Source organism: Arachis stenosperma, chromosome 9 (genome assembly GCF_014773155.1).
Source record: "Arachis stenosperma cultivar V10309 chromosome 9, arast.V10309.gnm1.PFL2, whole genome shotgun sequence".
Taxonomy (NCBI): domain Eukaryota; kingdom Viridiplantae; phylum Streptophyta; class Magnoliopsida; order Fabales; family Fabaceae; genus Arachis; species Arachis stenosperma.
In genome coordinates this window covers 140,104,633-140,176,721 of record NC_080385.1, presented here as the reverse complement: position 1 = coordinate 140,176,721, position 72,089 = coordinate 140,104,633, and the positions used below count along the sequence as shown (strand labels likewise).

Sequence of the window (72,089 nt, the reverse complement as noted above, 5' to 3'; positions counted from 1 at the left end):
CCACAATTTATTTAACTGAAAACTGTAGAATCGGTAATATACCTGGACAAGATCCTCCAGGTTCATCCCAGCTCCTTGATAATTCTTAGCAATTGATATCACAAGCCGTATATTACTTTTAATCATTTTGTCTTTGCAAAATTTCCCATGATTTAGACGTTTCCTCAGGGTCTTCTGATCTACTCCAGCTACTGCAGCCCATTGAGCAAATGTGGGTTGCCCACCACATCTTTCTGCAACTTCCTCCCGGAGCTTTTCAAGCTTTAGTAGGTCCTGAATCATATTGGCAGTAGGGCCCAGATAATTTAGGCGACAAAAAGAGTATTATAAACTTCACTGCATTATCAGAAAGAAACTTTGAAGACAGTTATTCTTTGTTTTTTTCTTGTTTTGGGGGGGTACTCGACGGCAATTTTATAACTTAAAGGATTAAAATCTCCTAAAATATAAATTCTTTGATAATAATCTGCATAAGTAGATTCTTTCTAATTTCATTGTAATATTGCATTCCTTTTCTGACTGATGATTCTTAAAACAAAAAAAAATGGTCAGCTAAACAGGAAGTAAGATTAAGTGAGTAGCCGCAAACCTAACGGATGAGACTTGCATAACTTGATATATCTTAAAATTGGCATAAAATTTATTGATGAATCATAAAATCAGCATGCATTTTATGGAGACTATATAACATATTTGGAGCATATTAAAAATAAAATGCATGAAACCATGGTTGCCACGCGAGTGTAGTATAAAAATAGTGCATAACCACTAACATGAGATTCTCACCTGAATTCCTTCAGACAGTTGAACTTCTTCAGTTGATGTAAGAAGCCTAGTAGTGCTGGTTGTTGTTCTCAGGTAACGAAGTGGATCGGAATAGTCTACTTCTTGAATGGGAACACGCTTTCTCCTGCTGGGGGAACCAGACTTAAAAGAAACAATATTTGTGGGAGTCTTCTCTGCCACCCTCTCTCTTCTAGCTTTTCTTTCTATTTGGCGCCTAGATCTTACGGCTATACTATCTGAAAGCTGTTCCTGCAGACGCTCAAGTTCCTCATAGGTAGGCTCCACATTATCTGACTCCTCATCACTATCCACTATGTTTACATCTTCCACTGTTTGTGCTCCAGAGTCAATGGGCCGTCTAGCTATGTCATCTCCTGTTTCCATACGTTGAACCCACGTCAGAAGTAAATTATCAGATTTGGAAGATACATGCGATCTAAATGCTGGTTCTGCCAAGGGTTTCTTTTTAACTAGCAGGGCTGCATCCTTTGCAACCTTCACAGCAGCTTTAGCAAGAGCAACAGCTTCATAAGCAGCAGCAGCTATTACAGCCTCTTCACTAGTAAGAAGTGATTCTGTAGATAAGGTTGATTTAAACTTTGCCTGATTATAGGCATAAATAAATTAGTCTCTGGGTGAGTTCGATATAACTAAACCTATTTTCGAATTATGATGGTCTGTTTGGCTTCTATTTTAAGTTCCTATAATATGAATTTTGTGAAAAAGAAATAATAAAAAAAAATGGGTAAACAATGAAATTTGTTTTTCCTTCCCCCTCCTATCTTAACTATTTCCTTTACAACAACTTGTAACAAGAAGCACACAAAATGGAATGAAAATTGTCTACACCCAGTTCAATGTTACAAACTATGTCAAGCCTCATCAACAGTTGGATTATAATAACATAAAAAATGGTGATAAATGTTGATGAACTTTGTCAAAATGGCAGGCTTAATGCAGACCTGAACAGGAATAAGTAAGCTCCCTGTCCATGAATGAGTAAATAATAATAATAATAACAATAATAAAGCACCGCCAAGGGCAATAAGATCACACTGACATCACTCAATCCAAATATACAAATGTAACAATACAAACAAGTGGAATGCGGAGCCAAGAATGGTGAAATCGAATTGATATTAGATTGGGGGAAAAATGATTGTGGAAGTATAGCAGTATGTTATGAGTAAAAAAGAGGCCTAAGACCCAATTAGGATAGTTTTACTAGTAATTGATTTACTATAAATAGGTATAGTAAGAATGTAACTAGCAATGAATGATTTCAGTGATTGATTCCTTTCTTCTTTGGCCCTAATTGGGATTCTCTCTACTCTCTCTTCTCTCTATTGGCCCTTAATTGGGAAATTTTCTATTCTCTACCTATCTCTTAGATTCTTATCCCTAACATTTGGTGCTTTCATTGGCCACCATTCTCCATTTTCATGGTGGTATGGTGATCTCACCTCCAATGGAACAAATTGGAAGTGTAGTTGAGCATTCTACTGCCTTTTCATCTTATATTTAACGACACGGAAATATTGAAGAATTTTCTCAATGGATTAAACACATATCCATATAGAAATTATATTTGACGATCCTAAATCTCTTTGGATGCATTTTATTTAGCAAAATTTTATGAAGAAAGATGGAAAAATCCTTTTCCAGAAATTTCAAAGCCAAAATTACCATATCAACACCATATCCAGATCCAAAAAAATTCATCCATAGAATCAACAGCTCAAGCAGAATTTCAAATCACAGATCCAGAAATTCAATCAAAATTTCAAGGTCCAGTTCCAGCATCATCAATCACAATTCAGGATATGACAACACAAGCAATTCAACAAGTAGAAGATTCAGAAGAATATATGGAATTATCTACCGCGATTGCGATTGACAGTGACGATGTTGATGGACGAGCAGTGAATGGCACCACTCTGGGCAACGGAGACGGTAAACTCACTGCCAGAAGCGGCACCGAAGACGGCGCCGTCGCGATGGAGAAGGTGGAGGACGCAAACCAAGAACCGGCAGAGGTGAAGGCGACGCGACCACCACTAAAGCCACCGCATCTGAACTCGCACGCGGTGGTCTTTCCCGGCGCCGACGACGCTGCAGAGCTAAACAGAGGAGGCGGCGCCAAGGACGGCGCCTCCGCGAAGGGAGAGCAAATGCTCGCGAAGTTCCGGGTTGACGGAGCAGCGACAATGGAAGACAGAGCAGCGACGGTAAAAGGAAGGGGTCTGTGCGGTCGAGTTCCCTCAATCATGGCGAAGCCAGCACCACTAATGGCCGCCGTATTTCCTTGGGACCGTGACAGTGTACTCGGATCTGTGACGGGTATGCCCGAAAAGCGGCCGCGGCACGCAGGGTTAGGGGCGTGCTGGTCTTGGACGGCAATATCAATCCTAGGGCAGCAAGGCTTGGACATGCGTGGAGGGCAGCAGCTGTAGGACAGTGGAGGAGAAGGAGTCGCTGGGAGTGGATCCTCTCCAGTAGGAAAAAAATTGGATGGTGTTCAGTATGTAATCTCACTATTTATTGTTTTCTCTCCTATTTAATTTTGATTTCACTTATAAAATTAAAGGTGAGAGATCATATTTTATTCTCTCAAGTATTCTCTAAGTGTTCAAAAAAATGGAGAAGATCTATTTCCGGAGTCGCTGGAGATTCCTTCCCAGGGAAGGAGAGAGGAGCTGGGTCAATTGAGTTTGGTGTTGCATTGGCCCGAAACCTAATTTCTGAAGCCCAAAATAAGAAGAGGATAGGTGATCCATTTAATTCAAGCCCAATTTTGAGAATACAGCTCTTTTGGACCAATTTTAGATTAACACACTAAGGCCTAATTTTAGATTTATGCATCAATTATATTTTATTTGTTTTAGATTGATGGACTCTATGGGTAATTTTGTTTTTTTAGCAGTAGAATAGAAATAAGATAAAAAAATATTATTTTTAAATTTAAATATTTTTTTAATTATAATTAGGATTTATAATTTTTTTTACAATCTTAAAGGCAGGGTTATCGTTAACGGGAAGTTAATGTTAAGAGTAGAAAAGAAGTTTAAAATCCAACTAGGATAATTTTACTAGTAATTGATTTATAATCCAATATAAATATCTAACTATGTTTATAAATTGGAATTTAAATACAATAACAAATATTACTTATCTTTTGTTAGAGAGAATCTCATTGATAGTAATCTACTCAGAAACAAACTAAAGTAGTTACTGAAAGAATGGGCAAATATCTTAATCTCTCTGCAGAGGATTATAATCTATAAATACCAAACTCTAACTATGTAAAAAGTACGCTATTCACTCTGAATTGCATTATACTCATCTTCTACTCTTACTAACTTGAGTATCGGAGTGTCTTTGCAAGTGTTCGCCACCACCATTTCCCTTGAAGCTAATGTATACCTCATCCGTCTCAGGCAAAAGCAAGCTCAATTCTTAAACAAGACAAGTTATACCTCAAGTCTGACTTACTACGGAGGAACAGGTGGCACCATTGTGTGACTGAGTCTACTTAACTCCACTATTATTTTTTTTTCCAATTATTTACCCCGTTTTGTAGGTTATAACTAATGGCGAAAAAGCAAAACAATTTACATTCTCCTCCTATTATAACCGAACTATTAGTGATAAAAGAATCACTAAAAGTAGAAATTTAAATGTTAACCGAATTTGTGAACCAAAACGAACAAGGTGATGAGAAAGACTAGAGAAGTTCTAGTAACGGTGATGACCACACATCGGGAATAATGACCATGGTAATAGTCACTCCAAACCTATCAACAAAGAAAATAAATTATGCCAAATTCTCTGGTAATATTATCTAATGATACACAATTTTAGCTACATATAAGGCATTTTTAGTTCCCATATTTTTATTAGAAATTCTAAATTAGCACAATTATGCAAGCATTTGATCAAATAAATTGATTTTATTATTTCTGACATATAACCAAGACTCGAATCATATATGAACCAATTTATAATGAACTTCTCTCGTCATTTACATTATTATTGCTATAATTACTATTTTCCTTTTCAATCGCCTTTTGACTGCTCAGTGTTAGCCCATGCTGTTTTATTCACAGGTCTTGGTCCTCATTCTCATCAATTATTTTGTTCTCGGAATAATAAAATTCAACTTTAGTTTTAACCAACGAATTCAAAACGTGTGTTTGTAATCCTCTGTATAAAAAGAAAAATTCGAAATTACCTCGGAAAACAATCGAAAGGCGAATGATCGCAACACATCAAATTGATAAGTGATTATACCACGGTAACACAATGCGTACGCATAACCTAATCTACCTATATAATTCTTTTACTTTAATTTTCAATACGACATGACCTATTATAAGGTATACACTACTCTATATATTTGAACCGCTTCACTTTTATGTATCTTACCATTTTATATATCAACCTTGGGCACGCTATATTTCTTCGTAAATTGCCAGTCTATGTTTCATTTTCGATAGACTTTCTTTAAGTATATATGGTACCATTGTTTGTACTGTACATTTCTACACCAAGTTTTGTATACTGGATAATACAGTCATGCCGACCAGAAGAAAGTCAGGCAGTGCTATAAACAAACTCACCAAAAATAACTCCAACAATAGTACAACCATGCGGACTATAACTCGAACAATTTGAACCTTGTAACAGAGCTCAACTCCAAAATCAATGTATAAGATTGGCTTAAAGGTACATTTTAGCTAAGCTCACAAGTCGAAACACGGTGATGTTTTCTTCTTTCATTAACAAAATATCTTTACTCTTTTATTTTCAATTTTTCTATTAATCTCATTTATCACTATTCCTAATTGATCTATAAGTATGATCAAATCAAAACCGAACTATACTCTGATTTTCAAACGCACAAGATACCAAGTTATTTATCATATTCTATTATCCTTAATAACCAAACTATAAAGATCGGATACTCAAGTTCAAGTACAACTCACACAAGTGATACTTTGATACAATCATTCAACTTCAAAATTTATCAACTCAGCTTTCTATCAATTCGAGAACAAACTCAGTTATCAATTAATTCGAGAACAATTACATATGCTCTACCAATCATTATCTTTTTAGATTTTATAATCTCCATGAGACCACGACTAATAATCTTCTATTCTATTATTGTTATATCAATTATTGAAAGCTAATAGAACTCTTATCTAACAGGAACTACAACAAACCAATATTAATGTTGGCATACAAAAATAAACCGACAGTTAGAAATCGGTATCAATCCAACAAACCGGCAGTTATAAGTCGGATTCATTTCAAACAATTCAGCAACTATAAGTTCGAATCACTCCAAATAGATCAACATCTATAAGTCAGAATTATTTTGAAACAAATTAGCAATTATAAGTCTGAATCACTCCAAACAAATTGACACCTATAAGTCAAAATCATTTCAAACAAATCGACAATTATAAGCCAGAACCACTCCATACAAAATGACATTATAAGTCGAAACGAGTCAAAGCGAACTGACACATCTAAGTCGGAGTCAATCCAACAAACAATCAACTATGAGTTTATCCAAAAGTACACTAATGCAAGCAACACCAAATCTCATTCTCAAGATTATCAAGTTAATATTGGGGGGGAGGGGAGGGCTAATCCTTATCTCATTATTTAAACTATTATTCCTAATCATTCTCAATTTTTTTTACTTTACTATTCACCTCAAGCTATTCCCAAGCATGACTATCATTTTTCAACATACAAGTTGAGCTTGGAGGATACTACTATTACTATCACCATTCCGATTTATAGGTTCACAAAAAATTCAGAAGCTCAACCCGTCGTATTGAAAAATACCACAGGTCAAGGTTGGGAATGTGATCAGTGCTTATAACCCCAGTCCAACTATGCCTATAAATCGGAATTCAAATACAATAACAAACATGGCTTATCTTTAGATAGAGAGAATCTCGCTAATAACAACCCACTCAGAAATAAACTAAGGGTGGTTACCGAAAGATCAAGAAATATCTCAACCTCTCTACAGAGGATTACACTCTATAAATACCGAATCCTAACTATGTAAAATATATGCTATTCACTCTGAATTGCATTATAATCATCCTCTACTCTTACTAACTTGGACGTCAGAGAGCCTTTGCAGGTGCCTGCCGTCGTCATTTCTCTTAAAGTCAACGTATACTTCATCCGTGTCAAGCGAAGGCAAGCTCAATCTTTAAACAGGATGAGTTATACCTCAAGCCCAGCTTACTACGCAGGAACAACAATGAATAATTTTAGTAATTGATTCCTTTTTTCTTTAGCCCTAGTTGGGATTCACTCATCTCTCTATTGGCTCTTAATTTAAAATTTTTCTATTCTCACCCTATTTCTTAAATTCTTACCCCTAACACTAGAGGGGGGTGGAGAAAGTACAGCGGTATAGGCTCCCCAAAGAATGTTTGAAATGAGTGAATCAGAATGCGCATCTAAAGCGGATAACCCCCAAGTGTTGCAAATTAAGGATCAGTGGCAGTGTTGGTGTCATTAAAATGAAGGTGGCAGATAGAATACAGTATGACTGTAAACACAAATTTTTCTTTATTTTTGCTGCATATTTGGTTTGATGTGGAGGCACGACGAAGAAAAGATGAGCAAGAACCCAATCCAATAGAAATAGAAAACAACATAATAGTCAGCAACTATAATTGAGATAAAAAAGGAAAAAGAAGGTTACTTAGATAGGTAGGAAAAACATAGGGATGAGTTCAAATGGTGTTGGGGAAGCACTTGAAGTGTGACAATAGACACAACATTCTAGTGTTTTCTGTCGGGAGTCGTAATCTGTTATCTTGTTATGTTATGTAATGGCATGCCAGGGCTCAAAAGAGAAGAGAACATTGGGAGAGGTGTCATATCATATTACAATCTACAATTTACAAGAGGAGCTCAATATTAGAAATTTTTGCACAACCATTTTTAGGAACATTTAGAAAATATCAGTATCATAAAAGCTACGTGCATGCTTGATCTCCTCAACAATTTTGGTGGTTTTAACATGAACCCTATAGGCCTTGCTAGAAGTGAAATAACCAACAAAAATTCCTTTATATGATTTTGAGTCATATTTTTTTATATTATCTTTGAAGTTTAAAACAAAATATTTTTTTACCAAATACATGAATATAATACAAAGTAGGAGGAGTTCCTTCCTATATCTTATAAGATGTCTTTTTCAAGAATTTTCTTATAATGGTTCAGTTCAAAATATAGCAAGATCTGTTAACAACTTTAACCCACAAAAGTTAGGAATTTGTTCTCACATAACATGACTCTAGTGGTCTCTTAGAGACTCCTATTTCTCCTTTCCACAATACTATTTTGTTGAGGTATTCTTAGACAAGAGAAATTATGTGAAATTCTATTTTGATTACAAAAGATTTCAAAAAGATAGTTTTCAAATTTTTTTTTATGCTCACTTCTAATAGAAATAATTTTGTAATATTTTTCATTTTGAACTCTTTTAATGAATTTTTCAAAAATATTGAAAGCATCATTCTTATGAGTAAGAAAGAAAATTCAACCATATCTTATGCAGTCATCCACAATAACTAAGTCATAGGATTTTTCATTCATATTTTGAGTTCTAGTTGAACCAAAAATATTAAGATGTAAAAGTTCCAAAACTCTTTTAGTTGAGACTTCTTCCTTAGCTTTAAAAGATGATTTTGTTTGTTTATCCATTTGACAAGCATCACAAATAATGTATTTATTAAACTTGACGTTAGGAAGATTTTTAACTAAATTTCTTTTGATTTATTTTGAAATTTGAAATATGCTTGTATTTCCCAACATTTTATGCCAAATCTATTTTTTAGAATCAAATAAAGAAGAAAAATATTTTACATTTTGATTTTTCAAATTATCTATGGTGAGACTATATACATTATCACACCTCTTAGCTATAAATAAAATAAATTCAATTTCTTCATTAAGAACTTTGCATTTAAAATGATTAAAAGAAACTAAATGGCCAATATTACATATGTTGAGTTTGGAAAAATATTTTATTATTTATTGTAATGACAAACATTTGGTTGATTGATTGAACATTGATTCTAATTTTTGAACTGATTGAAAGTGCCATAAAATTTCAGGACCATTGATGATATTAATGCTTATTTGATTATATTTAGAAAAAATCAACCATCAAAAATAAGATATAAAGAAGATTTGTTGTTGCATAGAAAAAGAGCAATCATGGACAGCAACAACTAGTGTGATTATATTTAAAAATAACCAACTATTAAGAGTAAGATATGAAGAGAATATAGAAAGATTTGTTGCTGCCTATAGAAAAAGAAAGTATCATGTCAATAAAAAGAAAGAGTGGATGCAACGGCTAAGAAAGCTAGACTTTTGCTATAAGAGGAAGAATCAGTTTTCAAGGCACCTCAAAGAGTAGAAAACCAAAACACTACACGTTGCGTGTCTTTCTTCTTCATTTTAGTCTTAATTTTGATATATTCAGTTTTTATTTGAGTATTCCTAGTAAAGAAAAAAAAAGGCTAATGATTAAGTGAGAGATTATTTGAAAATCCTATAAGTGAATAGTCATAAACTGGGAAGAAAACCCAATATAGTTTCAAATTAATTTGGTCTTGGATTTTTGTTTGGTCTTGGCATTGGTTTTTGAAGCACAAAATTGCTGCTTTGTTTGTCTTGGCGTAGAACTGGTTTGGTTCAATTTGTCTTTATAAGGTCTTGGGCTTGGCATTGGTGATTGTAATCTTGAATTGGATATAGTAAAATTCCACAATTATTATGGTAGAGAATGGATGTAGATCTCATTGCACTTCGAGGTTGAACCAAAATATATGCTGGTGTCATTCTCTCTACTCGTTCTTCTTTTTATTTTCTGTTGTTGCAAGAGATTAAACCAAAAAAAATCTCCTACTTATTCTATTACACGTTTCAAGTTTTAAAAGAGCGCATTGATTCAAACTCTCCCTTTCTCAAGGCCTAAAAAACCTTCAACATAGTTGACTAATACTAATTAAATTATATTTTAAACTATCAACTAAAAGAACATTGTCTATAAAAGTAGTGAAATCTTTACTCACTACAAGAAAAACGCTGAATACCATCGGATTTACCGTCGGATTTGTCAAATAAATCCGATGGTAATCAATTCACTGTCGGATTTTCTATCGAAAACAATCGGACGGTATAACCCTCGCTGGTAAATATTTATCGTCAAATATTTTACGTCAACGGTAATTACTGTCGGATTTTGCGATGGATAACCAGCTCAGAAAATCAATTGGCAAGACATTGCTGAGACTACTAAATCGCGGCCTCTAGTCTCTATGTGTAGGACTCTTGTGCAATTAATAAATATTGTGATTAGCAAGACAGATATAAGGTTAATTTCTAATAATTTTATAGCAGAAGATAATCAGATGTATGTTTACTCACATAATGATCCTGAGACTGCTAATCAGCAAATCTTGCTTTGTTCTTCTTCAGTGTGTGGGTGTACTTGAACGTCTTTGTCAATGTGGTCTCGCAGTCCAACGATTTTGACTACATAAGTTGTATCGAAATACAAAATTATTAGAATGCCTAGTAATGATATGCAAAAAGAATATAAGTAAGTTATTAACAAAATTAAAGGAACTTCATAATAGCTTGGATTTGGTCTTCATGAAGGTCGCCAAGCCGCTGGTATACTTGGACGATCTAGCCGATGCCCTGTTAGCTCTGTTGGTGAGACGTTGATGCCTGAACCCCGCATCGGTCTCCCGATGAACTAACAAGGCCTTCTTACCTCCGGCCAGAGCCATCCCATCTGCCGGTCCCGCTCATGACGAACATCATCCAGCATCTACTGGAGCCGCTAACCCATTCGATAGTCGAATATCTTCTAGATGGCCAGGTCGTGCTCAGCATCCGAAATTAAGTGCAGCTGCAATAAAGAAACGTTAATATTAGTTAAGTAAGATAGAGGATATAAACTAGCTAAAATGGTTTGAAAGAGAAAAAATGAAAGTAATTACCGTCCATTTCCTAAACCAGTGCTTCCTGGTCTCAGAGGAAATCTTCGTGTAGTTGGGTTAGGGTTGGTCGTACTTCAGTTTGATGATATTAGTCATCTCCTGAGTACACGTGGTAGGGTTCAGAAAAAACCTAACAACAACCCACAAAAAAGAATCAACCTAAATCCACTAAATAAGAATAAATTTTCAGAAACTTTCAGTAAAAACTGGAATCGTAATCAGTAAAACTAGAAATTATTTACTAGCTTTCCAAACCAACCTCAATTCACTAAACAGGAATCAATTTTTAGGAATTTCAACAATAACAGAAATTATAATCAGTAAAACTAGAAATCATCAGCCAACATTCAAAATCAACCTAAATCCACCAAACAAAAATCAGCTTTCAAGAACATTCAGCAATAACAAGAACCATAATCATTAAAGCTGGAAACAATAACTAGCATTCTAACCTAAATTAGCTAAACTAGAAATAATTAAGGCACTTTCAGCGATAACCATAAACAGGAAAACGTGAGCATTGAATGTGATACTTACCCCATTTTGCCAACAGGCCAAATGCGCAACCGTACGATGAAAGGTAGTGGAGGGGCGTCAGTTGCTGCCTCACTTCCGTGGCTAGACTCCGAGGCTGTGGCGGCATCCGTTGCTGGAGGCTAAGTTGTCGTGGATGCGGGCTGCTGAGCGGTAGGAGGTGGCGTCCTCGTTGTGAAAGGAGGCATGTAGTTGGGGTTAAGGACCATGATGAATGGCTGGTCTGCTAAACCTGCAATCGGTGGTGTGATTGAGGTGGTCAGAGTAGAAGGAGAGGATCTCGAAGTCCTGGGAGTACCGAACGAAACCCTCCCTCTACCTCGATCCGCAACATCTCTTCCTGTCGTCATGTCTGCATATATCAAATTATCAAATAATCTTAGCAATAATTTCTCAGCAAAACAGTCATCAACGTAGTAATAATACAATTAGACAATTCCAAACTCTTCAAGCGTTCAAAATCTAATGTGGCGAGTCAAACATAACTTAATCAATCCAAATACATTAAGATTAGAAACATAAACTGATCTAACTTTAAAACTGATTTAAAAGTAAAATTCCAATTCTACTTAATCCTAAACTATATTAAACTAAAATTAAAAAATTATGTAACAATTTCAGCAACAATTTCTCTAAAAAACAGTTATCAATGCAGCAATTAACACAATTAGACAATTCCAAACACTTCAAACATTCAAAATATAATGTATTAAATAAAACATAACTGAATCAACCTAAATACACTAATAGTAGAAAACTAAACTGATTTAACTTTGAAATTGATTTAAAATTAAAATTCTAATTCTACTCAAATCTAAACCAAATTAAACTAAAATTAAAAAATTATCTAACAATTTCAGCAATAATTTCTCAGCAAAACAGTCACCAATGCAGTAATTAATACAATTAAACAATTCCAAACACTTCAACTATTCCAAACCTAATATATTAAATCTAACCTAACTTAATCAACCTAAATCCATTAAAAGTAGAAAACTAAGCTGAACTAACTTCGAAACTGATTCATAATTAATATTGAAATTCTACTCAAACCCAAACTACATTAAACTACAATTAAAAGAATTATAAAAGAGTTGTTCAAGAACCTGTAATAAAAATAGAGCAAGAAATAAGGGAACACATGGATGTTGCAGGGGTGGTTGCCGAAATTGCTGTGGCGGTGGATGGTGGTGACAACAGATGGTGGTGACGGAAAAGGAGAGAGAGAGAGAGGCTGGGGAAGAAGGAGAAGAAAGAGCGGTATCCGTAAAGGGATGACGACGTCGGAGAGGGGTGGCGACAGTGGTACTCTCAACGGTGATGGAAGGGGGCAGAAAACTGAGGTGGTGGCGGTGATGAGAGAGAGACGGTGGAGATGAAGAGAGAGAGTGTGAAATTTGAAATGGGCGACATGACATTCGCATTTTCATTTAGGGAATTATTACCGTCGGAGTTACCATCGGATTTATTTGACAGTAACATTTTCCGTGTGCCTAAAACTCAGCATTTCACTAAACATTGTTACTGTCAGATCATCCTGCTGGTAAATTCGACGGTAGTGGCGTTCCAAAAATTTCTTTTTTTCTCTCCAAATATTATCGTGGACATTATTGTCGAAAATGTTGTTCCGACGGTAATACTTTAGGGTGATAAATTTATTGCCAAATCCGACGATTAATCCGATAGAAAACTCACCGCTAACATTCGATGCTAAATCTAACGGTAAATCCGACGGTACTCATCATTTTTCTCGTAGTGAATAATTTTTTCAATGCCAATTATCATACCCTTGCCATCATCACCAAAAGTAACGAAACCACTATCATATTCATTAAACTTGATGAAGAATGTAGAGTTTTCTGTCATGTGTTGTGAGCATTCACTGTCCATGTACCACATGTCTTTTTTCTTTTGGATGCTAGGCAAACCTACATAAACGTTAAGAAACTTTAAATATCCAAATTAATTTAGATCCTTTAATGTAAATTTTTCTTAGATGTCCAAAGTCATTATTATAATCCACCAAAATAGTTATACTTTATCACCATATTTCTTTAATGAAATGAAGCATTGCTTATGAGTGTATCCAAGTCCATTATATCTATAACAAACATTTTTCCTTGTTGAATTTGTAAAATTGAAAGATAATTTTTTGCTTTGATAATATGAAATAGAAGCTTCATGAGAATAATTTTTAAAAATTATAGTAAACCAGTTCTTTGTAAAATACATCTTTGATTAGCTAATATTTTATCCAAGTTATTAGATTCTTGGACAAAATAAATTATTGTTCAAAAACTTAATGGTTCCATTCAATTTTTCATTTTTATCAATACCATCAACAAGATTAGATGTTGATACTTTTTCTTCCAGACTCTCAATTTTAGTCTTCAAAGCATCATTTTTCTTTTTCAAAACAACATTTTTATTTTTCAAATTGACAACAAAGGTATTATCATATGCATTCTAATTTTGCTTGTAAAGAAGACATTTCATATTTCAATCCTTCAGTTTCTTTTTTATACTTAATGTATTTAGATAAGAGCTTACTAGTGTTATGAGATAAATCATCAATTATATCATATAACTCTTGAGTAGTATAGTTAGAATAATTTACCTCTTCAATAGGTTCTCTGTCCTTAGTGATGAGCGGATGATTTGTATACTTTTTGGCATTATTTTTAGTATGTTTTTGATATGATTTAGTTAGTTTTTATTATATTTTTATTAGTTTTTAATTAAATTTCACTTTTCTGGACTTTACTATGAGTTTGTGTGTTTTTCTATGATTTCAGGTATTTTCTGGATGAAATTGAGGGACCTGAGCAAAAATCTGATCCAGAGACTCAAAAGGACTGCAGATGCTGTTGGATTCTGACCTCCCTGCACTCGAAGTGGATTTTCTGGAGCTAAAGAAGCCCAATTGGCGCGCTCTCAACGGCGTTGGAAAGTAGACATCCTGGGCTTTCCAGCAATATATAATAGTCCATACTTTGCCCAAGATTTGATGGCCCAAACTGGCGTTCAAAGTCACCTCAAGAAATTCCAGCGTTAAACGCCGGAACTGGCACCTAATTGGGAGTTAAACGCCCAAACTGGCACTAAAGCTGGCGTTTAACTCCAAGGAGAGTCTCTACACGAAAAAAGCTTCATTGCTCAGCCCAAGCACACACCAAGTGGGCCCGGAAGTGGATTTTATGTCATTTACTCATCTATGTACTAGTTTTCTATAAGTAGGACCTTTTACTATTGTATTAGGGACATCTTGGTAGCTATCTTTGAGTTTTATGCTATCTTAGATCATTGGGAGGCTGGCCATTCGGCCATGCCTAGACCTTATGCTTATGTATTTTCAACGGTGGAGTTTCTACACACCATAGATTAAGGTGTGGAGCTCTGCTGTACCTCGAGTATTAATGCAATTACTATTGTTCTTCCATTCAATTCCGCTTGTTCTTTATCCAAGATATCACTTGTTCTTCAACATGATGAAGGTGATGATTGACGCCCATCACCATTCTCACCCATGAACAAGGTGACTGACAACCATTCTTGTTCTACAAGCATCTGAGGCTTAGTGAATATCTCTTGGATTCCTGATTGCACGATGCATGGTTGATCGCCTGACAACCAAGTGCTCGCCTGACAAACGAGCCAACCATTCCGTGAGATCAGAGTCTTCGTGGTATAGGCAAGAACTGATGGCAGCATTCAAGAGAATCCGGAAGGTCTAACCTTGTCTGTGGTATTCTGAGTAGGATTCAATGATTGAATGACTGTGACGTGCTTCAAACCTGTAACCTACTGGGCGTTAGTGACAGACGCAAAAGAGTTATTCTATTCCGGTAGGGGAGGGAACCAAACCGGTGATTGGCAGCACTGTGACAGAGTGTGTGCATTAGCTTTCACTACGCGGATGGGAGGTAGCTGCTGACAACAGTGAAACCTTACACGAGCTTGCCATGGAAAGGAGTAAGAAAGGATTGGATGAAGGCATTAGGAAAGCAGAGAGACGGAAGGGAAGGCATCTTCATACACTTGTCTGAAGCTCTTACACCAATGATATACATAAGTATCTCTATCCTTATCTTTTATGTTATTTTCGTTCATCACCATATACATCTGAGTTTGCCTGACTAAGATTTACAAGATGACCATAGCTTGCTTCAATACTAACAATCTCCGTGGGATCGACCCTTACTCACGTAAGGTTTATTACTTGGACGACCCAGTGCACTTGCTGGTTAGTTGTGCGAAGTTGTGTAATGCCATGGTATTGAGCCACCAAGTTCTTGGAGCCATTACCGGGGATTATTTGAGTTGTGAAAAAGTATTGTTCACAATTTCGCGCACCAAGTTTTTAGCGCCGTTGCCGGGGATTGTTCAAGTTTTGAGCAAGCTTTTGGTAACATCAGTGCCAAGATCCGGCAACAACATCAAGATTTTGGTGTTATTGCCCGGGATTGTTTAGGCTGGACAACTGACGGTTCATCTTGTTGCTTAGATTAGGTATTATTTTTTTTTCGAAATTCTTGAAGATGAATTCTAGAGTTTCATGATGATTTGTTGAAATCTGGCTGGCTGAGAAGCCATGTCTAATCTCATTGGACCGAGGTTTCAACTTATCACCACAAGAACTTGTTGATTTCTTATCAATCTTGCTTTTGGAGCAGTGATTTGCTAAGGCTTGGCTGGCCTCTGGCCATGTCTAGTGTTTTGGACCGAAGCTTTCTTTGAAAGCTTGGCTGGCTGTGAAGCCATGTCTAATTCCTGGACCGGAGTCTTAGACTAGCATTGCACTGATTCCTGGAATTCTCATTAAGAATTTTGATACCTTTTCCCATTTAATTTTCGAAAAACACAAAAAAATTACAAAATCATAAAAAGACCAAAAATATTTGATGTTTCTTGCTTAAGTTTAGTGTCTCATCCTAAGTTTGGTGTCAAATGTATGTTTTTGTTATAATTTTCGAATCCATGCATATATTTCTTTGTTTTGATCTTTGAATTCTATTGACTTGAAGTATTTTGTGTGTCTCATATAGTGTCAGTGGCACACAAACTGCTAAGTTTGGTGTCTTGCATGCATTGTTAATTGATTCTTGTTGCATTTTGATTATAAAAAAAAATCCAAAAATATTTTTAATTTGTGTCTTTTCAAGTCAATGATACAAAGAATTGAAGATTCAGAACATACTGCAGAGGAATTACACAGAAAAAGCTGAGCATTCAAAAATGCCCAGTGAAGAAGGCAGACTGGCGTTTAAACGCCAGCCAGGGCACCTGGTTGGGCGTTTAACGCCCAAAGAGGTAGCATTTTGGGCGTTAAACGCCAGAATGTATACCATTCTGGGCGTTTAACGCCAGGATGGTGCTAGGGGGAAGATTTTGTTTTCAAATCAATTTTTTTTTAGTTTTTCAAAATCAAATCTTTTTCAAATCAAATCTTTTCAATCAAATGTTTTCAAAATCAATTTCTTTCCTTTTTAAAAGATACTTACTAACAATTAATGATTTGATTGAACATCTCAAAATTGTTGCCTTTTCTGTTGAGAAAGGTTTTATGTTTGAATCATATCTTTTCTTGTTAGGCAAGTTATTAATTTTTAAAAATCAAATCTTTTTCAAATTGTTTTCAAATTATATCTTTTAAAATTGTTTTCAAATCATATCTTCTCAATCACATCTCTTTGACCATAACTTTTCAATCATATCTTCTTAACCACATCTTTTTCAAAATAGTTTTCAATCAAATCTTTTTGATGTCTAATTTCAAAATCTTTTTTTTCGAAAATCACTTGATTTCTTTCCCACTTTCGTTTTCGAAAATCAATTAGTGTTCTTCAAAATGTTTTCAAAATTTTATAATTAATTTCAAAAATTATCCCCCCTTCTTCTTCACATCCTTCTATTTATGGAGTATCACTCCTTCTTAATGCACAATTCGAACTATATCTGATCAAGTTCGAATTCTCCTTCTTCTTTCTTCTATTTTTCTTTTCCTCTGACACCTAAAGGAATCTCTATACTGTGACATAGAGGATTCCACATTTTCTTGTTCCCTTCTCTTTCTTATGAGCAGGAGCAAAGACAAAGGCATTCTTGTTGAGGCTGATCCTGAACCTGAAAGGACCTTGAAGAGAAAGCTAAGAGAAGCCAAAGCACAACTCTCTTTAGAGCACCTGACCGAATTCTTCAAGGAAGAAGAATAAATGGCAGCCGAAAACAACAACAATGCCAACAATGCAAGGAAGGTGCTTGGTGACTTTACTGCACCTACTCCTGATTTCTATGGGAGAAGCATCTCTATCCCTGCCATTGGAGCAAACAACTTTGAGCTTAAGCCTCAATTAGTTTCTCTAATGCAACAGAATTGCAAGTTTCATGGACTTCCAATGGAAGATCCTCATCAGTTTTTAGCTGAGTTCTTGCAAATCTGTGACACAGTCAAGACTAATGGGGTTAACCCTGAGGTCTATAGACTGATGCTATTCCCTTTTGCTGTGAGAGACAGAGCTAGAATATGGTTGGACTCCCAACCTAAAGAAAGCCTGGACTCTTGGGAAAAGCTAGTCAATGCCTTCTTGGCAAAGTTCTTTCCACCACAAAGATGGAGTAAGCTTAGAGTGGAAGTCCAAACCTTCAGACAGAAGGATGGAGAATCCCTCTATGAAGCTTGGGAAAGATACAAACAGTTAATCAGAAAATGTCCCTCTGACATGCTTTCTGAATGGAGCATCATAGGTATTTTCTATGATGGTCTCTCTGAACTATCCAAGATGTCTTTGGATAGCTCTGCTGGAGGATCTCTTCATCTGAAGAAGACGCCTACTGAAGCTCAAGAACTGATTGAAATGGTTGCAAATAACCAATTCATGTACACTTCTGAAAGGAATCCTGTGAACAATGGGACTAGTCAGAAGAAAGGAGTTCTTGAAATTGACACTCTGAATGCCATTTTGGCTCAGAATAAAATATTGACTCAACAAGTCAATCTGATTTCTCAAAGTCTGTCTGGAATGCAAAATGCACCAAACAGTACTAAGGATGCTTCATCTGAGGAAGAAGCTTATGATCCTGAGAACCCTTCAATGGAAGAAATAAATTACCTGGGAGAACCCTATGGTAACACCTATAATTCTTCATGGAGAAATCACCCAAATCTCTCATGGAAGAATCAAGAGAGACCTCAACAAGGTTTCAATAATAATGGTGGAAGAAACAGGTTTAACAATGGTAAACCTTTTCCATCATCTTCTCAGCAACAGACAGAGAGCTCTAAGCAGAATACCTCTGACTTAGCAACCATGGTCTCTGATCTAATCAAAACCACTCAAAGTTTCATGACTGAAACTAGATCCTCCATTAGGAATTTGGAAGGACAAGTGGGTCAGCTGAGCAAGAAAATTACTGAACTTCCCCCAAGCACTCTCCCAAGTAACACTGAAGAAAATCCAAAAGGAGAGTGCAAAGCCATAAATATGGCCGAATTCTGGGAGGAAGAAGAGGCAGTGAACGCCACTGAGGAAGGCCTCACTGGACGTCCACTGGCCTCCAATGAGTTCCCCAATGAGAAACCTTGGGAATCTGAGGCTCAAACTGAGACCATAGAGATTCCCTTGGACTTACTACTGCCTTTCATGAGCTCTGATGAGTATTCTTCCTCTGAAGAGGATGAGTATGTCACTGAAGAGCAAGTTGCTAAATACCTTGGAGCAATCATGAAGCTAAATGACAGGTTATTTGGAAATGAGACTTGGGAGGATGAACCCCCTTTGCTCACCAAAGAACTGGATAACTTGTCTAGGCAGCAATTGCCTCAAAAGAGGCAAGATCCTGGGAAGTTTTCTATACCTTGTACCATAGGCACCATGACCTTCAAGAAGGCCTTGTGTGACTTGGGGTCAAGTGTAAATCTCATGCCTCTCTCTGTAATAGAGAAATTAGGGATCTTTGAGGTGCAAGCTGCAAAAATCTCACTAGAGATGGCAGACAACTCAAGAAAACAAGCCTATGGACTTGTAGAGGATGTTCTGGTTAAGGTTGAAGACCATTACATTCCTACTGATTTCATAGTCCTAGAGACTGGGAAGTGCATGGATGAATCAATCATCCTTGGCAGACCCTTCCTAGCCACAGCAAAGGCTGTGATTGATGTTGATAGAGGAGAGTTGATCATTCAAGTGAATGAAGAATCCTTGGTGTTTAAGGCCCAAGGATATCCCTCTGTCATCATGGAGAAGAAGCATGAAGAGCTTCTCTCAAAACAGAGCCAAACAGAGCCCCCACAGTCAGACTCTAAGTTTGGTGTTGGGAGGCCACAATCAAACTCTAAGTTTGGTGTTGGGAAGTTCCAACACGGTTCTGAGCATCTCTGAGGCTCCATGAGAGTCCTCTGTCAAGCTAATGACAGTAAAGAAGCGCTTGTTGGGAGGCAACCCAATGTTTTATAATTAATTATTTTCTTTTGTTATTTTATCTTTTTTGTAGGTTGATGATCATAAGAAGTCACAAAAACAATGAAAAAAGCAAAAAAAAAAATGAAAAACAGGAAGAAAAACAGCACACCCTGGAGGAAGATGCTGCTGGCGTTCAAACGCCAGTCAGCCTAGCAGTTGGGCGTTTAACGCCCAGTCTGGCACCCTTCTGGGCGTTTAACGCCAGAAAGGGGCACCAGACTGGCGTTAAACGCCAGTAAAGGGCAAAAACCTGGCGTTAAACGCCAGGAATGGGCACCAGCTCGGCGTTTAACGCCAGAAAAGGCTCAAAACGTAGATTTTGATGCCATTTGGTGCAAGGATGCCTTTTCCTTGACACTACAGGATCTGTGGACCCCACAGGACCCTACCATCACTCTCTCTCTTCTTCCCCCATTCACCAATCACCTCAACACCTCTTCCCCAAAAACCCCTCACCTATCAAATCCCATCTTTCTCTTCACCACTCACATCCATCCTTCATAAAACCCCACCAACCTCACCCTTCAAATTCAAACCACTTTCCCTCCCAAACCCACCCTCAAATGGCCGAACCCTCATCCCCCTCTTTCCTATATAAACCCCTCTTTACCCCTTCATTTTCCCACTACCTAAACACCACCATCTCCCTCTTCCTCATTTCTTCTACTTCTACTCTCTTCTTTCTTCTTTTGCTCGAGGATGAGCAACATTTAAGTTTGGTGTGGTGAAAGCGTTGCTTTTTCGTTTTTCCATAACCATTTATGGCATCCAAGGCCGGAGAAACCTCTAGAAAGAGGAAAGGGAAGGCAAAGGCTTCCACCTCCGAGTCATGGGAGATGGATAGATTCCTCTCAAGGGTGCATCAAGTCCACTTCTATGAAGTTGTGGCCTTGAAGAAGGTGATCCCCGAAGTCCCTTTTCACTCAAAAAGGGTGAATATTCGGAGATCCGCCATGAGATCCGAAGAAGAGGTTGGGAAGTACTTACCAACCCCATTCAACAAGTCGGAATCTTGATGGTTCAAGAGTTCTATGCCAATGCATGGATCACCAAGAACCATGACCAAAGTGTGAACCCGGATCCAAAGAATTATCTTACTATGGTTCGGGGGAAATACTTGGATTTTAGTCCGGAAAGTGTGAGGGTGGCGTTCAACTTGCCTATGATGCAAGGAGATGAGCATCCTTACACTAGAAGGGTCAACTTTGATCAAAGGTTGGACCAAGTCCTCACAGTCATATGTGAAGAGGGCGCACAATGGAAGCAAGATTCAAGAGGAAAGCCGGTCCAATTGAGAAGGCATGACCTCAAACCCGTGGCTAGAGGATGGTTAGAGTTCATACAACGCTCAATCATTCCCACTAGCAACCGGTCCGAAGTTACCATAGACCGTGCTATCATGATCCATAGCATCATGATTGGAGAAGAAATAGAGGTTCATGAGGTTATAGCCCAAGAACTCTATAGGGTGGCGGACAAGACCTCTACCTTGGCAAGGTTAGCCTTTCCTCACCTCATTTGTCACCTCTGTTATTCAGTGGGAGTTGACATAGAGGGAGACATCACCATTGATGAGGACAAGCCCATCACTAAGAAAAGGATGGAGTACACAAGAGATCCCACTCATCATGAGATCCCTGAGATTCCTCAAGGGATGAATTTTCCTCCACAAGACTATTGGGGGCAACTAAACACCTCCCTAGGAGAGTTGAGTTCCAATATGGGACAACTAAGGGTGGAGCACCAAGAACACTCCATTCTCCTCCATGAAATTAGAGAAGAACAAAGAATCATGAGAGAGGAGCAACAAAGGCAAGGAAGAGACATTGAGGAGCTCAAGCACTCCATAGGACCTTCAAAAGCAAGGAAGAGCCGCCATCACTGAGGTGGACCCATTCCTTGATTTCCTTGTTCTTTATTCCTTTGTTTTTCGAATTTTAGTGCTTTATGTTATCCATGCTTGTGTCTTATGATCATTAGTGTCTTAGTGTCTATGCCTTAAAGCTATGAATGTCCTATGAATCCATCACCTTTCTTGAATAAAAATGTGCCTAATTGAAAAAGGAAGAATTGCATGAATTTTGAATTTTATAATAGTTTAATTATTTTGATGTGGTGGCAATATTTTTGTTCTCTGAATGTATGCTTAAACAGTGCATATGTATCTTGAATTTGTGGTTCATGAATGTTGGCTCTTGAAAGAATGATGAAAAAGGAGACATGTTATTGAGGATCTGAAAAATCAATAAAATGATTCTTGAAGCAAGAAAAAGCATTGCTATTCAAAAAAAAAAAAAAAAGAAAACGAAAAAAAATAATAATAAGAGTTGTGATCCAAGGTAAATAAGAGTGTGCTTAAGAACCCTGGACACCTCTAATTGGGGACTTTAGCAAAGCTAAGTCACAATCTGAAAAGGTTCACCCAATTATGTGTCTGTGGCATGTATGTATCCGGTGGTAATACTGGAAAGACAGAGTGCTTTGGGCCACAGCCAAGACTCAATAAATAGCTATGTTCAAGAATTATCATACTTTACTAGGAGAATCATTAACACTATCTGGATTCTAAGTTCCTAAAGAAGCCAACCATTCTGAATTTCAAAGGATAGATTGAGATGCCAAAACTGTTCAGAGGCAAAAAGTTAAAAGCCCCGCTCATCTAATTAATACTGATCTTCACAGATGTTTTTGGAATTCATTGCATATTCTCTTCCTTTTATCTTATTTGATTTTCAGTTGCTTGGGGACAAGCAACAATTTAAGTTTGGTGTTGTGATGAGCGGATGATTTGTATACTTTTTGGCATTGTTTTTAGTATGTTTTTGATATGATTTAGTTAGTTTTTATTATATTTTTATTAGTTTTAATTAAATTTCACTTTTCTGGACTTTACTATGAGTTTGTGTGTTTTTCTGTGATTTCAGGTATTTTCTGGCTGAAATTGAGGGACCTGAGCAAAAATCTGATCCAGAGACTCAAAAGGACTGCAGATGCTGTTGGATTCTGACCTCCCTGCACTCGAAGTGGATTTTCTGGAGCTAAAGAAGCCCAATTGGCGCGCTCTCAACGGCGTTGGAAAGTAGACATCCTGGGCTTTCCAGCAATATATAATAGTCCATACTTTGCCCAAGATTTGATGGCCCAAACCGGCGTTCAAAGTCACCTCAAGAAATTCCAGCGTTAAACGCCGGAACTGGCACCTAATTGGGAGTTAAACGCCCAAACTGGCACTAAAGCTGGCGTTTAACTCCAAGGAGAGTCTCTACACGAAAAAAGCTTCATTGCTCAGCCCAAGCACACACCAAGTGGGCCCGGAAGTGGATTTTTATGTCATTTACTCATCTATGTACTAGTTTTCTATAAGTAGGACCTTTTACTATTGTATTAGGGACATCTTGGTAGCTATCTTTGAGTTTTATGCTATCTTAGATCATTGGGAGGCTGGCCATTCGGCCATGCCTAGACCTTATGCTTATGTATTTTCAACGGTGGAGTTTCTACACACCATAGATTAAGGTGTGGAGCTCTGCTGTACCTCGAGTATTAATGCAATTACTATTGTTCTTCCATTCAATTCCGCTTGTTCTTTATCCAAGATATCACTTGTTCTTCAACATGATGAAGGTGATGATTGACGCCCATCACCATTCTCACCCATGAACAAGGTGACTGACAACCATTCTTGTTCTACAAGCATCTGAGGCTTAGTGAATATCTCTTGGATTCCTGATTGCACGATGCATGGTTGATCGCCTGACAACCGAGTGCTCGCCTGACAAACGAGCCAACCATTCCGTGAGATCAGAGTCTTCGTGGTATAGGCAAGAACTGATGGCAGCATTCAAGAGAATCCGGAAGGTCTAACCTTGTCTGTGGTATTCTGAGTAGGATTCAATGATTGAATGACTGTGACGTGCTTCAAACCTGTAACCTACTGGGCGTTAGTGACAGACGCAAAAGAGTTATTCTATTCCGGTAGGGGAGGGAACCAAACCGGTGATTGGCAGCACTGTGACAGAGTGTGTGCATTAGCTTTCACTGCGCGGATGGGAGGTAGCTGCTGACAACAGTGAAACCTTACACGAGCTTGCCATGGAAAGGAGTAAGAAAGGATTGGATGAAGGCATTAGGAAAGCAGAGAGACGGAAGGGAAGGCATCTTCATACACTTGTCTGAAGCTCTTACACCAATGATATACATAAGTATCTCTATCCTTATCTTTTATGTTATTTTCGTTCATCACCATATACATCTGAGTTTGCCTGACTAAGATTTACAAGATGACCATAGCTTGCTTCAATACTAACAATCTCCGTGGGATCGACCCTTACTCACGTAAGGTTTATTACTTGGACGACCCAGTGCACTTGCTGGTTAGTTGTGCGAAGTTGTGTAATGCCATGGTATTGAGCCACCAAGTTCTTGGAGCCATTACCGGGGATTATTTGAGTTGTGAAAAAGTATTGTTCACAATTTCGCGCACCACTTAGCCATAAGATAGATGTGTACCCCTTGTTCTTCCTCGTCATCTTTAGATTAGTCATTTTCTAAATCTTCTCAAGAGACCATCAAAACTTTCTTCTTTTTCCTTTGTTGGTTTCTTCTTTTCTTTTCAACAATGGACATTCGAATTTGAAATATCGTGGTTGTTTGCAATAGTGACAGTTCAGCTTATTGTCTTTCTTCTTGTCCTCTTTGAATGATGAAGAACCTATTTTCTGACTTTATGTCTCAGGATCCTTTCTCAGCCTCTTTGTAAAGAATACGAACTAGTCGTCACTGAAAAATTCATCATCAAATTTGGCTTTAATCTTTGATTTCAAAGCAATGTTTTCTTTTTATTTTCTGTCCTCTAATGAGTAATCTTATATGCTAGTAGCTTCCCTCTTAACTCAGAATAAGTGATTTTGTTAAGATTATTTTCTTCTTATATAGTAGTAGCTTTTGTCTTTCATTACTTGGTGAGACTTCTCAAAATTTTTTTGACCAGTTTCTTTTCCGTGAATTGTTTTCCTAATGCATTGAGACTATCGATAATGATTGAGAATCTCTCAAACATATCACCTATAGACTCTTCTTCCTTCATGAAAATAATTCATAATCTTTTATTAGCATATCAGTTCTGGTTTCTCTCATCTGGTTTATTCTTTCATGAGTTACTTGAAACTTTCCCATATTTTCTTAGCTATTTTACATTGGGAGACTATTTTTCATTCTTTAAAACTTATGGAACAATGCATTATATTCATTACTTTGGCATTTGATTCCATATTTTTTTTCTCATCTTCTGTCCATTCTCTATCTTTCTTCGAAACGATCTGTCTTTCGAATGTTAGCTTTGTTGGAACAAGTCTATTCATAATGATCTTTCAAAGATTATAATTTATTGCTGGAATAAAGATCTTCATTTTCTCTTACTAGTAGGAATAGTTAGTTCTATTGAAATATATTGGACGGTAGTAAGATTGTCTTTTGGTTAGGTTAAAAGAGGCTTAATTTGCCATCATGGATCTTTTTTTCAAGTGGTTAAGTTTGACTCCTAGAGCCCAAACTCTGATGCCAATTGTAGGTTTTATAGGCCTTGAGAAATTGGGAGTTTGAAACAAGGCACTTTTTTTCAAATTAAAGCGCGTTACTAGGCAAGTAGGAGATTTTTCTATTTTGTCTCTTGCAACAGCAGAAGATTCAAGATGAAAAAGTAGAGAAAATGACACTATCATGTATCTTGGTTCAACCCAAGTTTTTAAAAATCAAATTGATTATCAAACCGCTTTAGCTACTGATTTACTGGTTCGATCGATTCGACCGTAGTTCAACCGAAATAACCGTTTTATAATAAAATAATAAATAAAATATAAATAAACACATTAAAAATATCATTATAATTTACTATTAACAAAATGTTAGTGATAACTAAATTCATTGTTTGCATTCTCTTACAAATTATATAACTTGGTTTATTGAACATACAAGAAAAACTCAATTCGAAACGTATGCACAAAATAACTAAAGGGTAGGACAATGTTAATACAAACTGGAATTCTTGCATTAAAAATTCTCTTCAAACCCACACATTAAACACATTATTAAAAAAAATTTTCACTCTCCTCTCTTGAGAGATGCTAAAATGACACTCTCCTCCTTTATAGCTTTTAAAAGACCTCCTTTTTAATCTGTTTTAAATTTTGTGTGTTAACTAATGTTAACTTTATCCATTTTTCAAGAAAAAATAAATTATTTTTTATAAAAATACCCTTTAGCAAAAGTTTTACTTTTTTGTCATTAAATTTTGTTTATTAAAATACTCTTTAATAAATTATTTTTTATTGATTAAATTGTATTTTTACCAAAATATTTTTAAACAATTTAATAATTAAATTATCTTTTAGATACCTTTCAATAATTTTTTAATTATTAAATTATGATTTTACAAAATTTTTGTTAACAAATATTTTATATTTTACTATTAATTTTTTTATATCAATATATATTATTTTAACATTAAATAAAAAAATCTTACTACTGTTAATAGGGTTAAGTATGATTTTGGTCTCTAACGTAGGGGCCAAAAATCGATTTCGTCCCTCGACTTTTTTTCGCTTCAAAAAGGTCCCTGATGTTCCGGTTTGTTTTAAAATCGTCCCTCGGACGATTTTGCCCCTGTGGTCGTTAGGTTTAGATATGACCGTTTTAACGGAAATGGGAAACGTTAATTAATATAAATAAATAATAATAGAAGGATTAAATCAAGAAAGTGAACGAATCTGAAGTGCAGGGGAGGGAGGAGTAACGACGGGAGATGCTGCTGAAGGTGGACGGCTAGGGTTCACGAGACAGTGGCGTCCATGGCTTCCCAGAGCTCAAGAGCCTCACGTTTTCGTTCAGATGCAAAGGAGTTTCTTTGTGGCCATGGTGAGAGGCCGATTCTGTGAACTTCATCGACGAAGGATAACCCTGGACGAAGATTCTGGGGTTGTGTATACTATAAGGTAAAGTGTTCTTCCTATTTTGGTATTGTGGGTCTGAGAATTTGGGATTTCTTCATATGTTTCTATGGCTCCTATTAGGTTCAGGATGGGTGTGATTTCTTCAGATGGGCAGATCCGGAACCTGGTGGTGTTCACGAAGAGGTTGAATTTGCAAGAAATAGGAGGAAGATAACGAAGTTGAAGGCAAGATTGAAGGAGCTGGAGACGAAGCTTTGGGTTGTGGCTGCTCTATGTATTGCTGGGTGGGTGGGATTTTTGTTCTTATTCCTGCAGAATTATTACAACTTAAAGCACCCAAATGGAATGCACTTAGGTTATAGATGATTTGGTAGGGAATGTTATGAGGTTTCCTGTGTTGTGTGGGTAGAGTTTGAGAGTATTCTGTGATGTTACAATGGTTTAGGGTTGTAGTATCCTTGAAACTGTTTGAATTAATGAAACTGTTTGAATTAATGAAGGAAAGTGTTGTTTACTGTTGCCCAAATTGTCACCTTCTTTAATGGTGGAGTTGTGTTATTTTGTATTGTAAAAATAGTTTATGAGCAAAGAAGAAAAGCATTCAATACAAGATCTGAAATTTGGATAATTAGTAATGGAATATTTCATTTGATGAGTAGTTAAAACATACAAAAATATTTTGTGGTTGCCTTCACATGCCTAGTACCAAAAAACAGAGAAGCAACACTTCAAGTTCTCTCAGGAACTTAATGCCAAAATACAGTTCTCAAACCAAAAAACAGAGAAGCAATACTTCAAGTTTCCTCAGGAACTTAATAACAGAATTACAGTTCTCAAACCAAAAAACAGAGAAGCAACAGTTCAAGTTTCCTCAAGAACTTAATACCAAAACACAGATCTCAAACCAAAAAACAGAGAAGCAACATTTCAAGTGTCCTAAGGCACTTAATACCAAAATAAAGTAGCAAGACTAAAAACACTGCTTGCAAGTCATCAATACAAAAGTCACAAAATATTCCACACTCAAGTCCTAAAGATTTCCCCACTGAGATGGGGGTAACTTGGCCATCAACCTCAACTTCTGCAGGGGTAGATGAGGTGCACTGCATTGAATGACAGAAAATGGCCTCTTCCTCACAGATGGCTGGCTAGGAGGCTGTTTGTTGCTGGTGGAGGTTGCAGCAGATGCAGGGTTGTTGTTGGGCTGGGCCACGGTGTTGGGCTGAGTGGAAGCTTTCTTGGGCTGGGTGGAAGCTTTCTTGGGCTTAGGTGCTTCTGTGGTGGGCCGGGCTTCACGTTTCTTGGGCCTTGTGGGGGTTTTCCTGGTATGAGATGCTGGAAAATTGGGTGGTGATAGTGTAGTATTCCTGTTTCTCCCTCCCAAAACTGTCTGACCAGGTGCCAACTTAGGTGCACTCTTGTTGGCTGTTTTGGTTGAAGTTTGGGCCTACAATGAAAATGTAAAGCATAGAGAAAGTTACACACATATCATATAGTAGTTAAATTATATAGATGGCTTAAATAATGGTGGTTGAACCCTAGAATAGCATGTCACAACCCCTCTTACCCTCTTCTTAGGCTGCCTGCAGCCGCTCTTCTTGTGACCAACTCCACCACAATTTGAGCATCTTTGGACTTCTCCCCTCCGTGACACATGAGTCTGGCTTCTATTGTCTTCATCTGCAGCCCCTCTTTTCCTCTTCTTCACCGGTCTGTGGCTTGGCCTCCTGTATGGAGGTGGGATGACATCATCATATTGAGTCCTCTCCCATAGCTCCGGGCCGTTTACAGGATGTATCACCTCCTGGTAGCACCTGATGTAGGCCTCTTTCTTGTAGCAGTCATCCACGTATGACTCCAAATTAAGGCCTTTGAAGGTGATGCAGCTGATGGCATGAGGACAAGGAATCCCACTCATTTGCCATTTCCTGCAAGAACATTCACCAGCAGCAAGATCCACAACATACTTATCTAGACCACACATTACCTCGTAGTTGCTAGCAGATGACCAATAAGGCCTCCAGTCCCTAGCTAAGCTTGCCCGTTTTTCTAATTTCTTCCTAATAATTGGCATAATGTTTCCTGGATAATTAAGAACCCTTTCCCTATTTGCAGCCCATCTAGTCATCATATAAACCCTAATATCCTCTAACATGCTCACAATTGGTTTCTCTCTTGCTTCTACTAACACAGCATTGAAACTCTCACTCATATTATTAACAAGACTATCACATTTAGATAGGAAGGTAAACCTGGATCTTGACCAGAACCTTGGTGGAATGCTATTCAGATGTCTAAATGCTCCCTCATTCAGAACTCGCAAATTTTTCATCTCCTTCTCCCAGCTCAGCCAATGACTTGCTTTAGCACACCTCCACATCTTGTTCTTTAGCTCTAAACCAGGAAACTTCTTCCTAAAGTTGCTATAGAGATGCCTAACACAAAACCTGTTATCCACCCCTGGAATGACCTCTTTAAACGCCGGCAATAAGCCCTGTTTTCAAGAAGGTAAGATTTCAAATTGTTAGTTCATTTATAAATGTATTCAAGGGCAACATGCATAGGCTTATATATGGTGAGTTACCTTTTGCTGATCAGACATAAATGTGCACTTTGCAAGATTGTGTGGGCCTAAGTCATCGGACAGGTGACGCAGAAACCATACCCAGGAGTCCTTAGTCTCCGCCTCAACAACCGCATATGCAATTGGAAGAATCTGGTCATTTGGGTCTCTTCCGACTCCAGTCAACAGTTGACCACCTTGAGGGGTTTTCAAGAAGCAGCCGTCCAGCCCAATGAACCTTCTGCAGTGTTGAAAACTTTTCTTGCAAGCATCAAAGCATACATACATTCTTTGGAAAACACAATAGTTCATCAGTTCTGCGTTCTGTCGCTCTTGAGCAAAATCTGGTGATCGAATTACCTTGAGAATCACTGTCGAACCTGGGTTTGTTCTTAGGAGTTCATGGCAGTAGTCGTTTATTCGCTTGTACTGCTCCCTAAAGGCGCCCTGTATCTGACTCAAAGCCTCCTGTTTTGAATTAGCTGCCATTGTCTTTGTAACGGTCAGGTTCCATTTTTTGTGAGCCTTTGCAACCAGCTCCTTCACCTTGATCTTAGGGTTGGATTCAACTTTCTTCTTAAACTGGCGACCCAACCATTTGCTATGCATAATCCCAACCCGGTGTGTCTGCATGCAAGAATGTTGAAGATTCATGCTTCTTAGTTGCCAAGTAGACTCCTCACCGACCCTGTGTGCATATAACCAAAAGGGGCAACCTTTCTGACAAACAGCTCGGACCCTCACCAAGTCGCACTTCTTGAATTTAATGTTCCTAGCTGTGTTGACTGCATAGGCCGCCACTGTATCCTTGAACTCTTGCCGAGATTCATACAATGTACCCACCTTCCATTGGTACTTTCCCATGTCTTTTTGTGTCTTGTGCACTGGAAACCTCTGCCCCCTCCTCAGCATCATACTCCCCATCATCAGCACCCATCACTGCTCCTCCAATTACATGGTCCTGCTCCAATTCATCACTGTCAACTGCATCCTCATCATCCAAGTCACTTGTGACAACCTTTTTGCCCTTCTCCACATTACAGTCCTTTGGCACAGCATTATCTTCACTGAATCCACTTTCATAGTGGTACACTTCATCACTGTCAGTGAAGTGGATGTCTTCCACACTATTTTCCTCTTCATTAGATGGCAGGTATGTTGGGTCATCACTGTCTTCACCACTACTAACATCATCACTAACCGCCTCACGTCCCTCTTGGCCTAATTCCACTCCACCATCCTTATTCTCGCATTCTTGTTCACCAGCAACCCTAGCTCCATCACTGTTATCTACATTGCCTTCGAACACCACTAAATCCATACCACCACCCAAGGGTTTCTCACTCTGGCCACCTACCTTCTCTCCCCCCACGTCCAGAAAACCCACCTCCGGAAATCCCTCCGCATCCTCAACCTCATGCACCACAAACAGATCAACAAAGCCTCTCCTCCCTGCTATGGTAGACATTTCAATTGCCTCTGTGTCACCTACCAACAGCTTCGAGTGATGCTCATAATCATCCTCAGTCGAGTCTTTGTACCATAACGCAGAAATGTTGGATTTCATATATCCAAGCTGTCTCAGTTCCTCGTATGCCTCAAACACACTCCACCGATCGCCGTCAATGTCCTCCACAACTGTACATTGACCCTTCAGGTACTTGAGCACACCATTTTCATATCCAAATAACCCTCCATGGTGCACCCGCATGTTGAAGAGCGCCATCTCCTTCCCGAAAAACCCTATGAATCAACACATGGACTTAGTCACCCAAATATGAACAACAACAACTACAATCAATTCAAACCCTATTAAGAATCGAGACATTATATTCACATAATGCTTACCTCGCCAAGGGATTTTTGTGGGACGAAGCCAACTTAACGACCCAGGAAGTTTTCCGGCAACCTCTCTCAAGCTACCAACGCCGGACGTCGCAGGAAGGCCTTCCAAGGGTTTCGCACAATCCTTTCACACAAACGTTACACTCTGGGGTCCTACTCTCAGGCAAAGCGTGGCTTGGGAAAGGAAAATTTTCTTTCGCGGGAAGTAATACCAACCATCAAGGGCATTTTCGTATTAAAAATTTATTTTTGGTGGCAAAGGACGATTTTAAAACAAACCAGAACCTCAGGGACCTTTTTGAAGCGAAAAAAAAGCCGAGGGACGAAATCGATTTTTGGCCCCTACGTTAGGGACCAAAATCATACTTAACCCACTGTTAATATGTATAACAATTAATATATATTGATATCAAAAAAATAATCTTATTAAGATTTTTAAAATAATATATATTGATATCGAAAAATTAATATAGTAAAATATAAAAATAATTGTTAACAAAAATTTTGGTAAAATTATCATTTAATAATTAAAAAATTATTGATGGATATCTTTAAAAAATAATTTAATTATTAAATTTTTTAAAAAATATTTTAGTAAAAATACAATTTAATCAATAAAAAATATTTTATTAAAAAGTATTTTAGTAAGCAAAATTTAATGAAAAAAAATAAAATTTTTGCTAAAGGGTATTTTTGTAAAAAATAATTTTTTTCTTTAAAAATAGATAAAGTTAATATTAGTTAACAAAAAATTTAAAATGGATTAAAAATGAGCTTTTCTAAAAGTTATAAAAGAGAAATGTATATTTTATAAATAAAGGGGAGGAAGTGTCTTTTAACATTTCTCAATAGAAGAGAGTGAAATTTTCTAAAAGAGAAAAAAACGCACATAACTTACATTAAATCAAGCAAACATTTCAATTTGTCTTGGTATAAGTTCACTTAGTCCTAAGAATACATAAGTCAAGCACTTCAATAAAAAATAAGCATGCAATAGAGTTAAAGCTCATTTGATTTTCATTTATAAGCTGTAACATATATTATGATAAAATCTTCACAAAAAAATTTTTCAAAAACATAAAAATTTTAACAAAAGAAACATAAACCAAATAAGTCCTTTTACAAAACTAACATAAACTCACAAGCCCTTATTTAATAGGATGATCGTATTGATGAAATCTGCTACATTTCAAATTCACTATAGACAACAAAAACACTAATATTAAGGAAAAACAAAAATATTGCATTGAAGCAAAATTAAAAAAAAAATTGACAAAGTCAAATTACATAATACTAAAATAGAATCAAAATAAAATTAAAGACAATAGAATCATAGAATATCAGAATCAAAATTCAAAAATATCATTGACAATCAGAGATTAAGATCAGAATATTAGTAAACCACAAATTAAGAATCCTAAAAAAAATACCTTCAGATCAGAATTCTAAAAATTATCAGCAATCACTACAAGAAAACACGTTTTTTGCCACGCTTTAAAAGTGTGGCGAAAAACCCAAAAAAGCGTGGCGATAGCTTTTCGCCACGCTTTTTGAGCTACCGCCACGCTTTTGAAAGGGTGACCTATCAAAGGGTGGCGGTTGCTCTATCGCCACGCTTTTTGCAGCCTATTGCCACGCTTTTTGTTTGCCACGCTTTTTTACAAACTGCCACTTGTAAAAGCGTGGCAATAGGGTAGATCTGGCCACGCTTTTCAAGCGTGACAGTAGACCAGATATGGCCACGCTTTTAAAGCGTGGCAATAGGGTAGATCTGGCCACGCTTTTTAAGCGTGACAGTAGACTAGATATATGGCCACGCTTTTAAAGCGTGGCAAACGCGTGATAGTAGAGTAGATTTCGCCACGCTTGAAAAACGTGGCAAAAAAGGCTTAGATAGAGCCACGCTTTCTAAGCGTGGCAATAGGCTGAGATATGGCCATATGGCCACATTTTCAAAGCGTGGCAAAAAAGATGGTCAGTAACCTATTTCCTTTTTAATCTTCATAAATAAAACCTTAAAATGAATTCATAGATAATTTTATAATTTACTCAATAACCAATCATCAAGTAATCCCACTTTCATAAAATTGTCACCAAAATAAGTGTGTCATCACATAACAACATACACTAACAAAATACCAAAAGCGAAAATCATAACTACTCATGAATTCCTAATACATGAATTAGAATTCCTAATCAAAGTCGTCTTCAAAATACCAAAAGTGTGAAATTCCTAATACATGAATTAAAATTCCTAATCAAAGTCGTCTTCAAAATACCAAAAGTGTGAAATTCCTAATACATGAATTAGAATTTCTAATCAAAGTCTTCTTGTACTTCATGTATCGTTGCAAGGTAAATTGTTTTGACCTGTGCCCTACAAAATAAAAAACACAAATGAACAACTACAAATTGATTTGGCTTTCCTGGCCAGAGCACCCCAAAATCCATTCTTGGACTCATTCAGGTTCTTCATAGATAATCAGAATAATCAGAATGGTGCACTCAAAAGAATGCGAGTTTAAGAGAAGCAAAGAGAATGTAAGCATATGCTAAAACAAGCATCTTCAATCTTCAATGCATTGATATAACATATTCAAAAAAAAAAACAGAAAATGCATAATATTTTCAGTAGATCTACCGTTATTTTCATCTGCTTTTTGAGCATGACAAGCTTGGAACTATAATTATGTGGACATCATCAAAGCAAGTAAACAGCAGGCAGAAGCTTTAACATGTAGACTAATATCTAAATGGAAGAAGTCATCAAATGTATTACAGACATAAACAATCATAGTAGAAAAATACAAACATACACAAAAATATTACACTCTAAAAGACCATACATTGCTGGCAATAAAGTCTTTTAAGGAGTCAAAATAACACAGTTCATATCCACAGCCCACTGCACTTTAACTTCATTTACTAGCAGGATATTTTTCTTTCTTTACTTACAATCCTAAATCAGCTCTATCCTTAGTCAACTAGAGATCAACTAACCTGGTCAAGCTAAGTAGGACTTCTATAGAATTCAGCAATCATATATTCCAAGTATTATATTCAAAATCAGCAAGTATTATATTCAAAATCATATCCTGAACCTTCCAAGTTCGAATTCAGCAACAACAAACAAAATTCAAGTACTTGGTTATATTCCAACATTTTTATTAATAAAAATATTATAATTTTACCTACATCATCTTTGTGTGGAATGTGAGTTGCTTCGGAGGAGCGAGGAGTATTTCTTGCTTTGCTACTTGAGGTATCCAAAGGAGAATCTTGGGCAGCTTGAACTAAGGCTGTTACCTCTTCATTGCTCATTCCAGGGTTGAGTTGGTGCACCAACATCTTTAATAAACCACAAACACCATCCATCTTCTTCTCTAATGATGAGACCTTAGTGTTATACTCAACTTTTATGTGGCGAATCTCCTCATCTTTTTTAAGAGAGCTTCTTGTAATGGAAGCCCCATAACAACGAACTCGACCTGGTTGGTCCTTTCCTAACACTCCTACAAATGCATCCTCTTCATTTTCTCCTGCTTCTAAGCGGTTCTGAAGTTCAGTCTATCAAAAAGCAACAACCAATAAGGTTCAAAGTCGCATTAACTCAATTTAGATAGAAATCACATCAGAATTCATAATGTATATATCCAAAATACAAATACAAACAACTCACAATTGTGGCTTTTGTACAATGTGAAATTAATTTAATTATTTACTTAATGGTGAAAAGAAAATGAAAAAGATCCATGAATAATTGTTGCAAAAGAATCCAAGTGCAATTTCATGATCACACAACAATTTCCCAATACCAAGCAAATTTAGGCAACCCCCCCCCCCTCAAAAAGAATCCAAGAATGAACATCATATATGCATGCATAGAAAGTGAGCAGAAGAGAAAATGCAAATTGAGAAATCAGCAGCAGCCAATGATTAAGGATGTAATGAGCATGAATGCATAATAACCACAAAGAATCTCAACAAGGAAACGAGTTGCTAACACATGGCACGAAGCAGCAACACTTAATAAACAGCAGCAGTAAATAGCATGTTTCCCAGGTTCAAGCAAGCACCAAACAGAATTCATATGACTTAACCAGTTCCACAAACTGAAATCATTGCAGTTCATATAATATGGACCAAGCAACAAGCAAAGCAGAACTCAGCAACAACAAACCAAGAAAAATTAATGAAACAGTAACACTTCCACAGCATCTATTTTGGACAATGAAAAAAAATACAACAAACAGCAATCACAGGTCCAGAATTCAACACCAAAACAGCACAATAAACAAGTTCATCCAGGGCAACTTTCAGAGGAAAGACAAATTCATTCTGAACAGCAGCAGTAAACAAAACAAAACCTACATCCACTAACCAGTCCAGATTCTCTAACCACCTAATTCAACTAAACTAAATTAGTTGAACTAAACAAGCTAAACAAAATGAGCTAAACCAGATTAATCAAACAGAAATAAAATCAAATGAGATGAAAGGGGAACCTGGAAAGCAGAGAATTGGAGCAGGGGAAGGGAAGGGAAAACAGTAAAATAGGGTCTCGTAGTGGCTCTTAACAGAATCTTGGACAAGTGCCCCGAGAGTGCCATGCTGAAAAAGAATAAAGGTAACTAATTAGTTCAAATAAACGACATCATATCAAGTATTGATAAGTAAGACGATTGTATGATTATCTTAAAATTCATTCACAAAGTCACAATCCACCAATAGAAATGACATCATATAAAGTCAGTAACTTAAAACCTCTTTAGGAGAAAGCTAATAATAAATAAGGCCATTAGAGGTGAAAATACTGTTTAGGCAAAAGGCAACAAACAGTGAGAATTAATGGAATACCAAAACCAGCAAGAAAACACACTTAAAACATCAATTAATTATATTTGTGAATAGAACACACTTAAAACACACTTAATTAAAAGTTTAATAAAATTATAAAAATAATAGAATAATTAAATCTTATTTTAACTGATATGATATTATATAATTAAATAAAAATATAAAATTATTTTAATATTCGTCAACCAAGAACCAACAATTAATTTTGAGAATAAAAGAGTCACCAAAAAAAAATTTTGAGAATAAAAGACTAGTCATAAACTCCATTATATACACATAATTCAAAAATAAACTTTCTCAATTTTTTTCAATTTTTTTGTCAAATATAATCTTTTACCATTTAACATCTTCTCCCACATTTTTTTTTCCACACTTAAAAAAAATATAATGAAAAATTACACTTAAAAAAACAATTAAAAAAAATAATTCCCCACATAATATTTAAACAATCCAAAGTACTAGAGGTAGAACAGCTATAACCAGCGCATTTGCAGCTGCCGAAGGAGACAGCATGATACGATTTTTTAATTTATTATTCTTTTTTCTTTGATTATATAATAATTAATAATAAGAATAAGAATGCATAGTTTTTGAATTTGGTGGTCAAACTTCCATTGTTACGCTTAACCTGCGTTTCTATGTTGGCTCTTGAGGGTGTCTTTTCCAGAGCACAACCCTTAAAAGCAATAACACTTACACATATTTGGTTGCACTGCACCATGTAGTGTCATGAGAGACACAAAAACAAGATTAGAAGGTGCCATTCAGAATAATAATGTATATGCATATGTATCCTTACAGATTCTATATATTTATTAGGGTTTATGTTCTGGTGCAGTATCATGTTCATCATCTCTTCACAAATATGATAATAGGATTTCTCATTATTAACAGTCAACATATATTAACAGTCAACATAAGATATCGAAAATCAAAGGAGAATATAGTGAATAGAGTGCACCTTGTGGCTTTCTCATTCCAGAAAAAAACCACGTACGTCCACAGCATCACAAGCAACGCGTCTTCAGCATTATCATTTAACCAGGGACATGAAAATGAAAATAAAAAGGAACATGCAATCAGAGAGAACGAATCAGGGGAAAATGAAAATGAAAAGGGAAAGCTCTAAACGTAAAAACAACGGAAAAATTGAGAAAATAAAAAGGGGAAAATCGATCATATATACCTATGGAATTCGAGGGCTTCGAGGAGAAGAAGAGGGAGGAGCTTGCCGTCGCCCATGTTTGCTGGAGCTTGAAGGTGAACAGAGAGATCCTCACTGATTCGAAGAAGAACAAGAAAGAGAAGAAGGGTATGAAGGTTACCAACATGAAGAAGAAGTGGTTTCCATCAGTGACGAAGGCGAAGGTGAAGGGCGACGGGCGAAGGGCGACGGGCGACGGGCGAAGGGCGACGGGAGGAGCTCGGACGGCGAAGGGCGAAGGGCGAAGGGAGGAGCTCGGACGGCGAAGGGCGACGGGCGAAGGGACAAGGGCGAAGGGAGGAGCTCTTCGATACAGGAGGTGAGTGGCTTCGAAGGGGAGAAAGAGAGATTAGGGTTACTGGCTTCGAAGGGGAAAGAGAGATTAGGGTTGGGGATCGGGTTGGGGGCCGGGTTTGGGCCGGATTGGGATCCGGGTTTGGGAGCCGGGTTTGGGTCACCCGGTTTGGCCCATCTCGCCACGCTTGATAAACGTGATTCTTTCTCTCTACGGCCACGCTTTTGAAGCGTGGCAAAAGAGAAACTTTTGGCCACGCTTTTAAAGCGTGGCAAAAGTGTACCAGCATATAGCCACGTTTTGTAAGCGTGGCCGTAATGAAACCCTGTGGCCACGCTTTTAAAACGTCCTTGTTTCTTAGATACGGCCACGCTTTTGAAGCGTGGCAGGAAAAAAACGTAGCCTTTTCTCTAATCAATTGCCACCCTCACAAAAGCGTGGCCGTTGATCCTTTTCGCCACGCTTTTGAAGCGTGGCAAAAAAAATGTGGCCAAATCTCTAATCTATCGCCACCCTCATAAAAGCGTGGCCATAGACTACTTTTGGCCACGCTTTTGAAGCGTGGCAAGAAAAAAGCGTGGCCATAGGCCTTTTTTCTTGTAGTGAATCCAATAACAATACAATCCAATTACAATATCACAGTAACCCATTCCAACCCAGTAATCTTAACAGTTAAAATTATTTCAAAATTATTCAACAATTATTCAACCCAATAACAACAACAAGGTTCACAATTAACTAACAATAATTATTCAACAATTATTGTTACAAAAAAAATTAATACCTCGGACTAGAAGCTAGAACAAAACAGAACTGGCGGGGATAGTGACTGACAAGACAGTGACAAACGCAGTGGAACAGAACTGGTGCCGACAGAACAGTGGCTGCACAACGGAGACAGGAAGCAAGATTGGCAACAGTGATTTCAAAGCTCACACAGTGGCTGCACGATAGAAGGGAAGGAAGTTACGACCTTGGCTTTGAAGCTCGAAGTTGCGACGGCAGCAGTAGCATGCTAGTGGCTGGACGAAAGTGAGGGAGTGAGGGAGGAGCTTGACGATGATGAGAGGAAAGAGAAGCTCGAGGTGGAGGGGAGTGCTAGGAGCTGCGCATTTTGGCTTTGCCATTGTGGATGGGTAATGGTTAGGTTAGGGTTCCTTGGTTCTATACGGTGCTGTTTTTGAAAAAATTCAAAAAATCGACTAGGTCCCAGTTTGGATTGATCAACTAGTTTGACGGTCTAACTTCGATTTCTCAAATTTTTTGTTTTGACTTCTGTTCGAACCGTATTTTACATCGGTCTACGGTTCGACTGATTCGACCGACCTATCCGAACTGGTTTTAGAATTTGGATTCAACTTCAAAGTGCAATGAAATCTATATCGAGTCTCCAGCACAATAATAATGAAATTTCACTATATCAATTTTAAGATTACAAATATAAAAACACTAATTCTAATACCAAGACAAACAAATCAAATTGATTCTACGCCAAGATAAACAAAGCTACAATTCTAAGTTTCAAACAAGCGCTAAGATCAAACAAAAATTAATGACAACAACTCAAACTTAATCTGAAAATTATTTTAGATTTTTCTTTCTAATTTATCCCTTTTCACTCGTAAGCTTTTTTAAATAATCTCTCATCGAATTATAAGCCTTTATTATTTACTATAAAGACTAAAAAATATCTCAAATTGAGATCAAAATAAAAAGGAATGACACTCATCGTGCATGGTATGATTTTTTAATTTTCTCGTTACTTTCCTTAAAAGCTCATCTTCTTATATCAAATTTTAATTTGTGATGCTCACTATCCATTGCTTTTCAATCAATTCTCATAATTATTATGATGTTTTTTTATTGACAGCAACAATCTCTTTCATATTATTCTCATATTTTACTCATGATAATTGATACTTTTTAAAGATAACCAAATCAGCATTAAAAACATTAATGGTCTTGAAATTTTACAATACATTCAATTAAATCACAAATTAAAATTAATGGCCTCAATCAATTAATTAAATATTTGACATTACAATAAATAATAAAAAATTTTTAAACTCAACAAGATTCAACCCAGATAAAATGAAAAATTGAAGGGAAAAAAGTTGATTGACGAGTTACAAAATAGAATACCCTATCCATAGCACAACATATTATTAGGACCATCATATCCACGCTAATTAGTCAAATTAATATTTTTTTTTTAAATAAAAAGCTCAACACAACAAAGTGGAGCATCAACATTTTAACAAAAAAGTACTAAATAGATAAAATAAATTAATTTTTAATCATCTTCAACAAAAGCCATCAACAACCTAAAAGATCAAATATCACTCCACTCTTTGTAACTCTTAATCGACTTGTTAGCTACTCCTGCAACACCTGATTCTTGATTCCTGAAAATTCTATCATTCCTTTTCAACCAAGTGCTCCAAATGATAAAAATGAAACAAAATTTACCAATATTCTATTAATTTGACTGCACGATTGGCCTCCAAAATCACGTAAACTTACGATCATTCAACTTTATATCCACCAGTTCAATAATGCTATTAACACACTAGCGCCTTTTTTTTATTCCAACTGCACAACCTCATTGAAGACACCCATGTAATAAAGAGGAACCTGACATATTTCCGATAAAAAAACTCAACTATTCCCACATAACAAGCTTCTCTTCCCTTGTATGCGCACCATACACCAAGTACACAATACAAATAAAAATTATTGTTTGTCAATTTCTCCTCTATACACAACTATCTCTCCCCTTTATAACAATTACTCAACCTAAACATCATAACATCCCATATTATTAATAAACCTCCAGAAGCACCTTTCGGAGCTCACAAATTCCAAACTCACCACATCATTACCCTAAAATTGCACTATATCAAACTTAGAAATCACCTTCTTCTTTGTCTCTATCAATTCTAACATATTCACATTATTTTTACGCTTAAATTTTTTACCATTTTTCACTTTCCAACACCCTCTAAATCCCTCGTATTCCACGAACTAAAATCATTTAAAAACTTTATTACACACCTTATTTCGGTTTTTGGGGCGGCACCTTCTTGCTTTCTCTTTCTGTTTCGCTTGCCTTTTTTTGTGCCAATACTTCATTCTGAGCTTGGAGAATAGTCATAATGTCCTCATCCTCTTCATATAAAACAGCTTCTGATTCGACCGCCAGATCCCAAGCAATCTTATTTTCAGCCATATCTTTATCCCAACTTCCTCCGTGTTTATCTTGATTAGTTTCACCGTCTACATCCTACTCTGAGTCCTCCGAATCTTCCAAGTTCCTTAGAGCCCCTTCATCATCCAACCCAGTTTCCTGCACCACTGTATTCTCATCATCTAAATCTGAATCTTGCACTACATCACCCTTTATCAAATATATGCCCACATGCTGCTTACTACTCTCATCCAAACTAGCGTGGATCTCATTAACTACACTTGGTGGAATGTTTTTTTCCGCTGTGCTGTTCGAATAATTCTCCGCACCTCCTCCAATTTCTTTTTCGACTTGATTCTGCTCGTCGGGTGCATAAAGGGCTTCACGCTCCTCCCTGCCCTCCACGCCATCAAGTTCAGCGCGGACATTATCTACCTCGTCGGCGCTGTTCACCATGGCATCAACCCCTTCGTGAACTTGATGAGCGGATAATTTATACGCTTTTTGGCATTGTTTTTAGGTAGTTTTTAGTAAGTTCAAGCTACTTTTAGGGATGTTTTCATTAGTTTTTATGTTAAATTCACATTTCTGGACTTTACTATGAGTTTGTGTGTTTTTCTGTGATTTCAGGTAATTTCTGGCTGAAATTGAGGGACTTGAGCAAAACTCTGAAAAAGGCTGACAAAAGGACTGCTGATGCTGTTGGAATCTGACCTCCCTGTACTCGAAATGGATTTTCTGGAGCTACAGAACTCCAATTGGCGCGCTCTCAACGGCGTTGGAAAGTAGACATCCAGGGCTTTCCAGCAATATATAATAGTCCATACTTTATTCGGGAATTGACAACGTAACTTGGCGTTGAACGCCAAGTACATGCTGCTGTCTGGAGTTAAACACCAGAAAAACGTCATGATCTGGAGTTGAATGCCCAAAACACGTCATAACTCGGAGTTCAACTCCAAGAGAAGCCTCAGCTCGTGGATTGATCAAGCTCAGCCCAAACATACACCAAGTGGGCCCCGGAAGTGGATTTATGCATCAATTACTTACTCATGTAAACCCTAGGAGCTAGTTTATTATAAATAGAACATTTAACTAATGTATTTGACATCTTTTGATCACTTTAGATCTTAGGATCATATCTTTGAACGCATAGTTCTTAGACCATGGGGGCTGGCCACTCGGCCATGCCTGAACCTTTCACTTATGTATTTTCAACGGTGGAGTTTCTACACACCATAGATTAAGGGTGTGGAGCTCTGCTGTACCTCAAGTTTCAATGCCATTAAGATGATATCCTATTCAATTCTATTTATTCCTATTTCAAGATATACGTTGCACTTCAACTTGATGAATGTGATGATCCGTGACACTCATCATCATTCTCACCTATGAACGCGCGTGATTGACAACCACTTCCGTTCTACTCTAGGCCGGGCGCATATCTCTTAGATTCTCCAACAGAATCTTCGTGGTATAAGTTAGATAGATGGCGGCATTCATGAGGATCCGGAAAGTCTAAACCTTGTCTATGGTATTCCGAGTAGGATTCTAGGATTGAATGACTGTGACGAGCTTCAAACTCCTGAAGGCTGGGCGTGATGACAAGCGCAAAAGAATCAATGGATTCTATTCCAACCTGATTGAGAACCGACAGATGATTAGCCATGCGAGTGACAGCCGCAGAGGACCATTTTCACTGAGAGGATGGGATGTAGCCACTGACAACGGTGATGCCCTACATACAGCTTGCCATGGAAAGGAGTAAGAAGGATTGAGTTGAAGCAGTAGGAGAGCAGGCGTCCTTGAGCCATACAGCATCTCCATGCGCTTATCTGAAATTCCCACCAATGAATCTGCATAAGTATTCTATCCCTTTTAGTATTTCATCTATTTTCTTATTTCTATTTTCGAACCCATAAACAAATTTAATCTGCCTAACTGAGATTTACAAGGTGACCATAGCTTGCTTCATACCAACAATCTCCGTGGGATCGACCCTTACTCACATAAGGTATTACTTGGACGACCCAGTGCACTTGCTGGTTAGTTGAGCGAGACTGTGAAGTTGATTTTAGACCATGGTATTGTGCACCAAGTTTTTGGAGCCATTACCAAGGAATATTATTCGAGTTGTGTGAAAGTATAAATCACAATTTCGCCCACCAGAACTCCATGACCAGCCACGCCCCTCTCTTCATCGTCGCCCACAGCAGCCAGCAAAGAGGCCCTTTTAAAATACACAATGACAATGACGTACTCTCCGTCGCACCACACAGCCACTTCGCCGCCACACCCTACTAACATATTGAGCTTTATATGCTTCAATCCAGCCCCAACTGAACTTTTGTTCAACACCATATCAACCCCTTTCTTTTCGTTTATCCCCGTATTTCCAAGTCTCCGTTCTTTCAGAGATTGTTTCGTTACTGATTGTTTGAGATCCTATAGATTCCGCACTCACCATAACTGCTGGATACACCAAAGAATTATCGGTTCACGTTTTCAAAATTTTCTCATGTCACTCATCCAAATCCTCAACAGCAAATACCTTTCTATCTTTGTCATGCTCTGCCTCCCGTAGCCCTATGGCATCATTACCACCGCATTCCATCCCAACTCCAACGGTTCCCTCTGAATTTCTAATTTTCATTTTTATGGTGTTCCAAGACAACTCTCTCTTTCTTGTTCACCTCAATATCCTTTTCTTTAATTTTTTCTTGTTTTTCATCAGGAGACTCCCTGACATTGCGTAGTGGTTTTTTTTCAAACATCAATCCTTCTCCTATACTTAATCTCACCTACAAAGATCTCTTTGCTCCTTAATCGCATTCCATTTATTTTTTTGATAGTCTTTAATGCTCTTCCTTTTATAGTATACCTGATGAAAGTAAATAGATAAATCTGGCTATACTTCTCCTTACGTGTCAAATAGATGTTTATCGTTTCTGTCCAGTTAAACATATGAAATAGTTCATTTTTCGAAATATTGTTAGCCAAATTAATATAATTCATTCAAAGAGGGATTATATCTAATTCAGTTGTTAACTATTTTGTGACACAGTTTTTGAAGTAACATACCACGACCGACAACTAATAATGTTATCACATTTTGGATTATAATTTATTTTGTGATTTTGATTACACAAACAGTAGTTGCTTATGAAAAAATAGTTAAAGAAAAACTATTTGTAGGCATATATATTAAGAGAAATGTTTTGTCATTTTGGATTATGATTTATTCCGTGTATTTTTTTTTTGTCTTGCAATATTTGAGTTATTTTTTACATTGTTCATAATTTTTATTGTCTACTTTTTACATTTAAATTAACACTAATTAATTTTTTATTTTGTTTTTAATCAAAATGTTGTCCTCTGACATTCAGCATATTATTATTTGTATTGAAAAAGTCTAAAAAATTAAGTCATTGGATGAAATCTTACACCAATTTTATATCATTAAAATTATTATTGATGATTATTTGATGATTACAAATTATAAAAGTTATTCGTAGATCGTAACACTCCTCGTTTGTATTTACTAAATCAACACATACATACTCTTTCATTATTTTCACACTCACAAGTGCTCATTTACAAAACAAAATTAGTATAGACACTTAAGTTTTTTTTTATCTCTTTGTTTTTCGCATTCAATCATAATCTTCAGGCACAGGTATGTCCTCCTCTTCTGGGGCATCCAAGACCCACTCACCATCGTCCCTTTTCACCATCCCTTTATTTTTCTCAACCCACCATAACCCAGGCACGCGGTACTCATCCTTCAAGAACTCACAAGACTTGTTCACAAGAGCCAAGCTTCTCTTCACTCGCAACTTAAACTCACCATGCTTCCCATTCCACCCCGCCACCACATGCAGCATTGCCTGCAGGTTATGCCAGTCGCTAGGGTTCTTCGAGTCCTTCAGATTCGGCGATTTTCGCGTATCGATCTCGAGCTCCACGCCGGTATATTCGTACCCTAGCAGCCTCCCTGGGTAATGGGGAATTACGTCAATCACGTTTCTCACGTGAAGAACCTTCAAGTTATTGAAACTCTTCACTCTCTCGTTGAATGCCTTGTTCCCAATTTGGGGTGAACCAAAGACGAAAGCGGCGATGGGGACGTCGGTGATGCCGTTTTCAACGAGGTCGAAAGCGCTCACGATGGATAAGGATGCACCTAGGCTGTGCCCTACCAGGACCACGCTTGGGTTCTCGTCTTTGTAGAGTTTCAACAAGGCGTTCACTTTGGTTAAGACTTGTGTCCTTGCGCTTAGTTTTGTGAATGGAGATTTTGGATCTTCGGAGGTGTAGATTGTTAGCCAACCCTTCATTACTTTGGGGACGTCGTCGTCTTCGTCACTGTCGCTGCTGCTGCTGTCTCCGTCTTTGGCTTTGTCCAAGTTTCTGCATTAATTAATTTGCAAGACTTTCTTCGGTTATTGATTAGATTGATCGAATTGATACACATGGGAATAAAATTAAATAAAATAAATTAAAGTTAAGTTCAATTATTTATGTGCTTGCAACTGGGATGTTTCATATATATTTTTCAATTCCGCTAGGTAGACTATAAACAATGTGAAGGATGGTTTATATCCCAAGTTCACTAAATATAAACAAACTTAATTAATTTAAAATTTAATTTTTAAAATTAAAGTTTACTTTGTTTTTAATTTATTATTTCCGTTATTCATAAAAAAAACGTTATTTTTTATATTTTTATATTATTTTTTATAAAAAATAATAATAAATTAATTTTATTTTATATTTTTAATTTTTATTAAAATTAAAACTGTGATGAATACAGTTTTGTATTTATCAGACTCTTTAATCTAAATTTGTCAATATCTAACTTTTATGTCAAATTTTAAATTTTTTTTTGTAGAATTTAATCTATTCAACAATTTTTTTTATTTAGAATACGACACCTAAATCAAAGGATATATACTAAATAAGCCATTAATAGTATGATATGTGCGTTTGTGTTATTTACATATTAAAATTGGTATCCACATTTTTTACATTTAAAAACAAAAAAGAATATATGATAAATAAAAAATGAGCGAGTTTGAAAATAATAAGGCTAATATAAAAATAATACTACTGTGTTTAGTGTAAAATAATATTATTCTTTACATATCATATATGCAAAAATATAATAAATACCTTAAACTCTTAGCATTCAACAAGCCGGTTGCAGATTCAGGAGCAGCTCCAAACACATCAATCCACTCAAAGTCCCGGGTGGTGCCGCGCCACACAACATAGATCTCACGCCGGTTCAACTTCTTGCTGGCCTCATCAGTCGTCACAGCTATGTACCCGATCCAGTTGGACTCGCGGTCCCACGCCTCACGTGAAAGGGAGTGCAGAAGAAGCGCTTCGGGGACGGACACGCGCGCGGTGCCGTACAGAAAGCACGCGACAGTGTAACTTTCGAGATCATCAAACATGACTTTCTTGAAGAAAGAGGGCTTCCCGTAACGGCTGGAGCCGCAGTAGGGGGAGTTTTTGTCGTTGTTGAAGGCGTCATAGGTGGCTTGGATGAAGTCGCCGCAGCGGAGGATTAGGTTGAGGAGGTTAGGGTGGAGGGGGTCAAGGAGATTCTCCCAGTTGTTGCTTCCCAAGAGTTGGTGCCATGTGGGGGTTGTTGTGGAATCTGCCATTGGTAGTGAGAGGAGGGAGGGTGAGAGTGAGTGTGTGTAGTAGTTTTTGTTTGGGTGGGGAGTGGGAGAATGTGTGGTGGGAAGAGAAAGGGACGAATGTCATGTTTATGTGGGGTAAGACTTTGATTTCAGTCAGATATGGTGGCCTGTTAAATTATTAAAGGGGTGCTTTCTTAAAGTAGCTTTTCTTTTTTCACTTTTAAATTTTCAAGAGTAATGAGGGTAATAAACTAATAATACATAGAGAAAGGATCGTTACTTCGTTAGTAACATAAGTGGTTATAAATCTTTCGATTAAAGAATCAAAATAGTACTCGATAAGGATTAGATTTAAGGTGGAAATGACTTATAACTCAAATAATATAATTTTTTATATTTATTTAGAAATTATGAATTTATGTTTTTTTTTATTTTATAAAAAAATAAATTAGATTTAATGTTTTATCCTTTAACAAATTTTAACCATACTACATAATAATTTTAGTAGTTAATTTTAGAGATAAATATTGTTTTGGTCCCTCACGTTGAGGGTCGAAATCGAAACCGTTCCTGGTATATATTTTGATTTAAAATCATCCTTAAAGTCGTATTTAAATTTAAAATCGTCATTTCTAATAAAATTTTTTAATTTATTCCTAAACTACCCCTATAAAAAATTATAAAATAAAAAAACAAAAGAAAACGCGTGGAGAGAGAGAGAGAAAAGGGTATTCGAAGGGGGAGGGAAGGGAAAGGGGGAAGGAGGAGGGAGGACGGCGTCGGCAGCGAAGAGAGGGAGGAGGGGAAGTGGAAGAAGCCGGAGAAGAAGAGAAAGAAAATAAAGGGGACGCGAGTTCGGGGTAGGGGGAAGGGGAAAGGGGGGAGGGGGACGGCGGCGGGGAAGGGTGACGTTAGGATTTTTGCCAATAAAGAATTTCATAAAAATAGTCGCGTTGTAGATATAGTCTCTAAACCGACAGAAATCTCTTCGTACAAAGTTTTGGTTGTCACAAGTAACAAACCCCTTTAAAATTGATAACCGAGTATTAAACCTCGGGTCGTCTTCTTAAGGAATTGCAGGGAGATATGTTCTTATTATTGGCTATGAAAAAGATAAAATTGGGGTTTTGAAAATGAAGAATAAATATGGCAAATAATTTAAATGACAATTAAAATAAATAAATACTGTAAAACAAATCTTTGGCAAGGTACGAGAAATTGAAAATCCAGACTTAGTTATTCTTATCAATAATAATGAAAGTTGAATCTTAATTCCACTTAGTCGACCTTTGCTAAAGCAAAGGAAAGTCAAGGGACTAATTAATTGGCCTTCGAATCCTATTTATTTCCTAAAAAAAGGTTGGGATTATTGAAGTTCAGTTCAATTAGCAAAGATAACAATTATCAATTATGTTGAGCTAAGATAACTCCTGAGTTACTGATTTCTTAACCAAGACAAAAAGGAAAGGAAATTAAAGCTGCTGGAATAAAAATGCTTTTAGATGGGAGGCAATAATCATGTAAATAAAAGAAAGCAATATTAAACTGAAATACCTCAAATAACATTAATTTAAAAGAGTAATCTGTAACATGGAAAAGTTCATAAATTAAATTGGGATAAATAAAAACAAAGAACCTGTGATTGAGAGTCACTCCTAAAACTAAGAGAAGTCCTAAATCCTAATTCTAAGAGAGAGAGGAGAGAACCTCTCTCAAAACTAGATCTAAATCATGAAAAGTGAATTATTAGAGCCTCCTCATGAATGGATGCATTCCCCCACTTTATAGCCTCTAATCTGTGTTCTCTGGGCCGAAAACTGGGTCAGAAACAGCCCAGAAATCACTTTCAGCGCTTTCTGGTCCGTATAGGTCGCGGAAAAGTGACGCGGCCGCGCGGGTTGCGTTCCTGCCAGGTCATGCGTTCGCGTCGCCTGGCATCGGGGCAGCTATGACAAATTATGTATCAAATCGAAGCCCTGAACGTTAGCTTTCCAACGCAACTGGAACCGCGTCGTTTGGACCTCTGTAGCTAAAGTTATAGCCGTTTGAGTGCGAAGAGGTCAGGCTGGACAGCTTAGCAGTTTCTCCAACTTATTGTATTCCTTCTACTTTTGCATGCTTCCTTTCCATCCTCTAAGTCATTCCTGTCCTATAATCTCTGAAAACACTTAACACACATATCAAGGCATCTAATGGTAATAAGAGAGGATTAATATTAGCAAGTATAAGTCCAAAGAAACATGTTTTCAATCAAAGCACATAATTAGGAAGGAAAATGTAAAACATGCAAATAGTATGAATAAGTGGATAAAGAGTAGATAAAAACCACTCAATTGAGCACAAGATAAACCATGAAATATGGGTTTATCAACCTCCCCACACTTAAACATTAGCATGGCCTCATGCTAAACTTAAGAGAAACTATAAAGATGAAGAGGAATGATAGAATGTATGAGATGCAACCTATGAATGCAACTAAATGAAAAATGTTTCTACTTACTTAGTTAAAAGCAAATAAATCCCCAAGAATAAATATGAACTGGATTTCACTAATTCAAATCATAAAAATGAAGTACAAATAGACTTGTAGAAGAAAATAGCTCATGAAAGCCGGGAACAAAGAATCGAGCATCGAACCCTCACTTAGTAGTGTATATCACTCTAATCACTCAAGTGTTTTAGGTTCGATTCTCTCAATTCTCTACTAACCTTGCTTTCTAAGGCTTGCTCTTCATCTAACAATCAACATAAATTTAATGCATAAATACACATATCAAGAGGTCTTTTAAGGGTTGTAATGGGGTTAGGGTCAAGGTAGGATTGTATTTGGCCAAGTAGACTAAAATCTGAATCCTTAATTAACTTAAAATTTCCCACCTAACTTAAACAATCCACGTAATCATAATACAACATCTAACCATCCATTAACCATGTTTTCCACATATTCATGCATTTTAATTTCAAGTATAACTCATATGCATTGCTTTCACCATTTACTTTGGGACATTTTGTCCCCTTTCACTTATTTTGCTCTTTCTTTCTTTTTTTTTTCAATGCATATGATTAATTTATTGAATGCATGAACATGTCCTAAACATTTCTTTCAGAAATTTCTAACATACTCAATTCTCAAACCAGATGTTTTCAAACCCACTTTTTTCCACACTTAATTCATAAGCATTCTCACTAATCTAAGCTAACCAAGGATTCAAATTAAGGACATTATTGTTTTTCGCTTAGAGTTAATGATGTGCTAAAGTAAAGAATAAAGGGGTAAAATAGGCTCAACATTGGTTTGCAAGGGATAATGAAAGGTAAGGCCATATGGGTATGTAAGCTCAGTGAAACAAAGCCTCAATCATGTAAGTGCATGCATACATCAAATAATAGAAATATAGAATTAAGCAAGACAAAGATCAGAATTTTAGAGAGAAAAACACATACCAAAAATAAAATATTGGTTAATAAAATGCAACCAATCAAATAGGCTCAAAATCTCACTGGTTTTGTGTGTTCGAGCTTTAAACCATGTTCCAAAATAATATTTCTTTCATACAAATTTTTCAAAAAATTTTATTCAAATTAGTGAAAAAAATTTCTTGAAAAAGAAAATATTACTTTAACCAAGTGGTAAAATATGCACAAAAAGAAACAAGCATGCAAATGCAACAATGAAAAACAAAAATTGGTGTTGAGAAGGGGCTAACTAACCCGTGGAGATCGGTATTGACCTCCCCACACTTAAAGATTGCACCGTCCTCGGTGCATGCTGAGAAGTACAGGTGGGCAGGTGTTGTGATTCCTCAGCTGTTGCTCGTTGTAGAAGCTTTCTCCTTACCTGTTCTAGTGGCCAGCCTGAAAAAGGGAGAAGAGGAAGGGATATGAAGTCAAAGGTGTAGAGCAAAGAAGAGGGCAGTACGAGTGAATAGCATGCCAAGTAAGGAAAATAGTGAATGGAAGACATGGTCGCGATTCCATGTGATCAGTTCATCAATGGAAATATAGCAAGGCATGGGGAGTATTGGATGCAAGATGTTTATTAGCATGCCGGCAAGGGCATGAGTAGCATAGATCAAGCATCAAAAGCTTTAATATATTGTTAGTCATAAGAAACTAACAATAACGTTTGTAATGACAATTATATTTAATTAATAAAATATAAAAAGGGTTTTATGAAAAGCAAGCATTTATAGTAGAAGATTAAAAGAAATCTTTAAAAATAGTGCACAATGCCATACGGACGTTTTCACAAACACATAGCATGCATGGTAAATAAGCTATTTGAAAGTATTAAATTGAACATGCAAGCAACCCTTTAAAAATTAATATAATTGTCAAACAATTCCTTTAATAATCTATAAGCAAGATATGGTAAATAATTACCCAAATAAATTTCTAACACCAATGAAAATAATGCAATGAATGAAAGTATGCAAATGAATTAAATGAAAGATAAGAAGAATGAGAAGGGAAAGAAGGGAAGAGGAAGTAAATAAGAAAGGGGGGAGGAAAAATTAGTATTGGGGAAGAAAAGATAAAATATTTTGGCATATAAGGTTAAGGTGTGCGACGCTGGCGACGCGGTCGCGTGGGTGACGCGGCAGCGTGGTGCGCAATAAGGTCAAGCGACGCGGACGTGTGGGTCATGCGATCGCGTGACTCAATTTGTGCTAGTGGCGCGAGTGCAGCCTCGCGCTCGCACAACTCTCTGTTCAAAATCTTATTAGTGCCAAATTTTAAGTGATGCGATCGCATGGGGCATGCGATCGCGTGAGTGGGCTTTAAAGGAATATGGCACGGTCGCGTGGGTCACGCGGCCGCGTGGGAAGGATTATGCGTTCAGCACCAATCCAGCACCACTCTCGCACAACTTTCGGGTGTGCACCACTTTGATGTCGAAATCATGGTCACGCGGCCGCGTGGGTCACGCGGTCGCATGGGAGGCCATTATTCCCATGCGACGCGGACGCGTCAGCGACGCGGTCGCGTGGGTTGATTTGTGCCATTGGCACGCCTCCAGCCACGCTCCAGCGTGACTCTCTGTTCGTTTTTATTTTTCTCTTCTCCCCTTGCGATGCGGACGCGTCGTTAATGCGGTCGCGTCGCGTAGCAAATTTTTTTTTTGGAACTAAAATGCAGAATGCAGTGTTAATATGAATGTGATGCAAAACTCCAGGTTCAATATAATAGAATAAAATAAAACTCAAAAGCAAATAAAACTAAATAAAAATGAAAAATGAACGATCATACCATGGTGGGTTGTCTCCCACCTAGCACTTTTGGTTATAGTCCTTAAGTTGGACATTTGATGAGATTCCTGCTATGGTGGCTTATGCTTGTACTGATCCAGGAATCCCCACCAATGTTTGTATTTCCAGTAGCCTCCGGGGTCCCAAACTAAGCATGTAAAGCCCTTAAGAAGCTTCAAACAGATTCTTAGGCTCCCGGGGTGACAAATGCCAGAACAGATTTCAGGATCCCAAACTTTACTTTTACACCCGTTTTTGTTTCGATCTGCATTTTTCCAGCCGGGTGAAAGGTGATTTGAATTCTCGCTGCAGCAACTAAACAGCTTCCTAGACCCATTCAGTTGAGCTTTATACCAACCTTTGCGTTTGAACTTAAAGCTTCCAACCATGATGAACCTTGCAGGACAATTCTTACCAATGGCCATCTTCCTCTTACTCTTAATGTCACAAAGAGCTCTAAGTTGACCATCCGTCTCCAGTAGCCCATATTCAAGTGGAATTAGAAAGCTAAGGGATATGAATTTTACCCACTTGAATGTTGTGAAAGATGATGGCAACTTAGGGGGAGGTATTTTTAATGAAATTGCAAGCTCCACTCCCTTGTGCTCTTTTCTGATAATTACCACCTCTTTGCAAGCTTCTTTAATTTTAACCTCTTCCTCTTGGTAGCTTTCTTCCAATGCAATCTCCTCTTCATTGCTTTCCAAGGGCATGGGAGGTTGTGCTTCTCCTTCTTGAATCTCCATCACTTGATCAACCTCTTCCAAGTCTTCAACTGTGATATGCATTGGAGGTTATACACCTTCCTCAGCATCAATTTCAACAGTCTTGGAAGGATGCTCGATGTCTTGACTTTCCCATGGAGGTTCTGCATCTCCTAATTCTTCAACCACTTCTTCTTCTTCTTGAACAATGACAGCTTCTTCTACTTATTCTAGTACGAATTCATTCTCTGTCTTGTTCACTGGGGTTTCTGGTATCTCCTTCATGCTACGCTCTTCACTAGACTGTCCACATGGAGCTGTGGCTGATCCTTGTATATTTGAGCGCCGGAAAGCTAATTGACTCATTATTGCTTGCCCCAATTGATGCATGGTTGCCTGACATCGATCCACTGTTTCCTCGAGACGATCCTTTGTCTCTTGACGCACTCAGCTTTCATAAATAGAATCATAGAGCTCTTAGATTGATGAATATGGAGATGGTAAATATTGAGGTGGTGGTTTTTGTGAGTAATTGGGTTGGAATTGGGGTGGTTCTATATATGGTTCATATGGCTCATAAGGTGGTTGGTATGGTGGTTGAAGGTTAGGGTCATATGGAGGTGAATGGCGGCAAGGGGCTTGTGAGTTTGGTGGTCCAAAGTTATGTTGAGGAGGGGGTTCATAGGCGTATGGTGGTGGTTGTTGATAATCAAAAGAGTGCTCACCATAGCCATTGCCTTGATATGCATCACAGGATGGTTGTTGATAGTCCATTGGAGGCGGTTGTTGCCATGAGGGTTGAGTAAATCCTTGTGGCTCCTCCCATCTTTGATTCCTCCAACCTTGATGCCTGTTCTCATTATAGTTTCCATTCCTAACAACAACATTGGAATCAAACTTGAAACCAGAGGGGTGAGAATTCATAGTAATTAATAAAAGTTAAAAACAAAAATAAATAAACAAGCAAAATAAATTTTTTTTTAATATTTACAATAACCAATAATAAGGCACACGTTTGCAATTCCCCGGCAACGGCGCCATTTTGACGTTAGGATTTTTGCCAGTAAAGAATTTCATAAAAACAGTCGCGTTGTAGATATAGTCTCTAAACCGACAGAAATCCCTTCGTACAAAGTTTTGGTTGTCACAAGTAACAAACCCCTTTAAAATTGATAACCGAGTATTAAACCTCGGGTCGTCTTCTCAAGGAATTGCAGGGAGGTATGTTCTTATTATTGGCTATGAAAAAGATAAAATTGGGGTTTTGAGAATGAGGAATAAATATGGCAAATAATTTAAATGACAATTAAAATAAATAAATACTGTAAAATAAATCCTTTGGCAAGGTACGAGAAATTGGAAATCCAGACTTAGTTATTCTTATCAATAATAATGAAAGTTGAATCTTAATTCCACTTAGTCGACCTTTGCTAAAGCAAAGGAAAGTCAAGGGACTAATTAATTGGCCTTCGAATCCTATTTATTTCCTAAGAAAAGGTTTGGATTATTGAAGTTCAATTCAATTAGCAAAGATAACAGTTATCAATTATGTTGAGCTAAGATAACTCCTGAGTTACTGAATTCTTAACCAAGACCAAAAGGAAAGGAAATTAAAGCTGCTGGAATAAAAATGCTTTTAGATGGGAAGCAATAATCATGTAAATAAAAGAAAGCAATATTAAACTGAAATACCTCAAATAACATTAATTTAAAAGAGTAATCTGTAACATGGAAGAGTTCATAAATTAAATTGGGATAAATAAAAATAAAGAACCTGTGATTGAGAGTCACTCCTAAAACTAAGAGAAGTCCTAAATCCTAATCCTAAGAGAGAGAGGAGAGAACCTCTCTCAAAACTAGATCTGAATCATGGAAAGTGAATTATTAGAGCCTCCTCATGAATGGATGCATTCTCCCACTTTATAACCTCTAATCTGTGTTCTCTGGGCCGAAAACTGGGACAGAAACAGCCCAGAAATCACTTCCAGCGCTTTCTGGTCCGTACAGGTCGCGGAAAAGTGACGCGGCTGCATGGCTCGCGCAGCCGCGCGGGTTGCGTTCCTGTCAGGTCACGCGTCCGCGTCGCCTGGCGTCGGAGCAGCTATGGCAAATTATATATCAAATCGAAGCCCCGGACGTTAGCTTTCCAACGCAACTGAAACCGCGTCGTTTGGATCTCTATAGCTAAAGTTATAGCCGTTTGAGTGCGAAGAGGTCAGGTTGGACAGCTTAGCAGTTTCTCCAACTTATTGTATTCCTTCTACTTTTGCATGCTTCCTTTCCATCCTCTAAGTCATTCCTGCCCTATAATCTCTGAAAACATTTAACACACATATCAAGGCATCTAATGGTAATAAGAGAGGATTAATATTAGCAAGTATAAGTCCAAAGAAACATGTTTTCAATCATAGCACATAATTAGGAAGAAAAATGTAAAACATGCAAATAGTATGAATAAGTGGGTAAAGAGTAGATAAAAACCACTCAATTGAGCACAAGATAAACTATGAAATATGGGTTTATCAAAGGGGAAGGGGGAAGGGGGAAAGGATGCGGGGTGGGGTTGGAGGAAGGGGAGAGGGGGAGGAGGAGGGGGAAGGGGAAAGGGGGGAGGGGGACGGCGGCGGCGAAGCTTGGAGCCGCCGTCGCCGTGGTGGTCCCGTCGCCATTGGAGATCGCGAGGGAGAGAGGAGACGCGAGCCACTGCCGCCGCTTCGCCGCCTCTGCTTTCTTGCTTCTGTTTGGAGTTATTTATGTTTCTAGTTGGTGTTGTTTCTGTTTCTGTTTGGTGGTGGTGGTTGTGGTTGTGGTTGTGGTGTTGGTGTTGGTGGTGTTGGTGTTAGTGCTGGTGTTGCTGTTGGTGTTGGTGTTGGTGTTGGTGTTGGTATTGGTGGTGATGGAGGAGGTAATTGTGTTGGTAGTGGTGAGGGTATTTTTGTCCAAAAAAAATTAAAATGACGATTTTAATACGAAAAAAACGTTAAGGATGATTCTAAACCGAAAATTACGATGGGGACGGTTTCGATTCGGACCCTCAACGTTGGGGACTAAAACAAACTTATCCCTTAATTTTAATATACAAATAATATTTTTAAACAAATTTATATACATTTTAAAAATTTGTTTGTCTTAATAAAATTTATTTGAAGATTATCTCTCCACTTATACTAAATATTTATTAGAAAAGTATTAAATTGATCCTCTATGTTTTGGACTAATTTTATTCTAGTCCTTAACATTTAATGTAATCTCACGAGATCAAAGTTAAATAATTAATGAAATATCTTACATGACAACAGTACAAGAACAAGGTCAATAATTTGGAAAATAAATATAACTTTCAGAGACACAAAATCAATCATAGATGCATCAATACATTTATTTATTTCTTCTTAGTTTTATAAAAAATATTTCATTTAAATTGTAAGAAAATAATAAATAAATATATTGATGTATCAACGGTTAATTTTGTGCCTATGGATTTGTACTTATTCTCTATATTATCGACCTTGTTCTTGTAACGCTGTCATGTAGGATATTTCGTTAATTATTTAACTTTGACCTCACGGTGAGTTTACATTGAAGTTAAATAAAACTTTTTTTGGATTTAAATAGGACAATTTAAATCTTAAAGATTAAAACAAAATTATGCCCAACGTAAGGAACCAATTTAATATTAATAAAAACTTAATTGATTTCTAATAAATTTTATATCAATAATGTTTGGTCTTTAATAAAATTTTATTGTTTAAGAAGTATGTTAAAATTATTTTGTCAACAAATTGATCCCTTTATTATTATTTCTAATATATTTTTTAATATATATAAACTAATACATCTCTAATAAATTTTATTATAACACAATTAAATCTAAAATTATAATTAAATAATAAATTAATCTCCTTTATAAATAAGTTAATCTGTCTTTAAAAAAATTAAGTAAGAAAAATTTAATAGTGAAGATTTTCTTAACCTTCTTTATTGAATAAAAAACAAAAAAATATTTTAAAATTATTACTGCAGTAATTCAATAAATGAGGAGATTATTTTTTATTTTGTCTTGTACCAATAGAAGTAATAAAAATGAGAGAAGATAAAAATGCAGTCATATATTCTGATTCGGTCTTTAAGTACAATAAATTTTAACTCTAATTCATCTAAAATTTTAATTTAAAAAGTCCTAATAATTCATCTAAAATCTTAATTTTCACTATAATCAATCAAATTATAGATACCAATTCTAATAAATTACAATCATAATTCGTCTAAAATTCTAAAGCTTAAACCAAGTTCAAAGCCATTAAACTCACGTCAAGTCTAACCAAACTTATGGGTGCTAATCCAATTTAAAAAAAGGAGATTACATAAACTCCACCAGAACTTGTACTTTTAAATCACCATCAAGCTTCCCTCAATCAGGCCTAATTAAATCATTAAGTGCTAACCTAGGAAGAATGGACACTTTGATGAGTTACTGTGTCCTTATGTCTGACACATTTTGTACACGACACTTATCAACACTCGTCCGACACACGTGTCTACTGTGTCCAACTGTGTTAAATCTTTTCTGGACACACTTGGACACACTTAAATACCATCACGTATCAACATGTCCAGCCTTATTCTTAACATGTATTCTTGGAATAAATTTAGAAATAGTATATATTATTTATTAAAACAAAAAATATTTTAAATACTTTATATAATTAATGTCTTATCAGACTAGCTATACTTTATGGTACAGAGTGTTGGACGGCCAAAAGAAAGCACGAATATAAGTTAAGTGTGATAGAGATGAAGATGTTGAGATGGATGAGTAGTCATACACGATTAGATAGAATAAGAAACGAAGATAAGAGAGAGAGAGAGAGAGAGAGAGAGTGTGTGTGTGTGTGTGTGTGAGAGAGAGAGTTGGAATAGCACCTATTGTGGAAAAGATTGTAAAATCGCGTCTTAGATGGTTTAGACATGTGAGAAGAAGACCAACAGAACACCCAATCAAGAGGGTGGATGAGATGGACGATGGACAATGGGTTAAAGGCAGAGGAAGACCTAAGAAGACCATCCATGAGGTGGTCAAACAAGATCTACATGTAACCGGTCTCTCTATAGACATGATATATGATAGAGCTCAATGACGTCATTTGATCCATGTAGCCAACCCCACCTAGTGCGACAAGGCTTTGTTGTTGTTGTATGTTTTAATATAAAAAATTATTAAAATATCATTATGATTTATCTAAAAAATACTTTATATTATATATATATATATATATATATATATCTGTATCTTATAAGATTTTAAAATTCGTGTGTCAGCGTATCCTATGTCGTGTCATATCCTGTATTCGTGTCAGTATCTGTGTATCATAAGTGCTAACCCAACTTAAAAAAAAAATCCTTGTTTAAGCAATCAAAAACTTTATTACAAAAAAAATAAAAATTATAATTTTTTTTAAATTATGTCGCTTTTTTTTCTTTTTCTTTTACTTCGATTCTTCCCATAATCAAATTTAGTCTTTACTTATATACAAAGAAATAAAATAGAAAAGATTAAAAAATAAGATTATTTTAGTAAGTTCTTGTAGAAAAAAGATGAAACATAAATTGTAAAAAGAGGAGTGCTACACATACAAGTTATTTTTGTTTACAAGTCTTACAAGTTGGGCCTAACACGCGCGTTACTGAATCATCTTCGTGTGTTTCATCTTCGTTTCCTTTTTTACGAAAAAGAAGAAGAAGAGACACAGAGAAAGAAGAAGAAGAAGAAGAAGAGGAAGAGGAAGCACGGAGAAAGAAGAAGAAGAAAAAGAGGAAAAAAAACATGAAAACGGCGTGAATATAAATGACTTTATGATTTGTATGGAAAAGCGTTCTCTCTTTGCCTTCGATCTCCTTCTATTTTTTTCGATTTTCATGGTTTCTAAAATCAAGCTTTGAAATTGTTTTGAAGATGATGGAACTTCAGAAATACACCCGAACGATTACAAAAATACACCTAAACGATTACAGAAATACATCCAAAGGATTACAGAAATACACCCAAACAGTTACAGAAATAAACCAAACGATTACAGAAATACACCCAAAGGATTACAGAAATACACCCAAAGGATTTAAGAAATACACTCAAAAGATTTAAGATATGCACCCAATATAGGGGGGACAGTATATTTCTTCTTGAAATCTTTTAATGTTTTGCTGGTTAAGGATGAGGCACATGACAGAGACAATTTAGAAAAAAAATCTAGAAGAACAGTAAAACAGTACCTTGAATAATGTTTCTTCATTTTTTCTGGTGATTTTGATGAAGGAGAAAGAGAAAACGAAAAGAAGAGAACAAATTTCAATAAAAAAAAGAGGGAGGAAGAGGTGGTGTTGATGACGATGATAACGAGAGAGAAAGATAAGAAAAAGAAGAAAAAGAGACACGGAGGAAGAAGAAGAAGAAGAAGAAGAAGAAGAAGAGGAGGAAATACGGAGAAAGAAGAAGAAGAAAAAGAGGCACAAAAAAAAACGTGAAACGGCGTGAATATAAATGACTTGTATGCCTTGTATTGAAAATCACTTGTATGTAGAGAATTACTCTCGTAAAAAATATGTTTTGTGCTTGTTTTCCTTTTTTTTTTGGGTTCATCCTTAGAAGATTACCAATTATATGGTTAATATATTTAAGAATTATTTTTTCTCAATCTGCTACTGCCATATCTTTTCTCGACCATTTACACAAGTTGTGAATTCTCCAAAATGATTGTCCTTACTCCTTCCAAATTTGTCAATTGTGCTTATGTGATTTCCTCCCTTGTTTGCCATGATTATTTTTCATTGTCATCATTTTGTACCGGATAGTGCCATGATATGTGCTGATACAAATCTCGAGTATGATAGTTGAGATTTGCTAAATTTATTGATCTTGAATTGCTTTTCATATTGGACAAGATATGATCTCCCATGCTTAATATGATCCGCCATGCTTGATATGTATTAAGATGAGTTTATTTTTTTTATTTAAACAAAGAAAACTCAACACAATAATACAGAGCATAAAAATATATAAAACACAACTTAAAGCACAAGACAAAGATCACATAAAAAGGTATAATCCGTTGTTATCTTCGGTATAGCCATCAACAACTAAATGGATCAACACCACACCATTCTCTTTATCTCAAAAATGACCTATTTATAATTCCAACAACACCCGTTTCTGATTTCTGAAAAGCTCTGCTATTTCTTTCCAGCCAAATGTTTCAAATAATTGCGAAGAAACTTACTAGCCACTTCTTATACTCAGAACTACGACTAGGTACTCCAATCCAACTCTCAAAAAGCTCTTTAACAGTCCCTGGAATAACCCAAGCTCTATCAGCATACCTCAACCAAGCACACCACACCTGTCACGTAAACTCACAGCCAAGAAAAAGGTGATGCACGAATTCTGCATTCTTTTTGCACAAGACGCAAATATTATCATTCTGATGAATAATCCCTAGCATACTCAATCTTTCTTTCGTGTTAACTCTTCCTACTAAAATAAACCATGCAAAAAGTTCCACTCTTGGAGGAACCAACCCTCTCCATATGGTGCTAGTGAAGCTGTAACTTGTGATGTCATCCGAGATAGTCTCTTTTTGCAATACCTGCACAAAATTGTTAGTAAAAAAAATACATGTTCTATCAAATTTCCATATAACTGTATCCGCATGACTAGTCGATAATCTAACTAGCCTTAACCGGTCATGGAGTTGATTGAGGAGCTCTAACTCCCATTGGAATAAATCTCTCCTCTACTGGAAGTTTCATACCCACTCTAACCATCCCAGAAACCACAGTCCCCTATAATAGATCATTGTTGGTTTGAAATAGAGAAGAGCCTCGGAAAACTTACTTTCAAACTGCCACCTTGTAACCAATCATCCTCCTAGAACCGAACAAGTCTACCATTTCCCACCTCCATAGACAAACCACTGCTAATCTTATCTCTCACCTGTTGATTCTGAATATTAAACTAGCAGATTTTTTCCACGGACCACCTCTTGTCGATAATGGCTGTTTTAATAACATTACATTTGGGTTCAACTAATTACAAGAACATATAACCTGGAATTCTTCCACAACGAGCAGTTCTCCTTCAAAAAGTGCCACCACCACTTGAACAGAAGCGATGCATTTCTGATCAACGCATCCCCCACCCCCAAGCCCCCTAGTTTTTTCGGAGCTTGCACCATCTCCTATTTCACTAGTGGTATATCGTTGTTCCCATCTTCTTTACATCACAAGAACCTTTTCTGTAGCCCAATAAGTTTTTCTGCTACCGACTTTGACATCTTATACAAGCTAAGGTAGTAAACCGGTAAGTTATTAAAAACAGATTTTATGAGAACAAGCTTGCCATCCTTGTTGAGGGACTTCGCTTTCCATAAGCTAAGCTTATCTTCCACCTTATCTATGATTGGTTTCCAGGTCTTCACCAACCGAGGGTTCGCCTCTAGAGGAATACCTAAGTACCTTACAGGTAAAGCAACTTCTGCACATCCCAACAAACCACACATATCCGTCACCCAATCCTGCTCATAGTTAACCGAAATCAAATTTGACTTATCAAAGTTAATACTCAAACCATACATCAACTCAAAACAATGCAGAAGCCTCTTATAATTCATGACTGTCTCCATTTTTTGAGGGCAAAAATAAAATTGTATCATCTACGAACTGGAGATGCGACAAATCTATGTTGTCCCTTCCAACCAGCAGTGGAGAGATGCGTCTATTCCTCACTGCCTCACCCACCATCCTATGCAAGACGTCAACGACAAGAACAAACAGAAAGGGTGAGAGAGGGTGTCTTTGTCTAAGACCTCTCTCCATTCTGAACGGGTTGGATGGTGACCCATTAATCAACACAGACATAGACGCTGTAGTCACACATTCCTTTACCCATGTCCTCTATCTAAGACCAAAGCCCATCTTCTGTAACACGATATCTAAAAAGCTCCATCTCACCCTGTCATACGCTTCTGAAAGTCTAACTTAATATTGCCGCCTTTTTTTTGCACAACTTCAGCCATTGGATCGTCTCACAAGCAATAAGCGCACCATCATGTATTTTGCAACCCTGTACAAACGCAGACTGAGTCTCTCCCACTAAACGTGGCATCACTACCCACATTCTTCTCACCAAAACTTTCGATATCACTTTATACACACAACCAACCATACTAATCGGCCGAAGGTCTTTTATTTCCTTACCTCCCACAATTTTTGGAGCTAGTGCCACCCATGTTATATTAGCGTCTGTTGGTAATCTCACATTTTGGAAAAATTCTATCACCGCTTCTGTAAACTCATGGCCAATCTCACCCCAACATTTCTTTATGAAGTTCATGTTATATTTATGAGCGGATATTTTACACCCTTTTTGTCACGGTTTTCTTAGCGTTTTTAGTTTTATTTTGTTAAGTTTTATTATATTTTAGTAGGTTATAGTGAAAAATTCACATTTTGGATACTACTTTGAGATTTTGTATTTTTCCTGTGATTTTAGGTGATTTTTGGGTGAAATCGGCAAGTTTTGGCAAAGTCTGATTCATAAGCAAAGAAAGGATAGCAGATGCTGTCAAATCCTAACCTCCATGCATTCAAATGAGCATTTCTTGAGCTACAAAGGTTCAATTGACGCATTCTCAATGGCGTTGAAAAGCTAACTTCTATGGATTTCCAGCAATATATAATGATTTATACTTTTATTTGTAATAGACTGCCCAAAACGGGCGTTGAACGCCCAACTTACCCCCTTTCTGGCGTTCAACGTCCAAGAAGGATCAAGGCCAGCGTTGAACGCCCAAAACTGGTGTTCAACGCCATCAAGGGAGCACAAGGCAGTGCACTTACCCCCTAGTGGGAGTTCAATTCCCACTCACTCAAGTTGGACGCCAAGCTCAACCCAAACACTCACCAAGTGGGCCCAAAAGTGGATTTTCATACCTTTAGCTTAGTTTATTTCATTTTTGTAATTTCTAATTATTATTAATATCTTTTTAGGTCTAGTTATTAGTATATATAAGAGAAGATCACTCTTGTTAGGGGGATCTTCATCTTGGAACATATCACACATTTTTCTGTTTTCTCTTTAAAGTATGAGCAACTAAACCTCCTAGGTTAAGGATAGGAGCTCTGTTCATTCCCATGGATTAATATTATTACTTTGCTACTTTAATACATGATTGATTCTATTCTATGATGTATTATCGTTCTTCATCTTTATGAATCTGAGGTGGAACGAGAGTATGACCCCTTATTCTACATGAGTTCTTGGGAAGCCTTAACCGAATAGTATTGAGCTACTACTTGAGAATACATCACGGGTTCCAACAAGTTATCTGGGCTAATTGGGATACGTGACATATAATCTCGTTATCAATGGGTAATTGAGGTCTCTGTGGCGCTAAGGCTAGAATCATAAAGCTTCATTCTCCGATCCAGAAGATCCGACCTTGTTTGTGGCGTTTTGAGTAGGATCATGAGAGATTGAATTGCGTGAGCTTCACCCTCGTCCAGATTGACTGACCAGTTCTGGCGTTTGGTTTGGATTAGAGAAGATTAATGACTACTACCCCTGGCTTAATTACTTACAACCTTGCCATTGGATGAATCACTCATCATTAAAGTAGTTAGTAAGAAGTATTATTCCGGAAGAATTAGCATCTCCGAGGCCTTAACTGCTTTCTCACTATTGTGTCTATGTCAATTCTTAATTGCTTTCGTTATTGTTTTGTTTATGCGCCTACAACAACAACAATCAACTTTCTATTCACCTGACTAAGATCTGTAGGATAACGACAGCTTGCTCAATTCAGAAATTCTCGTGGGATCAAACCTCACTCACCTGAGGTATTACTTGGATGACTCGGTGCACTTGTCGGTTCAGTTGTGCGAGTTCTAATTTTGCGCACCATATATCCATCACAACCTGGCGCCCTACTGGATTCACAGTCCTAGACTGCCTATTGTATTTCCTCAGGCGATGGCATCACCTCTAACCCTGCTGCCTCTTTCTCACCAATTTGCTTGACCAACCCATCATGGAACCCAATCATAGGAGCATATTTCTGCCGGTACAGCTCCTTATAAAAACCTCTTATTACAATCTTTATTCTAGCCTGATTTCGCACCAACCTTCCATTTATTAGCAGGGAGTCAATTGTGTTGTTCTTCCTTCTAGCCGATGCTAAGTTATGAAAGTACCTTGTGTTCTTGTCCATATCTTTAGCATGTTGAGATCGAGACATCAACTTCCAATGAATCTCCTTTCTAGTGTACCACTTCGCACAACAAGTCATAAAAGCTTTCCGTCTAGCCTTCACCGTCCCGTCAAAATTACCAGTACTAACCATGTCATCGACCTTCTTAATCTCTTCCTCCAATTTCTTGATTCTGTTGTCCACGTCCCCAAAGTTGTCCTTATACCACATTCTTAGCGGTACAGACAAGGCCTTCAGCTTAGTAATGAACTGGTCATCCCCCAAATTTCTCTACTCATCCTTCACCATCCTTAGAAACCCTCTATGAGTAAACCAAGAATTTAGGCTTCGAAAAGGTCTAGGGCCCATACTAACTCTTGTATCTTCTAAAATAAACGGACAATGATCTGATAGACCTCTAGCTCCCCCTTTCATCCGAGTATCTGGGAACTCTTTTAACCACTCTAAACTGACAAGGATTCTATCAATGTGGCTATAAGAGTGACCTCCAAACCAAGTGAACTTTCGATCTGAAAGCGGTAAATCTACTAGCTGTAAGTCTTGTACCCACTCTTTAAAGTTCTCTGCAGATGCTGGTAAACTAGTATCGCCCTTCCTTTCCTCCAATCTTAATATCTCATTAAAGTCACCCATCAAGCAAAACAGAACCTAACATAATCCCACAATATAGCTTAACTCTTCCCACATCACCAGTTTCTCATTCCGAACATGGGCTCTATACACCAAGCAGAAAGCACAGTGAAAGTTATTTTTTGTCACCAAACCTTCAACGCAAAGCCAACCATCCCCTTATAACAATTCAAATGTTTAAACAATAAATCATTCCATATTAATAATAAACCTCCAGAGGCACCCACAGATTCTAAATAATCCCATCCCACTGTGTCACAGCCCCACAATTGTGCTACATCAAACTTAGTCACAACCTCTCGCTTCGTTTCAATAAGTCCTAACATATTTAACCTATACTTTTTCTTCAACTCTTTCACCATACTCCACTTCCCAGTCCCTCCTAGTCCTCTAATATTCCAACAGCTATAAATTATTTTAATAAAGTTTTACACACCTATTATGTTTCTTGGGTCTGCTCCTCCTGGCTTTCTCCTTCTATTTTGCCATTCTTCTTTTAGCCGCAATAACTTTATTTTGACTTTGCAAAATTGTCATAATGTCGGTATCTTCATCATACAAAACCGCACCAGATCCTCTACCAATTGCCATATTTTCTTATTTTCATTTAACTGTTCTTCTCTCGTTATCCTCCGATCATGCCTTCGATTCAAAACCTCTATTTCTGTTTCTGTTTCTGAAGCAGCAAATTCGGCAACTTTTATTTTGTTTTGTTTGGGTCTACAATACTAAACACACATCAAATTTTACTAAACAATTTAGGCTATTAATTTATAGGAGCGGATCTTCTCCCATTATTAAAAAAATTGACAGTGTTAATTGTTTAATTTAGACCACTGAAAACAATTAAAATAAATCAACTATAAAAATTTACTCAACAAAGTTTAATCCTATTTTCTCTCTCTTATGTCCTACTTTCTTTCCTTTAAATACCAAACTGAAAATTCTCTGTAGCCAAGAGAAGAAGGTTGAATTTATGACATCTATTAAATTTGTACACTTTAATTTCAATCTGGGTTAATTGATGAGCAAAAATTAAAGCTCACGAATACCGACAAATACACCGGATTGTTCAAGTAATACCACGGTGAGTGGATATCGTTCCCACAAGGATTAATGGATTGAGGCAAGCAACGTCTATTTAATTATCTAATTAGATCGATCAAACCTTAGATTTTATATTATAGATCTTGAAAAAAAATAAGAAATAGAAGAATAGAATGGGAAAAATGTTTGAAGTTGAAAGAAAATCAATAGATGAGAATGTTGAAGGCTTCGGAGATGTTTGATTCTTGGAAGAACAATGCTTATGCTTTCTTATTTAATTCATGCAAAAATATTTTCACAGAAAATCATTTATAATCAAACTCCCATCCCTTGGTGATTTAATTTTTCTAAACCCAATTAGTTGCCAATCCCTTGATCAACTAATCGAGAAAAGAGGTGAAGAACGGTTTCGATTTTAAGCCACACAATCTTCAAGAACTATCACTAGACGAATTATATATTACTTATTCGAACTAGCTCTGGACAAGTGAAGATTGTGAGATGAGGTTTAAACTAATTCTAAAATTAATTTTTCCAAATATAAAATTAGAATTCAAGATAGAATTAGAATATTTCTCAATAGTTCTAACCATTAGTGATGAAATACAAAAGTTAATCTTGAAAAAGTAAAGAAGTATGAATTAAAATAAAGAAAACACTTACAGTATTAATCTTAAAACCAAACAGAGCTCCTAACCTTCAATGGGGAGGTTTAGTGACTCATGATAGAAAAGAAACTAATCCTAATGATGAGAGAGATGTATGATCCGATGCATGATGCTCACTCTTGTGAACAAGGTTCACTTATTTATATCCTAAGTTCTATTTAGAATTCAAATTCAAAACTAACCCAAATCTTATCTTTCAGAAAGATAAGATAGCTAACTACCTACTTCAAATTCAAATCAAAACAATAATTCAAATCTAATTCAGAAGCAAATTCTAATAACCAAATCTTTATATATCTAAAAGAAATTAACGATAAATAATCTCTTGAATCTTCAATTTTCGAATGTGATTAAGGTTTCTAATGAGTTTTATAATTGACCTTGGACCTTAATAACTGTTGCATCCTGGGAGTTGAGCTTAATAACACCGAAATTGCATCTTTAAATTTGGGCGTTGGCCCAATTTGTCCTTGCGGAGCTTCATGGCCACTGGGCTTGGCTTGATGAACGCCAGGCTTGTTCTTGGAAGGAGGGATGTCGGGCTTGCAAGGTGAGCCATCGGGCGTGTGTTGATTTAGAGGATGGCCGTCGGACGTGCATGTATGACTGTCAGGCTTGCATGCTGGACTACTGGTAGAGCTGGCAATATATACCCTACGCGTAGGTACTCAACCCGGACCAACCCGTTCGGGTAGGGTTGTCTACCTAACCCGCTGCGGGTAGGGTAGGGTGAGGTGCGAGTTTACCTACAGGTAGGGTAGGATACGGGTTTAGGGTATACCCTACTCTATCCTACCTGCAACCCTAATATATTATATAATATATATGTAAAAGTTATGTATATAGTGAAGAAAGTGAGTGTTGAACTCACAATCTTCCTCTTATAAAAATTTAAAATAACCACTAAACTAGTTAATGATCATATTATTTATAATTTTATGTTGGATTTCTTTAAGATTTTATTGTTTTTAATTTTAATTTGAACTTAGATTTTTATTTTCTATTTTATTAATATGTATAAAATTTGGAATGGTTGAATTTTATATTTGTTTAAAAAGTTTTTATTTTTCTGCAGGTAGGGTTAGGATTGAGAGATTCTCAACCCGCGGATAGAGTTAGGGTAGAGTCCAAACTCTACCCTATCCTACCATACTCATTGCCAGCCCTAGCTACTGGACATCCATGCTAATGGTTGGGTGTCCAGTTTTTATGCTCCTTTGACCTGGTTGGACGGTTCTTGAATTGGTTTTGTCTTTTCTTGCTAAAAAGGTTTTAATTTTTTATTATTTTGAGTAAAAAACTCCTAAAAACACAATAACACTAACAAAATTCTAAATACTTTATTATTTATGAAATTCGATTAGAAAACACAAGAAATTTGGTTAAAATCTAATAAAGCAAATGAAAAAAAAACCCATACAAACTTTTTAAGATGATGTGTAATCATTAATCTCAATGTTGCTGTTGAGTTTGCAATGTTGATTAGATAGAAAACAATTTTGTTTTGTCTCATAAGTATTAAATAGGAACATAATAAATACATTACTTTTGAGTAAATTGAGATGCTGTGACTTTTGCTAGATTGTTTATGCAGGAGATACTGTCATTTTGTCTCTTATCGAATAATGCTAGATACAAAACAGAGACGAGAAAATGACACAGTCATATATCTTGGTTCAATCACCATGTATAATATAACCTACATCTAGTCTCTACCACAACTGTAGTGGAATTTTCATTATCTTTCACAAAGATTACAATCACCAATTTTCTAGGATTCTACACAATTCTATCTGGAACAAACTAAACTTCTACCTAAACTTGATCTGGTTAGATTTACTCCCTAAACTTTCAACTACTAAATGCTCACCCAACATAGGAAGAGAATTTCCTCATGATTATGAATACAAAATAGAAATACAAACAAAAGAGTTTGAAATAATTTTATGACTTTTCTCCAAGATAGCTCTCTTTGTCTTTTCTCTCAATGACTTTTTTTAATACCTCACATAATGCCTTTTTCCATTGATAAGAAATAAAGAAAGATAAAATTGAAGAACAAAATATTCATTAAAAAGCCATGAAGGAGAAGAAGGGATAGTTTAAAAGCTATGAAGACCCAAACAGTGTGTTCACTCTCCTTACTTCAATTTCTGGTCATTTACCCTTTAGAAGAGTAAAACTTCCAAAACTTGAATTTGGTTGAACACTTTTGACTTGTTCTTCTTCTCCAAAATTCAGATGAGAGACTCAGAGAAGAGATGAGACAGTAGCAGTGATTAGAGTTGGCATGCATCCTTATCTTACTACTTCTCTTTCTTCTTTTTTTGGGGGGGGGGGGGGCTTTAAGGATGTGAGTCATTCATCTATTCTTTGACTCCAAGTTTTGTTTTTGACCTATGATTTGTAACAGTGATATACGACCTCCATTTTTTTCATCTTATCCGAATGGTGCATGCAGGAGCAGTGATGGACACAGAAAATTTATGTTGGGAGACAAAAATAATACACATTACTGTCAAAAGATATATTAATCCAAATTTAAAAAATAAAAGTGCACATTAATTATTCGAATACAAAAAAAATAAAAATTATTTTAGCCGTTAACTTTTTTCTCTTCAAATTTTGAAGGTATTTCTCTTCTTGTTTTCATATTTTGAAATGTTGAATAATTGTTTCATTATCAACTTGATTGAATGTCTCTCTATATATGTAACTAAACAATCATTATTATTTTAAAATATTTTTTATTACTATTTCTAAAAATAAAAAATATATATTCTAAATTAATAAATTGATAAATTGACTTTAGAAATTTATATGCAACATAATTACATATAATAAAATAGAACGAAGGATAAACAAATAGATAATAAGGATCACTAAATTGAGAATAAAATAAAATACATAAATTCATGAAGAGAATATAAAATTAGATTAATATCTAAACTATAATTGCTTGAATTAAAATTTGCAATTGAAAATATCAAAAAGAGAAACAATAAAATTAAAAGATACATAGAGTTATAAAGAGGTATATAAAAAAATAGGGAATTTAAAATTTACCTTTTGATGAAGAAAAGATAATTACTAGATAAAGAATATAAAAATAAGGTTGAAAATATGAAACTGAGAAGAGGATTTAAGAGAATAAAAGAGTGGTGACGGCTAGGATTTGAAAATGAAAAAAGATTAAGTTTGATTAGGTTAACTAATAGTCAAAATAATAGAAGATAAAATAGGTTTAGAACTTTAAATAATTGGGCTTAATTTATTTGTAATGAGTCATTTAAAATTTAAAATAGAGGCATATTATATACGCATATTTTTTTTAAATAAATTGAAATGAGAGTGGGGCAAGTGCCCCCATTGCCCTACGTAGGTTCATCCCTGTGTAAGCTACAATGGAAACACAAAAATAAAAATGTTGTTCTGATTTTCTTCTTATTCAACTTTTAATTTGATTTTTACCTTTTGCATCAGCCTCTAATTTTTTTTCTTTTTTCTTCTTTGAACTTGATAATCACCTTTTTTTAATTGAACCCTAACTCTTTTTTGCTTGTAAAAGTTCTCTTTTTTCCTTAATCTAAGATTAGTCACATGGATTACAACTAAAGAGAAATGAGCGTGTTTGATAGTTTGTTTACAGGTGAGAGAAAAGAGAATAAGAATTGGCTTGCTGCAATTGGGTCATATGGGAGTAAAATATTTACAATTGTTCTTGAGCCTTAATGGTTGCATTTTCATTAAACTTGTCCTGCACAATAACTAAACAAATTCTACACATAATTAGAATTTTAACACAAAATTATAATATTTATTCATCACTAAAATTATTATTTTTATTTTCTCAAACTCAACACAAACAGCTCTAAATCTGTTGCAAGATATCTCACTTTTGTTCCACTACCATCTTGCAAGAGGATCCCACCCTTATTTTTATTTATTTATTTATTTTTTTGCTTTCAACTTCACCCTTATTTTCAAGCTTGGTCCGATCAACCACTTGCTCCATTTTGGGTTGCTTATTAATAATAACTTTTAATTTCAACTCTTTTAGGGTATCTTCTAAATCCACTAAGAGAGTGAAGAACAAAGATAATTTGCAGAGAATTTGAAAAACAAATAATTTATATATATGAAATTATTGTTTGAGTAAAGTATCGTTTTTGTCTCTAACGTTTGGGGTAAGTCCTATTTATGTCCTAACGTTTAAATCGTCCTATTTGTATCTCTAACGTTTATAAAAGTGATTCAATATTATCCTACTATCAATTATACTAACAAATCAGATTATATTTTTCAATTATTCTCACTTAGATATATTCATTTTCAATTAGGTCTCACATAGATGGGTTCGATTTTAATATTATACCCACTATTTGTGTTTAGATTCAATTATGTCCTTAGAAAAGTGAATTATGTAAATGTTGTAGGAATTAGTTTCAACTTTTGATGAGTTATTTTTCGGAGTGGATCATCGATTCTATTCCAGATATTTGTATTCTAATGTCAAGAAGATATTTTTAAAACTCAAACTAAAGCGTTCATGATGTGTAATTGACGGTAGGATAACATTGAATCACTTTTACAAACGTTAGGGATACAAATAGAACGATTTAAACTTAGGGACACAAATAGGATTTACCCCAAACGTTGGAGACAAAAACGATACTTTACTCTTATTGTTTTTATTTGCGATCAGTCTAAATTCCATGCTTATTGAATATGACCAGAAAGTTTGATTCAACTAATTAAAGTTACTAAAAAACCTGAAAATTTTTCTTAAATTAAAATCATTGAGGAATGGAGAATGATATTTCTGTTAATGGACAATAATAATTATGGTTGGGGTAATTGAAGACACCATACATCCACACTAAAAAGGCTCAATTCCACAAAAACTTCAAAATGAATGTGCATCAATCATAATCTTTGACATTGTTGTGGCAATCGTTGCGGTCATCGTCATCAATGTCATTGTTCTAGCTATTGTAGTTGGTGTAGTGAACAAATAATTTGTGTTGGTGGTTTATCGAATAAGGAGATGGAGTCATTGAGAAGATGGTGATGGAAGATAATGAGTGGTATTAGCAGTAAGCGTGGCAAAGGAAGAAGAAAACAAGAAAGAGAAAGAGAAAGTTAAATTTTATTGTGTGAAATTATAAATTAATTTTTAGTCTTTACCGTTGATTTATTTTGATTGTTTTTCATGGTCTAAATTAAACAATTGACACTCAATTTTTTTTAATAATTGGAGAGAATTTCTTCCCATTAATTTACCTAATTTATAACCCAACCCATGTTTGTTATTATCAAATATTATTAACTTTACCTTTAAACTAACTAAGTTTGGTGTGTTTAGTGATTTGTTTACTAGTTTGCTTAAAGTATTAATATCAAAGTAAAAGTTAAATTGAGTGTTGTCATCTCAAAATTTTGGATTAATAGTTAAATTCATTCCTGAAAGATTATTTATTTTTTAAATTAGTATTCAAATTTTTTTTAGTTATATTAGTATTTGAAAAATAAAACATAAGTCAAATTAGTTCTTCTCTTAGTTAGATGATGACGTGTCATGTTAAGTGTCACATGGCATGATAACATGGTAGATAAATGCCACGTGTCACAAGATGATTGGTTGCCATGTCAGATTATTGACACCTAACTACCACATATTACTTGACATATAAAAAAGTTATTTATAACAAAAATAGTCTCTGAAATTCCAGACATAAGTAATTTTCATCCTAAAATTTTAAAAATTAATCAAATTAGTTCTTATATAATTTTTTTTTCATAATATTAAATTTAAAATATTTTTTATTGTACTAATTTTAATATTATTTTTTAGGCCTCAATAAATAAATTTTCTTTACATAAAATAATAAAAATAATTAAATTATTATAAAGTTATTTTGTCATTTGTGTTTAAAAATTTTATATTTTCAAATTATAATTTTTTTATAGTGAAATTTTTTTATTTAAACGAGTTTATCAAATTATTGTTCATTATATATTTAAAAATTTAATATTTTAAATCTCACAAAAAAATATAGTAGTTATTTTAAAAAATTAAAACATTTAAAATAACTAGTTTTAATATTTTAGATTTTATTAAATAAATATATTAATTATTTT

At 36.2% G+C, this 72,089-nt stretch overlaps 2 protein-coding genes and 1 non-coding gene across 3 annotated transcripts in view; all 3 read right to left on the bottom strand.

The window, feature by feature from the left end:
* The window catches only part of LOC130951411 (RNA polymerase sigma factor sigB-like), a 4,553-nt gene extending 1,216 nt beyond the window's left edge, over nucleotides 1-3,337 (bottom strand). Inside the window, exons 1-3 of the mRNA XM_057880057.1 lie at nucleotides 2,669-3,337; nucleotides 787-1,389; nucleotides 43-273 (exon numbers count right to left, since the gene is read on the bottom strand). Coding sequence (XP_057736040.1) covers nucleotides 43-273; nucleotides 787-1,389; nucleotides 2,669-3,217 — 1,383 coding nt within the window. The 5' untranslated portion in view covers nucleotides 3,218-3,337. The remainder of the gene's footprint in view (nucleotides 1-42; nucleotides 274-786; nucleotides 1,390-2,668) is intronic.
* Nucleotides 3,338-17,998: 14,661 nt separating this feature from the next.
* Nucleotides 17,999-18,106, bottom strand: LOC130952535 (small nucleolar RNA R71). The gene has a single exon (XR_009074714.1). It is a non-coding gene; the product is annotated as a small nucleolar RNA R71 (small nucleolar RNA).
* Nucleotides 18,107-44,203: 26,097 nt separating this feature from the next.
* On the bottom strand, nucleotides 44,204-46,498 carry LOC130951887 (phospholipase A1-IIdelta-like). Its single transcript, XM_057880636.1, has 2 exons — nucleotides 45,911-46,498; nucleotides 44,204-45,148 (listed from the first exon to the last, which is right to left on the bottom strand). Exons 1-2 carry the CDS (start codon nucleotides 46,408-46,410, stop codon nucleotides 44,392-44,394), a joined length of 1,257 nt encoding a protein of 418 aa, XP_057736619.1. The 5' UTR covers nucleotides 46,411-46,498; the 3' UTR covers nucleotides 44,204-44,391.
* Nucleotides 46,499-72,089: the final 25,591 nt, after the last annotated feature.

Coding starts and splice junctions, on each gene's coding strand:
- LOC130951887 (XM_057880636.1), bottom strand. CDS start 46,410: ATGGCAGATTCCACAACAACCCCCACATGGCACCAACTCTTGGGAAGC. Junction 45,149..45,910: donor TTGAATGCTAAGAGTTTAAG/GTATTTATTATA, acceptor TAATTAATGCAG/AAACTTGGACAAAGCCAAAG.